The sequence below is a fragment of the Lucilia cuprina genome, chromosome 4 (assembly GCF_022045245.1).
Source record: "Lucilia cuprina isolate Lc7/37 chromosome 4, ASM2204524v1, whole genome shotgun sequence".
Taxonomy (NCBI): domain Eukaryota; kingdom Metazoa; phylum Arthropoda; class Insecta; order Diptera; family Calliphoridae; genus Lucilia; species Lucilia cuprina.
In genome coordinates, this window is record NC_060952.1 from 18,935,436 (window position 1) to 18,996,167 (window position 60,732).

At 27.0% G+C, this 60,732-nt stretch overlaps 1 long non-coding RNA gene across 1 annotated transcript; it reads left to right on the plus strand.

Moving 5' to 3' along the window:
- The first annotated feature begins 4,856 nt into the window (after positions 1-4,856).
- Positions 4,857-39,123, plus strand: LOC124419732. Its single transcript, XR_006940786.1, has 2 exons — positions 4,857-5,100; positions 38,648-39,123. It is a non-coding gene; the product is annotated as an uncharacterized LOC124419732 (long non-coding RNA).
- Positions 39,124-60,732: the final 21,609 nt, after the last annotated feature.

Consider the following 60,732-nt stretch of genomic DNA (forward strand, 5'->3'; position numbering starts at 1 on the left):
CTACTGAATATTGGGAAATATTGGTAAATTGGAAACAAGGTGAACCAACTACATAAAAATATTATTAAATCTGTTATTGCGACTATTAAAATTTCGTCCACTGTATGTGTATGTTCATATAAATACGTTACAGTATATTAGTTCGGATAAACTTGTTTACTTCTCAAAAACTTAAAGGATTAGTTGAATAACAAACACCTTACCAACACTTATTATATAATGCTTGCATGTACTGACATATACAAGGGTTTCCAATTAGGTACTCAAATAAAAATCCAAAAATTGCAACGACCTATTAAGTGCATATAATTTTTCAAGAAAAATTTTCCAATTTAATTGAATAATAAAATATTACAAAAATTTATTTATAATATTTGTATTTAAAATCTCACACTGGAACCCTACTTTCTACATATATAACCTCACATAAATATGATTATAATTCGAAGTGATTTGAACAGAGACAAACTAAAGGTTTGTTTGTTATATGTGTGAACACAAGTATTATTAGAACTTAGAAATGAAATGATAGGATTTTATACATTATGTACATTCAGTTATAGTACGTAAGTACAACTAAAATAATTTATATATTAAATTTATGTATGCTTTGTAGTAGTATTAGTAGTTCGTACATATTATTACGTAAATAATAAATTATGATTATAGAAGTATGAGTTGGATTTTCCTAGAATGAATGACGTTTATAACCAAGGGATTTTCTTTATAAGTTCAACTCGTTTCTATTCTGCTTACTTAACTAATTTTTTTTTGCTTTATACAGATTTTGATTATGACCATATATAGTATATTATTAACACACAAACAATCATACAAAATATTCAATTCAAAGTCACGTGTCAAAATGTTATAGGATATAAAGATTATGGAAAAACATATACAAAATAAGAAATTGAAAATGTTGAAACTAATAAAATGTTAGGAATTTATAGAACAAATACATAATATATATGACACGTTATTGTTTCTGAGACATAAAGTCAATATAAATTTGAAAATTACTTTTTTAATTAATATGTTAAATTAAATTTAAATAATACAGTGTTTTAACCCCTTACATGGTAATGAAAGTTTCTTCTGGGATGTTTGCATTTGAAGTATCATATATCCTTGTTTTGATATACATAAATATTGACATTGTATATCCAAAACTTACATTAAAAAGTTAGGGGTAAAAATTTACTTACTCAATGGCATTTTAAGTCACTATCACACTCGCTTACAAATAGGAAGTTAAAACAAATGTCTACAAAAAAAGAAATCAAACTTGAATTTGTATCTGAAAATCGTTGTTTGAAGTGAAATAAAATAGGTAAGCAGTGGTTCAGTTAAACAACTTGAAAAATAAGTTGTTGAGTAAGTATTAATCATTATCCTGTACATTAGATTGTCCCTAGAAACGGTTTTTTTGAGAAGGGACCTCATAATACATTGGAGGATGTAATTAATGGTTTCTAAACTTATACATATGAGATTTAATCAAAAAGTAAACTTAACAGTTCCTTCTCTTTTAGCAACTAGTTCCAAATCAATTCTTCTATTACATACTTCTATAAGTTACCCCATAAGCGAAAGAAATTTGAGGTTGTGTATTGACCGTTAGAGAACCCATCTATTACTAGAACATACTTTATCTATCAAATAAGAACGCAGGCACAAAATTTTATGTTAGTCTGTGTGTGTAAGCGGACATAAAACACACATGTTTTCAACATAAATACGATACTTAAATCTTTAAAAATATGTAAGAGAAAGAAAGTTTTAGGTTAAAAGGTATTTAAACACAGGACATTACCTGTATGCGTAAAATCTATACTAGACTTCAAACTTGTTTTATAGATTTCCAGCAACCAAGTCATTTAAATTATTGTATATCTTCTCATATTTGTTTATTATTTATACCAATTTGTTTTTCGTATAGAGTTGGTCACAGAGGTATATCAAACCAATCAATCGCAGTAAATTCAATTACCGCCAATGTTTGATGTTTGTATTATTGACAATCTAGCTTTCACCAAATGTATGACTGACTGACTAAGCGACCGGTAGCAAGTTTATTATTTTTTATTTCATTCAATACACACAATCAAGTTTAACGTATGTTTCAATTTTGTTTTTTATTTTTGTTGGTTAGAAATCTTATAGGTTGACTGGCCTGCAAGAAATTTATGGCAATTCTGCTTCTACCACAAACAATAGTCGGGTTATAAAAAGTAGAACTACAAACAAACATGGCAAATAACAATGAAAATCAAATTTTCTTCATGAGTTGCTGTGTGTTTCAGTGAATACGATTAAAAGTTCTACGCTTTTAAAAAGGCGACAGAAAAAACATGAACTTAATGGACAAAAGAAATGGTCACGTTTTTTTTTTTTATATCGATGACAATGTCAACTAAAGAATTACAATTTTGACTGAATAATGGCGGGTGGTTTGATATGGATAGCCGAAGTAAGAAAACAAAAATACAACCCTCATAATAAAATCCCAAGAAATAACCGGAACCTTACCAACGTTCTGTCATACGAAAAAAAAACATAGAATATAAAAATAATAAGTAAAATTTAAAAAAAAAATAAGAAAGACAAAATAATTTACTATAAACATATAAAAAAAGGAAGAAACCGAAATGGTTTGCATAAATGTAACAATTGTGTGTCGCGTTATAAAATGAAATGTTACGTATAAAATTGTTAAATTTAGCAAGAAAAAGTTATTGCCTCCAGCTTCATAAATAAAAAAGAAATGGTCAAAGGAAATGATGGTCATAGAGATGAAAATTTGCAATGAATGGGCCACAAATAAACTGGAAAAAAACATAAATTTTAAACAAAGCCTTAAACTAGGCAGTAATTTTAAACAAATAGTTTTAAATTCTATTCTGTCATCATAAGTATGTACATATGTATGCATCTGTGCAAAGCGGTTTAAATTTATGATATTAGAATGTTATTCCTAATAGTTGTAGCCAAAAAGTAGGCAGCACATAATTACAAACAAAATTTATATTTGTTTCTTATATTTTATATTTGTGAAAATTTTCGATGAATTTAATATTTGTAAAAAATGTTAGATTAATTTCCTATTTTTTTAACATTTTAGAAGAATTTTCTATTTTTGTTCAATTTTTTATATAATAAAAATTTTCGTTTAATTTTCTATTTATAGAAAGTTTTTTTTAATGCATTTTTATTAAATTTTGTGCAAAATTTTTGTTGAATTCTTTATTTTATGGACAATTTTCGTTTAATTTTCTATACTAGTTGTGGTTTAGAAAACTTTCGATGAATTTTCAATTTATGGAAAATTTTCGATGAATTTAATATTTTTAAAAATATGTTGGATAAATTTTTTATTTATTGAACATTTAACATGAATTTTCTATTTTCTATTTATAGTCAGATTTCGATGAATTTCCTATTTATTGTAAATTTTTAATGAATTTTATATTTAGTAAACATATTCGATAAAGTTTATATTTATTATAAATTTTTGATGAATGTTCTATTTATTGAAAATGTTTCATGAATTTTCTATTTACTTAAATTTTTGCTTGAATTTTTTAATGGAGAATAGAACATTTGTTAAAAATTTTCTATGATTTTTTTTTTAAAGATAATTTCTGGTTGTTTTGTCTATTTAAAGAAAATTTTAGTTGAAGTTTTTCAATTAATGAAATTTTTCGAGAACTTTTCTATTCATAAACAATTTGCGATTAATTTCCTATATACAGAAAATTTTCGATAAATTTATCTTCAGCGAAAATCGTAAAGTATCTATTCAGAGATAATTTAAGATGGATTAAAAATTAATGGATTTGTAAAAAAATTTTGATGAATTTTTTTTAGCTTATACGAAAAAATTTAGATCATAGGATATAGGAATTTTTAATAGCATATCCCGGTAAAAAAATCACTTCCAAGAAGCCGAAAAAGAGGGAAAATTCACCCCATGATTTTACAGAATTCTAATGGGGGATATGTTTTTTTGTTTGATTCCAAATTCACTACTTCATAAAGCTATTTTTGAGAAGTAATTCTTAGGTCCTTGTTTGGAAGTTATTATAATGTGAAGTAGTAGTATTATAGAATGCAACTAATTTTACATAAATAAAAATATTAACATAAAAAAGTAGTTACCCAAATTTATATTAAACCATAAGAAAATGTAAGTTCAATTAAAATTAGTGCTCTTTGGAAGTGATGATACTTATATGTAATTTTTTTGGAAGTTATCCGTTTTATTTTTGCTGGAATCTTTAGGTCTTGCGATTTATAATATTTTTCACAAATAGTTAATCATTTAGATAATAGATACATATTTAAAATATTCTCTTTAATATTTAGCACATAATATTCTCCGGATCCTTTTTTGCATGCCAAAAAAATATAATAAAAATATATAAATGGGCAAAATATAAAGAATAATATTGCCCATAAAATTCATGGTGGCATGAGTAATGTTTAAAAAAGCAAAATTAAAAAAAAAAAACAACGAGAAAAAAAGATTTTAAACAAATAACTAAACCTTAATTTAATTTAGCATACTTTACGACATTGTGTGAGCATAATTTAAATGGAAATAAACCAGCGACAAACAAAGGAATTAAAAAAAACAAAAGAAACACAAAAACTTACTAATGTATTTCCTTTCTTAATTGAAGAAAATTAAAATAATTTTTTTTTTTTATATTTTGCCTTGTTGACTAAAACAAAAAAGCAAACCCAAACCTTTGCAAAATATTTATTAGCTTTCTTTATATTTTCTTCTTTCATATTATTCATTATACAATTTTATATTTTGCAGCAATTAAAATTGTAAACTTTGGTAAAAAGTAAGTAAGTAAGTATGTATATGGAACAAGAGGGATACAGCGCATGTTAAAAATGAGCAAAAGAAGTAAAACCTTATCCAAGAATAAACTAATTGCAACGTGTTGTGTTTGCTAAAATGCATTTAATTTTCATGTCTAAAGAAGGAGCAACTTTAACTGTTGGAAACCTTGAAATGCTCTTCTAGTAACTACGGGTACTGCAGTTTGCTAGTGAGTGGGTTATGCAACCCATAATCATACACATGTATGTAAAAGATTCTATAAAATTCTTTTGAAAATTTTATACCACGCACGAATTGATTACAATTTGTTATCTTTACATTGTTTTTTTTTATTTGTTGATTCTATCTCTCTTTCCTAGTCTTTTAGTTTTTAGTTTCACATACAAACTAAAATTTCAAGATATTTATTTTAACATACAGCATTTTGTCCATGTGGTTAGTTAACAAACTTTGAAGTTTACAAACAATTTTGTGGCAAAAGTCTAAAAACTTTAAATTACACAAAGTGTGGTTTAAATAATGATTATCCTTTTTCTTTAACAACAGCAACTGCAGCAGCAGAAAATAAAATTAAAAGACGTTTGTAGAGGACAATGATAAGAAATTGATAAATGAAATAAAATCAAGGAAGTAAATTATTGATGGGTGGAGTATGACTTTTATGAGACACTACGCACCAGTTGTGGTTTTGAGGTTAGAAATTTTCAAAGGAGTTTAATTAATAGCTTTCAAAGGGTTTTTTTGTATGTGTGTATTTAATTAACATAAAAGCAGGCAGTTGTAGAAATTTGTGTTTTTTTTAATTAAAATTTTTAGATTTGGGGTTATATTCATAAATTTTTATCAAAGGTTTAAAGAACAAATATTGTATGCAAATTAATATATAAATGTTAATGAATAATGCAGTTACTATTTATATACAATTTTTTGTTACAAATATTTGTTATACTTTTGTTTACTAATGAAACATTTGTATGTAAAAAACTAAATAGAAAGAATTTAGTTGTAGCTTAAAGTTATAAAGTTTTTAATGAAATATTTAAAAACAAGTATGTATTGCCTACTTGTTTGAACATATTGATATGAATGGCAAAAGCATAGTTTTGGGCGGAGCAATTTGTCAAAGACTTGTTAGAAACAAATATAGAAACTTTATTAACTTTTTATAAGCAAAATGTTAGTCTTTTTATTCTTATGATATTTTCCATATATTTCTTATTTTTTTTCTAACAAAAAATGTAACATCACTACTGTGTTCTTATTGTTGATTCGTCGCTTCATATTGGCCACTCATTCATTGTGCAATGAATGTCATTTAAGTGTCAATTTTGTTCAATAAAAAACGCAAATTCGATTAGAGTAAAACGCGAAGTTGTTGAGAGACAACAACACATTCAAATGACAATTACAGTTAACAGTTAAATTGCATCAATATAATACACAATTTTTTAAAACTCTCCAAGCTGCATCTTCAAAATTTTCATTTTTTGTCTGGCTTAAGAAAAAATGTATTCAATTTTTTTATATCAAGAGAAAAAGTGCACATAAAGTTTAATGGTAAATATGTTCGAAAACAAAAGAAAACATTTTGTTAAAACTTTGTAAATACTTAAGGCAATTAAAGAGTAAAACTAAACATTTTTAATGTAGAATTTTTTCCTAGTAATTCTGGCCTTTTTTCCACACTCTTGATGATTTTTTTAATAATAAATTAACAATACTAGTACGTAAAATGGCTTTTAAAACTAAAACCTCAAATAAACACTAAAACACTTAATAGTTAGTTGAATGTGTATATGTATTTGTGTTTATGCAAGGATCCTTGTTGTTTTATTTCGTGTGAGTGTTGTAAAACTAAATTAGCTTATGTACCACTGCAAATACAAACATGAACACATTTAAATCATAGTATAGTAAAAAACAGTGGTTCGATTTACAGATATATTTAGTATTAATTTGAAATAATTAATGAATCAAAATTTTTCTCTTAATAGAATAAATATTTAACAAAAATTTTCTCATTTCTAAACTCATGTTTTTTATAAATCTTTTTAATAGAATACAATATTTATAATCCACTGTACTTTATATTATTTCTCATTTTTAAGAGTTTTAACAATTTAGTTAAGAGTATGATGGCAGGAAGTACCAAGAGGCAGAAGCTTCATAAAATAAAAAAAAATTTTAGGCAATTTACCATTAAAAGAAGAAAAAAAAAAACGAAAACTATATAATATATAAGACCATATGTACATACATACATATGTATATGGCAGAAACAGCTATAACAAAATAAATTGTTGAAAATAATGAAGAAAAAAGCCATTTAGAGTTTTTAACCAAAAGTTTTGTTGTGTTCTGTTCTAAATGATTTGGAAACGGAAATGCACTCATTCAACAAAATATTCAAATAAAAAACAAATATTCACACATTCATACAATATATACACATACAGATGTATCATATGTAAATGCACACAACGTCAAATACAAATTGAAAAAAATACACCAGTAAAATACAAGCTTATACACAACATTACTTTTGTAATTTACAAGCAATATGGCCAACAAAAAATATTGTTATATTACTTTTGTTTTTTTTCTGTTAACATGATTTAATATTAGTTAAAGGGAAAATAAATTCTAACGAAAAGAAGGTTTAAACAAAAAATTTTAAAACCAATTTCACTTGATTTTATGTATTTTTTATGCTGAGACTGAATATTGAGTGAGTTCAACGACATTTCATGGGATTCTGTTGTACAATAACTACCTTATAATTACCGAGATTTTAATTATTATTAAAAAATATAAATTTATAAATCTAATTATATCAGAACTTGTTTTACTTAATTTTCATTATACTCCATTTACACATACACTAAATCTAGTAGATTTCGTTTAAAATCTTTTCAAAAATCTAGATCGTTTACACTTATTATTTTTGGAATTTAGGAAGATTTAATTTTTTCGAATATTGTATTTGATGTGAAAAATAAGAAGGAAAAATTTGATATTAATTAACATTTATAATAAAAAATAAGAGAGATGATAGATAGATAGATAGATAGATAGATAGATAGATAGATAGATAGATAGATAGATAGATAGATAGATAGATAGATAGATAGATAGATAGATAGATAGATAGATAGATAGATAGATAGATAGATAGATAGAGGCAACTTCTACTGCAACTTTACTCTTTATGATTGAGTTACTTACTTTTTACATACCCAATAGTAAACTATGTATATAAATACAAAATATAAATATTATGTATGTATGCATGTATGAATTGATACCATAAAATGTAGGCAAGTGTTGTAAATTTTATTTCAAATCACTCTTATCCGTTTATAACCGTTTATAACACACTTACAAATGTGAGGATTGAATCGAGTAAAATATCTACACATCTTTCATCATATTAATCATTCAAGAGAACAAGAAGGATTAAAAAATTATTTTTTAATATTTTTATTTTATACTATCAGAATAAAAAATGTCAAAAATCAAAATGTACTTTCAACAATAACACGTTTCATATGTCCAACTCAAAAAGGACGTTTTACTCATTCCCATTCCTTACATATGCAAAAACTCAAACTTACATTTATTTACACATACATATATGTAGTTGCATAATGTTATGTCTAGTCTACGGCACTAGTTCTATGTTGACGAATTCGTTAGACACTAATCAAATTCTAAAGCCTTTGATTTGTGTATGAAATGGATGAAGAAATATTGCAATGTAACTAATGAAATTACTAGTCAATAGTGTTCAATATATGGTATATCTATATTATAAAGAATCATCAATGACTGCGTTTAAATCTTAAGTTGGTTGAGATATTTCATAATAGTAATGCTAATTTCTATACTACTGCTTTAAAAATTGCAGCGTTCAAAATTCTATCAAATAAAATAGAGTGTAAAAAACAAAGTGTTTGGAATCAACATGTATGAATTCAAAACAAACCCAAAAACACTACAACAACTACCAACAAAACCTCAAAAAAAAAAATGGAAGAAATCGTAGGAAAATGCAATAAAACAAATGTGGATTTGTGGCAGTTAAAGCATTTCAAAGTATTTTAGTGTTAAATTGAAAAACTTTTTTTCGTTCAGTTCAGTTTTGTAAACAAATATTTTTTATGCACCCAACTAAATGTTTACTATGAAAAATTTTTGAGTTTTTTTTTTGTTTTTGGTTTTAGAGACACTTTAAGTAGGCTTATTACAAGGCTTCAATTGAATCAGTAAAAAGTTGGCATTTTTATTGAGCTTAAGTCTAACTGATGGAAGTTTAATGAAATTGATTTAGTTTAGATTATGTTTGGTGGTAAAAAAAGAAAGTTATTTTTTATAGTATACTTATTAGTAATGGTACTTGGAAATAATATTGCATGTTTTCCGGAGGTAAATTGATTTTAACAATCGGTCTACTTTAGATTTTTTTAAAAGAAACAATTTAAAATACCATTTCCAATTCATAATCGGCGTGGTATGTTATATATTTTTATTGTGAATATGTTTTTGAAACCAAAACAAAAAAAATAATAATAATAAAGAAATAAGTATGTTATATTTGCCTATGCCGAATCTTATATACCCAACATCAAATAGAAGATTAGTTCCAATATCGCCCGATCTATTTCAGGTACAATTTTATAAGATCCTCATAAAGTTTTATATACATATACTTCTTTAAGCCAGTTTTGAGCTATAAATTCATTTTCTGAATTGACATTATATGTGGGAGACGATCAATTATGGACCGATCTTATAAAATTTGATTCCATATTTGGTTCTATATAAGACATGCTAATTTCGAATTTACCGATCATCATAAAATTTTACAAGAAAATTTTTTTTTCTTTTTTAAGATTTTTTATAAGACTTTTACATGCTGAAGCAAGTTATAGCTATTAATGTCAATTTCTGATTAAGTCTCTGTATGGCAGATAGGGTCAATTATACACCGATCCTTATTTAATTTAAGGAAAAAATTAAAGTTCAAATAAAACTTTTTTATATCAAATATCATTCTAAGATATATATTTCGATATGTTTGAAACGGAATGACGAAAACTTACCAGGGATGGGGGAAATGATTACATAAAGTAATTCATTACATGGTAAATTACAATTACAATGTGTAATTGAGCAATTACTTGTAATTGAATAAAAACAATTACTTCTAATTGTAATTGTAGTCTTGGGTATTACTAATTACAAATTAGATGTTATTATTAGAACAAAATGTATATTTACCTGTACATGTCATCGAGAATTTTCCAATTATAATAACAAGTAATTGTAATTGGAAAAACTTCAATTACAATTACAAGTAATTGTAATTTGAAAACCTTCAATTATAAATACAAATAATTGTAATTTGGAAAGCTTCAATTACAATTAAAAGTAATTGTAGTCGATAAAGCTTCAATTACAATTACTTGAAATGTAAATAAAATTGAAAATGCACCATTACCCCCCAAACTTGAAACTTACCCTCATCTTTTTTGATGATGGGTGTACAGCTTACAAAATATAATGCTACGACCTCCAGCGATTTAAATAATAGTTTGTCTGAAAATTATAAAAATAAAAGATTTCTGTTGCCTTTATGATTTGAAAGCGAAATGGTCTCATTATAACTAATAAGCAATTTAAAATAATTTGGTGAGAAATTTCTTTTTACTATTAAATTAAAGCAATTACAAAAATATAAAAGAACTCTAGTACTCTAGAACTAAATTAAAAAAGGAAATTAAAAACTAGTAAGAGTTTTATATTTGACTGCACCGAATATTATATGCCCTATTTTCTACTGATTATGAAAAATGTATTTTAATTTTCTGTTAGAGTATTTTTTTACACGAAATAATTTTTGATGGGATTTGGAGAGGTATATTATTATTTTTTTGGACGTAAGTTTGGTCACTTGGTTTGGTCGACTCAGATCTAGAACATACATACATATTTACATATTTTACAAGTTATATTGTGGAAAGTACATATGGAACGACAAACTAATATATTTATTTCCTTTACATAAAGGTGAAGGGTATAATAAGAAAATATATAATAAGGAAATATACAAAATAATACAAGCTCTGTCGCCCACATACAACAGACGCATTAAATATAATGGGTAGCCCGCAGTTTGGGGTGTTTATCTTAAACTACTTATTTTACCTGATAATTATGCCCTAGGAATTTATAGGTATGGTTAAGTATGTATTACATGGCTTTGCATTCTACGACTTCTACGTGAACGACTCTGTCAACCTAGAGTTAAATGATAGCGAATGTCAAAATCATCATGCCTCTGAATAATTTGGGTTATAAATACGCTTTCTAACAATATAATGGAAAAAGATCACTTTAAGCTTTTTGCTCCGATTTACCCGATTCATATATATGCAAAGCTGCATCAGATATTAAAACGACAGTTAACATTTGCCACATGCTATACTGCAGGGTAGGTTTTACAATACATGTAATTCTTTCAAAGTGTGTTAGTGTTTATGGCAGTGCATTTAAAAGGTTTTTATGTTTTAATTGGCAATTTAAAGCAATTAATTTATATCAACATTAATAAAAGTTTCTCCCTCCATTGTGTTGTTTTGAGAAACATAATGCAACATATTTTACGTTTTCTTTCTATTTTGAAGAGTAACATTTAAGCAATATTAGTTCATATTATTTCTTTTAATGTGCCTGTGTTTGTGGGAAGTTATAATAATTTCTCACATTGTATATATACTTCCGCAGATCCCTTTCACAGACTGAATCACTTTACTTTATGTAAACTATGACAACTATGACATTTATAAAATTTTAGTTATTTTATATTTAAACAGTCACTTTTTCGCTTCTGTAATATGCAACGGAAAATTTGTAGGTGTTTTTGTCGTTTCTCATAATTAGTTGATTCATCTTATAACTTTTTGTATTTCTATTTATGTTTTTGCTTTTTAGTTTGTTTGTAGGTACATATTTTTACTTTTTACTTTGTAATTTCTTGTTGCTTCTTGTTAACAACTTCCTGTGTTTTAGGTTTTTGTTGTTGCTGTAATATTGTTGCAACATACTAATTAAAAGCAATCATCACCTTGAGTAAGCAACCACAAAGTGTTGAAAGAAAGTGAACAAGTGAGCAGCAACACCAACTCACTTACCAACGTGGCAATAAGATTAAACGAAAATGGATTTTCTTTCCACTCTCTGTGTTCACTTTCTTTTAGGAAAATGAATCCTGAAATTTAAAAGGGAGGATAATGTTATTTTTGTGTAGAAATATTGGGTGCATAATGAAGACTTTAAGAACTTGCTAATGACTTGTACTTAGTTAAGAATATACTTATCAATGACAACTACCAACCGTCTGCATGACTTTGTTGTACTTTAGTAATGACTTCCTAATAATCTGATATAGAAGTATTTATTATGCTTAACAAAAATGAAATCAATATTAAGTTTATGTGTGAAAACTATTACTTGACGTGAAATAAAAAAGTAAAGGACTCATCACACGATCACATTTTTAGTACGTAAAATCTATCGAAAAAGTAAAATGATATTCCATCCGAATGACAAAAGCGTAAAAGTATTATAAATACATTGTGTTTACAAGATCGGTTTTTGCTGTTTTACTTTTTTCTTTGTGTTTAAGCAGTGGTGTAATGAGCGCAACATTTGGAAAGCAGACCTGGGTCATTCATGCGAGATATTATTAAAAACAAAACATCTCACTCAACAACTTCTTTTTAAGCGAAAGTATAAGTACTTATATAAATACCTATTTGTAAGCGAGCTTGTTGGAAATATCCATTAATAATTTAAATAAGTTGGAGTTAATGGAAAATATTTCAAATCTCACTTATTGTGATCAGAACATTAAAATGCGTTATGATTTTCTTTATATTACTGTGTATTTATATACATTTGTATTTTTACCAAGTACTCATCACTTTAGCTTTTATTGCTTTTCTACATTTTCAGAAGTTTAACACAAAAAATATATGTATATAAATACATTAGTCACTATACAGTTAGTTGTTTGTTAATTGTTATACACCGTGAAAAACTATCTTTTTCTTGGTTTTATGCCTCATCATCTTTCTCATCAACAACATTTTAGTCATACTAATAATTTTGCATAAACAACATGCACACCATACTTTGCTAGTTGAAATAATCACAAGAGTCCTTAAAATTCGTTTTACTTTGTTTATGTAGGAGTAAGTACGTTTACATTTATGTATGAATATGAGAAATTATGTATGTATATACAACTGTGTGTGGGAGTTTATGCATTTGTGTTAAGGTATGTATATGTTTATTTGCTTTCACCCTGTTTTGTGCAGTTACTGTGGCAATTAATTGTCATTTCCTTAGAAGTTGTTGTTGCTTTCACTGTAGCAGCCACTCTTTTGTGTTTTGCTGTTTGAAAATGAAAAGTCATAAGTTTCCACGACTTCCACCACTCCAACTTGTTTTATTCACTAGTGAGCAATATTAGCAACAGCAATAACAACAACTAAATGAGCAGTCAGTCTTTAGTCATTGCATCAAATGAAGTACTTTGCTTACACTTGAAAAACAATCATAATTAGTGTAGTTTCAGGATGTCTAATGAATTTTCAAAATTGCTTGAAGGATTCACAAAGAAACAAGAAAATAAAGAAAAACAGCTCAACTCATATAGAAATTAAAAATGGGAAAAACTTAAAATACTTACTTTAAGTTATATATAATATACGTATTTATATGAATAGTGGTAATTTATGAAGGTAAATTAAAATCTTTAAAGAAAACATAATTGTTGCTTGAAATAAAATAAGAAAAAAGTATTGTTAGGAAAATGAAAATTTATTTTTCTTTATTGCAAAATTTACTTTAAAAAAAGTGAAAATTAAATTTTTTGTCACATGTATTTCAATTTCTTTTTGTAAATACCTGTTATTTATAACGTAACAATATAACTTCCTACCGAAATAACCCCATAAACCAATTAAGTTTGCAATCATATTTTACAAACACTCAAACTAAATTGCTTGACATTTCCAAGTCATTAAGAAAACTTTATATTAAATAATATTGTATTTTGTTATTGTATATTGTATAGACAGAATAAGTAAAACAATTTAATTTCGAAACAATGGACGAAAAGAAACACAGACATTTGTCACTTAATTAAATATTTTATGTTTTTCTTCAACTTTGCCATATGGAAAACACATTAATCTTTTATTATTTCCTTTTTAAAACTCAAGCACACAAACCCACAAACTGTTGAAAATTTAGACACAAACACACAGGCAGAGAGACAGATACATAAAAATCAATAACATTAAAACCATAGATGTCATTAAATCTAATCAATGCTGTACTAGATGCCAGTAGTAGTTTCTATACTTTATGTACATTAATTCTACAAACATTATATATACAGAACTATATTGTGTAAAGTAACAGCACAGTGGGTCATAAACGTAAGCCAACATACTACACTTTATATAAGACTATATACAAGACTATTGACAATGGTATAGGCTATAGACTAGACTAGACTAGACTATAGACGACTATAGACTGGACTATAGACTAGACTATAAACTAGACTATAAACTAAACTATAGACTAGACTATAGACTAGACTATAGACTAGACTATAGACTAGACTATAGACTAGACTATAGACTAGACTATAGACTAGACTATAGACTAGACTATAGACTAGACTATAGACTAGACTATAGACTAGACTATAGACTAGACTATAGACTAGACTATAGACTAGACTATAGACTAGACTATAGACTAGACTATAGACTAGACTATAGACTAAACTATAGGCTAGACTATTGACTAGACTATAGACTAGACTATAGACCAAACCATAGACTAGACCATAGACTAGACTATGGACTTGAATTTAGACATGACTATAGACCAGACTATAGACTTGCCTATAGACTATACAATAGAATAGACTGTAAGATTCCATTGTGCAGCGTAGTTAATAATTATCTGAGTTTGGATGTAAGTTCGATTCATCTTCATATTTATATATAGTTATAAATACACGAATAAATACTTAGCTATTGGTATTTGTACTAAATACATGCATATACACATATCTATATGGGGAAACCATAATACTAACAACGCACGTACATACATTAACACATACATGTAACCATACATACTTAAAGGCATTTACTTGTACTAAGACTTTCATACAAAGAAGTATTTGATGATAATCTCTTGACGGAACTTACACTAATGATGTAAGCTGCCATAAACAGATATAGAGAATTCAAAACAATGTGAACAGCAGCAGCAACAACAACAGCAGTAATATCAATAGCAACAGAAAAGGCAGTAGTAATAAAAACAACAAAAACAGCAAGTAGCAAGACTTGAACACGATTTTAATACCATATCCGGTCAACAACTTGTTGTGTTTCCGTTTATAATCTACACCAAAATAAGATTGCGAAATAAATTCATATGAAATTTTGTTCTTGTTGTTAATGTGGTTGAACTACACAGACATACATACAATCGGGTCTGATGACAGATACCAGCAACAACAACGACAGTATCAGCGCGTGTTAGAGTGTATTATATTGAAATCCAATAAAAGGCGATTTCCTTAACATACATACATATATCCGGGAAAAGCAATTTTAGTTTTACACAAATAATGTTTAAATAAACACACATACTCAGAAATAGATTTATACAATATATGAATATTGTGTGTATTTACTTGAGTGTTTGTGTATATTTTAGGAAAATTTGCTATACGACCCTCTTATGCCACAAACTAACATTCGTAGACATGTTTATTAAATTTTGGTTTTGTGTCATGTATTTCCATTGTCATGCATGTATACATTCCTTCAATCACTTATTTAGTCATTCAGTTTCTTCGTCAACCCACCAACGAACAAACCAGACTGTCATTCACTCATTCATTCATCGATGAGTTGTTGGTGTTTTGTTGTGACACTATTAAGTGGTAGAAGTTCGTAGAAGATCTTACCAAATGTCTACATGGTCTAATGTAATTTTCATCATTAAAATATTGGTTTTCAACTAATACGGCCATATACTATTCACAAACACACTTGTACATGCTCATGTGAGTACTTAATGTATTAAAAATGAAGAATGCAAAGGAAAATCCTACATATAATAGTTATACCCTACACCACTACAGTGGGGAGGGTATTATACGTTTGTGCTCATATTTGTAACACACAAAAATATTGGTACAATACCCACCTTAAAGTATACCGATCGATTTAGAATCATTTTTTGAGTCGATTAAGATATGTCCGTCCGTCCAGCTGGCTGTCCATGTAAACCTTGTGCGCAATGTACAGGCCGCAAGTTTCGAGATAATTTGATGAAATTTGGACCAAGCATGTTTTGTGGAAATGGTTGATATCGGTCTATTATTCTATTTCAAATATTATATTATATCTCTAAAAATTGGCACAAATAATAAGAACAATGATATAATAACATACAAATTCTGCTTTAGAAAATGTCTTAAAAGCTCATAAATATTTCCATTGACAAATTTTATATTTACCGAAATGTATCAACCAATATGGACATTTAAGGTCCTAATCTATAAAAATCTTTAGCGTTCTCAACATACATACTGCATTACTTAGAAGGACTCTTTTAATGACTTACAAATAAGTAAGTAAGAACTTACTTCGTAGCCGACGTTTTAGTTAGTTCACAATCACAAAACATAATATTTTTGTTTTAAAATTATGTAATTTATTGACTAGAAGCTTAAAAAAACTTTATTTACAATATAAAAATTTTCAGTTTAAAATTTAGTAAATTACTAATGTGTAGGAACCATGTTGAGGGTTAGTTACTAAAAATTATTTTATTTCACCTGAAATTATAATCAATACCTTTCGATTGTTTTAAATGGAAACCCATTACTTAGGTTCCATATTTCATAAGTTGTGTACTGAATATTTTTTTAAATTAACAAAATCTCAGAAATAAAATTATTTTAGAATAATATTTAGAACAGTTCCAATGAAGCCGAGAGTACTTTTTGGGGAAAAATCCTTTAATATTATTTTTATTATAATCATTTTCTGGTAATAAATTTCCTCTTACTATTGTGTTAATAGTTATCGTATCATAAAAATAAATTTTTTGGGATGTTTCAACAAAGTTTCATTGCAGTTGTAATTAAGGAAATTATTGCACGTACACTAGTGGGCACGAAACGTTCGTTAACATTTGACTTTTAATGTAGATTTCATAATGAGAAATAGATAAAATTGATGAGATTAACTTATACATGTTGAATAATATATAACCATCTTATGTCTCGACTGAACACAGAAAAACTGAAAATATGTTTTAATTATAAAATTAATTGTATCAAGCAAGTTTTGCACCTATCATTATTAATGATAATAAAATGAATTAAGCCGTTCAGTAGATAATTTATTAAAAATCAATTATTAAAACTGATTAATAAAATTAAATTATTAATCGATTTCTCACAATTTTAAAATATCACTTTTTTGTCACACACATATTATTTGTCTAAAATTTTATTGACTATTTAAGAATTATAAATATTCCTAGCATAGGAAAAAAAAATAAAAAAAATATATATTAAAAAGGTTGGCCAAAAATTGACAAAACAGACCTGATAGAGCCATACGTGTATTTTTACACTCTTTTTAAATTCATTAGCAATTGATGACGTAATTGTTCTTTTTCTTAATACAGAATTGTTTAAAAACTTATTTTGTAAAAGAAGCTTTATATGGAGGGATACGGTTAATGCACTATCACTTAAAATTATAGCAAAGTTAAATGGTAAATAAAAAATTTGTATTATTTTAATTACATTTTTTACAACTCTAATATTTGTTATAACTTTTTTTGTTATATATGTAAGTAGTACTCATTTGCTTCAATTACTTTGATAATTAAAAACCCTTTTTCAATTTTTATGATAATAAAAACGACTTCAGTTGCAATTAATTCGAAATGAAAAATAATTTCAAAGGAAAAAAATATAACATATGGGTTATGTAATTGACAAAATAAGGTTGAACAAATTAATTATAATTATAAGAAGTTTCCCAATTTTTTTTTTGCAATTCTTTTTATTAAACTTTTCTCCTACACAGGTGTAAATGATTAAATTATTATACTCATATATATTCTTCACTTTTATTTATACCCAATAGTTTTAAAAGTTGATGCTAACATTAAGAAGTTTTTTTTTAGAATAATTAATTATATTACTCACAATACAAAGTTTAAAGTGTAACTAAGTTTTAGTTTAACTAAATATTTAAAAATAGCAAAACAAGTAGCAACCCAAAAGTTCTGAAATATATGTATATTCTCTTTGGTATCGATTTATTACTTCGAAATGACTTCCAAAGAAGTTACTGTAATGACTGGACTGGAGTTATATGAATATAAACATTTGGCTTCTGCCACGCATACTGCAGGGCATGTTTGCTGTTCGCGGAATTTCAGTTTTTTTTGCTAATATCGTTTATTTTTGTCGTTTATATGTAATTGGAAGTAGCTATACATATGTGTATGTATTTATATGAATTATATATTAAGTGTTTAAGTCTTTACTGTAATAAGTGCCTGACTGTACATACATATTACATATTTGCGGATTATTAATAATTTCCGGAAAATCAATTTCCGAAAAGAAATAATTACCATAACCACCTTCATAACTTAGTATAACTAAAGTAAAATACATAAGTACATAGAATGAACAAGATATTCATAACGTTATATTTTGTATACATTGAGTAAAATTTTATTTTTTAACGAATATTTGTTGTTTCAATAAATATTTTTGTTTGGGATTTTTTTTTTTGTATGTGGTTACAGTTCTCATTTGGTTTGGTTTGTTAAAAATATGTAGTTCATTGGTGGTGTTTGTTTGGATTTTTAAATTTTTGATTGAATCAGCATTCTTTTTCTTTCTGTGTACAAATCTTCTACATTTACTCTTGCTACAAAACAAACAAAAAAATTGTGTGCTTATTTGTGTTAAATTTTTTTCTTTTCCCGATAATTTACTAAATTAAATAGTTAAACGTTGTAAGGGTTGAGGACGTTTTAAGGGGAACATACATTTAAACGAATTATTTCACTGACTAGTGAACTTTTAGGAAGTTGTTCACTAAAACTTATTTATTAAAAGCATCGAATTATTACAAGAATACTTTTTTTAACAACTCGAACTTATGGAATCCAAAAGAATAATCATACATCTGCCTGGTTGGTAGTTGGTAACACAGAAAAAAACTGAAATTAACTTTCAATTGTCAAAATAATTGTATCAAGCAAGTTTTGCACCTAAAATCAAAATGATGATATCAATTACCAATTTTGTAAAAAATACTCCAAATAACGAATTAATCAGAAAAGTTAAAGTCAATAATTGAGACAAGATTTAACATTGATTAATTCATTAATTAATTATTAAATATTTAATAAACATAAAATAGATTTTTTTAACTTATTAATCAAATCAATTAAACTGTATGGAAAAGAATTCTTTAAAAACCGATAAAGAAGGTGATTAAAACTATCAATTTATTAATCGATTATACACAACTTTAAATGAATTCTCGACCTTTAGCAATGCGTTCAGCATTTACAAATTGAATCTATAAAATGTTTCATAAATTTAAAAAATTAATGGATTTAATTAAAAATTTAATCAAAATTGTACAGTTTGGTTTTAAACAACGAAATAATTAACACAAATGAAAATTTGTTTAAATAAAAATTAAAAAAACACGTTAATTAAAAATAAACCAGCGATCATTTTTTCTGTGAAGGAACGAAACTTTGATAGTAAATAAAACATTCAAGTAGCGCGAATCTCTCCATATATAATTTATAATTTAAAAAAATCTCAATACTTTTGTTCTCTACCTTAAATAATCATTTAAGATATTTATGAATAATATGTTTTTTCTTTGATTTTCTGAAGCATAAATTTACATTAAAAATTAATATAAATATAATACTACATATGATATAGAATCATATTGCACATTTATATATAAAAACAAGTAGAATCCTGCAGTTTAATATTTTGTTTGGTTAACACATTTTACTTCTGTTGCAAACAAACAACTGAGTCTGAAATACATAGATATCCATCACAATTTAAAATTTCCTAATGATTTCTAAATAAGCATTACAACTATTTACATCTCTCTGAGAATACTAAATTGATATAACTCTGTAATATATAATTGTTAAGTAACCCAAAAATATTGAATTGGTCGATTATATATGGCAACCGAACTTCATTTGCGTTGCCAGTTTCAAAAAAAGAAAATTATTTTTGTCTTGAAATGATTAACCAAAAACTAATTGGATAAAGATTATTATTGAATAAATACATTCATTATTTATAAAATTTTCAAGCTATTGCTTAAAAAGCGTCTAGTATACACAAGTGGCAAGACAACTGAAGTGGTAACCGACATACATAATCGACCCATTGGGGTAAAAGAAATAGCAGAACCATATTTAAAAAAAACTGCCTAAAATACATTTAATATCTGCCGGGTTATTATTTCTTTATATACATATGTATAGACATATGTGTTTGTATATATGTATGTAAGTTATTATGTTAGAGTATGTGCTTTCAATATTATAGTTATTGAATATATGTATAATATTTTCTAGTTATAACCTACGCCACTTTAGTGGGTAACATATATTCATATACATATTAGATCTGTGTTGAGGTTTGTAATGCACTAAAATGTTAATTACAGAATATAAGTTTCATATTGGAAATTATTGACATCGTTCACTATTTGTCCTATAAGTATAAACGGACCCTCCGATTTTGTTTTTAGCATAAGTTAAGGTTTGTTGAAGAAGAACTTATGATTCTTTCATAATGGAATTCCATTCCAAAAAATTACCATAACGTCCATAATTAACTTATAAATAGTATGTATTAGTATTTGTATGATAGTATAATTAGTATTAGTTCTATATGAACATTCGCTTACCAAATTATATATGTTTTGGTACACAGAAAATATGTATAACTCCTGTAGGATACCATATGATTAGGTATGACCGACTATATTTTCTTAATTCTTTTCTTTTTGCATCGTGGGAGGTTTAGCAATATATTTCAAACATATTTTCTTATATTGTTTTAATAGCTTGGTTTACCAATTGTTAAGCTCGAATATTTTCCGGAATAGCAAAAAAAAAAAAAAAAAAACATTTACTTCTGTTTTTCTTTTAACGAAAAGTAAAACAAAAAAGAGAATATAATTATATTCCTTCAAGGCAATTTATTACAATGGAAAAATAATATGTAATTTTGTATAAATTTTCTTAGACATTTGAGTATTTTAGTTTAATTTCGTAGACATTCTTAAGGCTGGCAACAGTTGGCAGATGTTCATAGTATATTTCATATTGTTTTAACTTAATAAATATTTATGTATTTGTATATTTAATCACACATATAAATACTATATGCATACGTTTATTTTAAGCAATAAATATAAAAGTGTGTATACAAATATGTATGAAAAGCAGTTAAAACGATCTAATCCGTGTATTAGATTAAAAAAATTCCTGAATAAAATTTTAACAGAAATTTCATGAGAACTCATTAAATAAAAAACTTTTACAATAAAAAATTCTCTTGTCTAATCATTATGTCTCAAAATACATAAATAATGAATTATTTTTTTGTTAAACACATTTAAAATTTTGCAATTTTTCACAAAAAAAAAAATAACATTTTGAAAAATTTGCGAAGAAAAATTTAAAGGTACTTCAAGGTTGTCATTTAATCCGGGAACCACCCAGCAAAAAAAAAAAAAAAATCGAAAGTCAAAATAACTCTATGGAAGTATTGAAAAAGAACTGAAGAACTGATGATTTAAACATAGGTTTGTCATAGGATGGGTGTCCTTTTTATTTGATTCCTAAATCACTACATCTAAAGTCATTCTCATGAAGTAATTAGTATGTTCTTTTTTGAAAGTTATTAGGAAGTCACATTCGGGTATTATAGAATACAACTAATTTAACTTAAATTATATTAACATAAATAAATAAATAAATTTCACGCATTTATCAATCACCTGAAAAATAAAAAGGATTTAATTCAAAAAATTTCAGTCCAACAAAAATGGATTCTTTTCACTTTTTTTGAAAGTCAAAAAACATCACTTCCACAGAAGGTAAAAGATTTTGCTGTTTTAAATGGCATTCCTGCCCGAGCGTACTTATTCCTGATAGAATTATTGATTCGGATTTCGCTTATATCTGGGGTCCTCTAAAAACTAATTCCAACATACACAAAGATTCCTCTCCGGGCATATTTCCTTGATTTCATACATCTTGGTGTATTGCAATCCCGCGGTAAAAAGGTACTACTAGTACCTCTAGTCTACCGGGACTATAAATGAATGGTGTTATTTCACTCCTCTTCTAGTCCTTGGAATGATTTGACATGAGGTATAACCAGAGAACGAATGCCCGCTGGATTATGCCCTGGCTGGTCTGCCTTAAATTCGCAGGAAGAGTAAGTTGCGTTTAAAAGTTCGAGAAAAGTTCGGTGCTATTGCCAATGACTAGAGATACCCCACAGAGATATGACTATGAGACTAAGCGTTGGAAATGAGTTGGTATTAATTGTATATGATACAGATTGAATGTAGGGGTATACGTGCCTTATCCACTCATGTACCTAGAATAACGGTTAAATGAAAAGTGTGCTGGGTTGAATGAATTGGATGAAATGAATGACAAGTATCTTGTACATCGGTCATCATCAAATTTTTCTTCCTTGTCCATGTATGTTCAAAGAAGTTATATTTTTGCATCTCGAAAGTTAAGCAACGAAGAGGCCATGGTCAGAGATTGGTACTAAAGAAAAGTTCACGTATACTGGACCGGATATTCCATATATGTAAATATGCAACCTAATATGCAATAGTTATTACTTAATACATATGGTTGTTTGTTTTTTCAATGGTATTTGTACTAGGTATGTAGTATGTATTAGTTACTTTAGCAGAACAATTTAAATATAAATAATTATATTTATTTATTTATGTATTTTCACTAGGGTTATAACCAAAATTATTCATTATCGCTACGTGAGTGTTCTAATAATAAAAACTTGTTCTTCAGGTCATTTTGGAGCAAATAACAAATAAATTTAAATAAACTTTTTAAAGTATAACCTGCAGACCGTACTTTTTCTCCATGTAAATATCGTGAGTCAAACAATGAAAATAGTTATATGAAAAACCTTCGTTTTTTATCCACAATTTCAAAATTTTGTTTAGTGTAAATATCGAAAATTTCAAAGTATTTGCGTGGAAACTTTTTTAAAGCTAAAGAAAAATTTTATAAATTTTATCACCCTAATGTATACGTATAAAAACAATATAAATATTTTTATTATATACCAATTTAAAATTTATACATATGCATTTTATTGGCATTTAATAGCAAATAAATTTTTGTTTTTCTACCTTGACCACAAATTAGGTCATTTACTAGATGATGCATCAATTCTTTTACTAGATTTATCAACAACTTAACATTCGAGTATAAATAAATGTTCATTCACATTCACTTTTATATTGAATTGAAACCACAAATAATTAAAACAATTGATTAAAATATTATATATGTATAAGTAAAACTTGAAATATATATGTATATCATACATTAGACAGACTTATACAACTGTGTATATGTTTGTAAAGTATATTAAATAATATATATACATATGGGAAATTTGTGGTTTTTGTTTAAGTAATTAAATAAGCTAAAGAGTTTAGAGAACTTATATAAGATAGATTTAGGTTATAAATGACTTATTGGATACTTGTATTCATTTCAATGAAATATTTTAAAATTTTAAACAGCATTAGTTCTGTAGGCAGTAAGTACATGGGTTTCAAAAGCATCCATTGCAGAAAGGATATCGCACAATACCACAAAAATGTGATTAATTTTTCAAAACAACAGTTATTTTACTTTAATCTATTTCATTAATAATAAAACATTACATTTTTCAAAGAAAAAACATAAATTGCTTATTAACATTAAATAATATTTTCTCACAATAATCATTTTGATTTACTTGAACAAACATAAACTAGAAATGATATTAAACTGTACGCCTTAAATTTATTGAATTATATTAATATTTTATGCAAAAATGTGTTTACATTTTAACTTCCTTTCAGTTTTGCATTTTTTGTTTGTTTTATAAAAAAAAAATAAGAAGGAAAATAAAAATAAAACAAATCTAGTTTTATTGGCAATGAACATTATAAAGATGTGGAGAAGAAAAAATACATTTTAAACCAGGGTTCCTAAACATTTTGTTATTCATATAAAACTTTTTTATGTAGAATTTAACGAATATAGAAAATAAACAGAAAAATCTTTTTAAGTCAATTAAAAAATGTATTGATTCAATCAATTGGGCATAGACTAATCGTCTCAGAAAATGATTCTATATATATTTCTGGGTATTTTTTTATTATTTTTCATGGATACCCTATTCTTTTGCAAAATACTCCATAAGGGTTCGCAATAGTTCCACCATTAGAAACCTATTGCCTTAGTCTAACGTTTACAAAGAAATAAACATTCGCATAATTTACATTCATATTCACCATCATACCAAACAACCAATAAGAGTTAAGTGACAGCGGTTGAGTTTAAATAAATCCTTTTGATGATGAGGAAAATACAATTTAAGCTCTAAAACGCCGCAAGTTACAACTGATACGCATACGTAACAAAAACTAAGTCCCTGCAGTTCGGTATGGTAGATTCGTATATAGAATTTGCTATTACCAGATACAAGGTCAAAAAGAATACTAGTAAAACTGTTGGGACATAGAGAGCTACATATACTCACGTAAAGAAATCATTACATAAATGAATGGATGAATAAGAAACAAAATAAACACGTTTTACTCTATCTCTCTTCTTCGTTTTTTTTTCTTTCGTAAGTCTATAACATTTATAAGCCTTAGTTTATGCAATAAAAATATATTTTAACGCTAAACATGTGAATATGTGTTTATATTTAAAATAAGCGAAATATTATGAATAGAATGTGTAAAAAAAACAGTTACATTTATAAAATTGTATTATAACATTACATAGAAATTGTAGAAAGACACAATATATCTAAAATATAAAATAAACGTACAACGGAAACTTCTACTTTTTCACAGCATTATAATTTTAACTGTGACTCTCACAGCCTCAACACGATGAGTAGGAGTGTTTTTTTTCTTTCTACTTTTTCATTTTACTTTTCATGGGTAATGGACTAAACTCACAGAGATGATATTATTTTGTATTATAGTACAATATTAAACTTAAATGTACAAGGACTCGTGTGGGTCCTGCGAAGTGTCTTGTGCAACATATACTGGTAGTTACTCTGTTTCAATTGTTATAACTAAGAAGGTGTAAAAGCTAGTGAATGTGTGTTTTGAATGTTGTATGTGTAGGCTTATAGCTTGCCAGTTTTATATTGAAAAGACACACTTGGAGAAAAATTTGAAGTATTGTTCTCAAATTTCTATAGTTTCTAAACATGATTAGTAATCAGTATTATAAAATAGGAGTAAAAAGAGACCATGTTATATGAAGATATATAGATATAAATATGAGCATATATTGATTTTCGGAAAAGGTCTTACTAAATTGGTTTGGGACAATTATGGGCTAAATGCTACAGAACATTGAAAAATCGAGAGATTGCTATTTTTAAATTTTATAACATTTTAGTAAATAATATTTTTGGTACATTCTTGGAACAAGTATGTGCCAAATTTCATTAAATAAACTTGAAAATTGCTAACCGTGGCGTGCGCTTAATGTTTACTTATAGGTACACACAGACATATTTATAAACAGAAAGACGGACATTGCTTAATCGACTTAGAAAGTGATTCTGAAACGATTAGTAAACCGTAAGGTGTAGAACCAATTATTGTGGAGGTTACAAATATCATCCTCATGATATAAAATAGCATCATCAGTATTTTAAAACACCACCAAGGCGTATTATTTTTCAAAATTATTTAATATTAATTATACGCACATATGTACCAATCTAAATGCTCCAAATATTTTGGAAATTTTTTTTCAACTGCAACATTTATCGAAAATTTTTTTATGTGTAAATAAGAAAAGCTAGTATAATCTTAAATGTTGAGTGGTGTGCATTTTACTTCTTTATTTATCATACAAAGTACCTTTATATATACATTTTTATAGAAGTTTCTTCCATTTCTACATCATGTTTTTTTTCCACTTTAAATGAAATATTTATATATTTTTTTAGTTTATTCTGCAGGGGCAATAGAAAATAATATAATTTTAAAAAATAGAAAAAAAAAATGAAAACCTAGAAGAATTACGCTCGTTTAAACATATTTAATTCAGTTTTTCACTAAAATGACTCAATGATTTCTACGCCTTGTTGTGGGCTTTTCTTTTTCTTAGGCTCATACAAAATTATTTTTCCATATTTTTTGTTTGCAGCCACTTGACTTGTAATAATTTTTGCACCTTATTTGCTTGTTGTTGTTGGTATATTTTTTAAAACATTTTGCATTTCGTTCTTATAAATGGTTATAATGTTTTATTTCCTTTTTTACTTTCTTTCATTATAGTTGAATCTTTTTGCTGGAGTTCTGCATTGCTGTTTTCTAGTATTTGCTTTTTTGTTTATTTATTTCTTGTAGCTGATTTTGTCTTTTGGCTTTTGTTTTGTTCTCCTTATTGCTTTCTCTACTAATACTGCTGCTGTTTATTGCCTACTTACGCGTTAATATTGCATTTTAATAATGTCCTCTGTATATAATTTTTGCACAGTTTTATTAGATAAATGTTTTTTGTTGCTGTTGTATGTCTGTATATATTTTCGATCTCTTTTCTTTTTTATGTGTAATGTGCTATATATTTTCATTTCTTTTGCAATTTTAATGTCATTTGTGCCCATTAAAAGGACTAGTACACGAAGTCTTTAGAGTGTGTTAAAATTATTATAAAGAGGAGAAATATCTATACAAATACTTGTATGAACGAAGATACTTTAAAATTGGTTTTTTTGTTTAGATATATTTCATGTTGGACCCCGGACCACTTCTTTTGTAGGAATAACTCTCAAATAACTCTCAAAAAATATTGAAAATCTAAATCTCAGTAAAATATGTTAAAGTTAAAATTCTGCAATCTTTTCGAAATGGGTCTTAAAAATTCCATAAAATAATAAAATTCTTGTTGGACTATTCCTGGTTTTCAGTACTTTTATACGCCTCGATCGAGAGATTTATATAACTACATGAGATTGTTAAAAAGGCTGTCTCTTGGGACATTATAATATATATTTGTCATTTTGTAAACAATTGAAAAGAAACAATATCACGTAACTCCCCCGGGGCATGTTTCCTTGATGTACGTCCTACATCTTAGTATTTTCATGGCATTCCCTGTCTAGTCCTTGGATGATTTGAAAAAGGGTTTAACCAGAGCACTACATATTCATGTACTACAGGTATCCAGTTGCATGCTGATCCACTTACTGGCTTAAATTTAAACCTAACTCGCAGGAAGGGGGAGTTGGGTTAAAATATTGATACACCATACTAGATTCTAGGAGCGTTATAGACTACAGTGCATGACTGTGAATTAATAAAAGATTGAGTATAAAATGTGATGTTTTTTGGCCGTTTCGATAGATTTAACGGATGGATGTTTTTGACGGAAGAGATGTGCTGAACTATGGTTTGGAAAAACGGAGTATTGTGCAAGGTCGTCACTGGCTTTTCTTTAATTTATCAGCGATTTTCCTTTATGATTAAGTGTGTTGGAATTTACTCCAAAACATGCTTAAATTATCACAGTGGACGTTGTGCCCTCTAAAATAAGTCTTGGCAATTGAAATTATCCGTTTTCGGGCTATTCCCTAGGAGCAGAGTCATACTAAATTCTAGGAGCGTTATAGACTACAGTGCATGACTGTGAATTAATAAAAAATTTAGTATAAAATGTGATGTTTTTTGGCCGTTTCGATAGATTTAACGGATGGATATTTTGACGGAAGAGATGTGCTGAACTATGGTTTGGAAAAACGAAGTATTCTGCAAGGTCGTCACTGCCTTTTCTTTAATTTATCAGCGATTTTCCTTTATGATTAAGGGTGTTGGAGTTTACTCTAAAACATGCTCAAATTATAACAGTGGACGTTGTGGCCTCTAAAAAAAGTCTTGGCAATTGAAATGTTTCGTTTTCGGGCTATTCCCTAGGAGCAGAGTCATCAGATCCATATCAGTAATGTAGTTTGGCGACATATAAGGTTTTTCTTTGTCTGAGTTAGATTGAACTTGCTCATGACACCTGCCCGTTCCCAACGTCGCTACAAGGCCGTCAGGGCTGGTGTTCAGGGAAAGCACTTCAACATTTGATATCTTGTAACTTACTCAACTTTCTTATTTGTTTTATTTATAAAAGGTCCCACTTGCTATTCACTACTTTTAAGTTCTTGTTCTAGAGGTAATATTCATGTTATTTTGACTACAAGGTTTACGTAGAAGGCCAGACAGACGTCGAACTAATAAACTATTTTGTATATGTATCGGCTAGTTTATTACATAAAACAAAACTATTAATTTTTAAGTTATGTGATTACCTTTATACCTGTAAGATAACAAAGAAAACATTTGTATCTAATGACATCGTCGTATTAAGGTAATGAGTCAAAACGTATAAAAAACTTTTTTTAGTATTTTTTACTTATTACTTATCGATGAAAGTTTTTACTGGTATATAAAACAGTTTATCTATATAACAGTCGTCTTCAACAAACTTTTTTACAAAATCCAATTTTTTATACAAAACTTTTACTTCCTTTCATGCAAATTTCCTATGTTATTTCTCTCTTAACCCAAGTATGAGTTTAAATATATTAATTATAACTACTTTATAAAACTTAGAAAATTTATTGAAAGTTTATAGATACTACCACAACTACAGTTGTTATTTATAGAACTGATATTCATACATATAGACAAAACTAAACCTTTAGCCTCATTTTATTTATGGTTTAATGACAAAGTTTCAAATCTTATTTTTAAAACCAGGTATACAGGAACTAATGTAGAGAAAGTTAGATTATTGCAACATAATCGAAGGTAACATAAATTTAAGTTTTTTTTTTCATTTAAGAAATAAAATTTTCTGCATTTCCTTGAAAATAAAGTTAAGAAAATGGAGCAAAATGCAAATAAGTGGTGTAGGAGAGAAAGTTGCTATATTATTTAAAATTTATTAAAAGGATAATACGAACATCTAACATGTTTAAAAATATGAATAACTCTTATACAATAAAAATTTGAAAATCATTTTTTGTGTAAGTGTTTTTCTTTTTTGGTATTTGTTATAAAATCTTACTTTTTTCTCTAACCTAATATGTTTAACTCTATAGACAAAGATAAACATGTTCGATAAACAAAATTATACTTGCATTTGGAAAATTACTTACTTTATTTAATAAATTAAATATTGACAAATATTTAGATAAAATTACAAGAAAGTATAACAAGTGAAAAAAGTTTTTACCTCCATTTCTAAATTTATTAATAATGAAATAAAAACTCTCACAAATACATACATATAAACCACAAAACGAAAAAATAGAGGAAAAATGAAATCGAAAAAAAACTTATTCCAAAAATAATAACTCATACAAAAAATGAAAAAATCCAAGGTTAGATAAAAGGAAATTTTATTCTAAGCTATTGCTGGCTTGTCCTGCCAGCAATTGCAGTTGTTTATTTATGCTGTTGATATTGTTGTTGCTTCTGTACCAGCAATTGCCTTAATTGCTATGGGAATCAATACATTTCCGCCTCAATAAACAGTAGCAGCAACAGTAAAAAAAAAAACAAACTAAAATAAAACTCCGTCAAAGCTCACGAGTGCATCAATTCTAGTTTTTCGAGATTTAGATTTAAAAAAATCAAAACACTAAAGGATGTGGGATGTTGTGTTTGTGTTCGATTGTTTGTTTAAGCATGTGTGAGCTAGTATTGTGTGTTTAAGTATGATGAAGGATAAGTTTTCAAAAAACCTTATTTGTTAACGTGAAAAAAGCATTTTAGTGTTTTTCTAGTAAATATTAGGGTATGAAAATATATTGATGCAAACGGAAGTGTTGTTTACAGCTGGAATTTTTTTGGTTTGATAGGGTGTTATTGTTGACTAAATTTGATTGATTTTAAAGTTCTTAATTGATGAGAATTCACTGCATGTATTTAGTATATCAAATTTGAAGGTAGATATTTATATCCTTTAATTACACTTTCGATTTTTGTAATGCTCAGGCCTCTTTTGATCATAGCCCCCATACAAACTCCCCTTCAGAAAATGACTTTAAAATTCTACATAAATAACTTTAAGTAGACGTGAATTTCTCTATTATATAAATAACTTTAAGTAGACGTGAATTTCTCTATTATAATTTTTAAGGATAGACCCATATTTCCCCCTACTCCCCTCTTGTAAAAAAATCGTAAAATATTCCGTAATAAAGTAAAAATGAAAATAAATCAAATGCAAAATTTTAAAAGGATTCTACCATGAATTTTATTATAATTCAATATAGATTTTAAAAATTCATAATATAGAAATGTTGGCATAGTTATTCGAATTTTGCAAATGTGCCCATATGGCGACCGATCCCCCTTTAAAAAATTCATAGAAGACAGTTTTACAAAAATTGTTTATGTCGAATTTTTGGAAGACAACCGAAATTTTACAGTTTTGTAACCTTATCCGTTAAATTAAAAATTAAATTGAAATGTTTTGAAATCCCCCAAAGAATCGATTTTTTAGTTTTTTTTTTTGCTATTACATCCATACCAGTAGGTTATTGAAACCATTTACTAAATGACTCTAATGCAAACTTCTTCAATACTATAGACTATATAGATCATACAAAGAAGAACTTAAATATTTTTAAATTGAGGAACATATAATAAATACAGAAATTATCATAAAATAAATTTGGTATTCACTATAAAATATGGTCGTTGTTCCACCTCTGTATATCTTCAAAATTGAGAGGGACCAACATAGTAAGCCATTTGTTATATTTACTTATTAATTATGTTGAAAATCTTTGAAAGAGATATAAAACCTTTAAGTAAAATCTATTCTGTTATAACTCATTATTACACACCTGCAATTTTCTGTTTCACAATTAAAGATAAAATATTTATTTTAATGTGCAAATAAAAATGAAATTAATTACATTTAGGTAAATTATTACATATGGCCCCTCTAACCAAAACCACAATATTTTTTGTATTAAAATCTGTCTGTTCTTTTTAATTTAATATCTGTTTTGTTTTATTTAGATCTAGGTGAGTTTGTATATGATTTGAAGTATATACATATTAATGTATGTATTTATGTGCATTTAAAAAAAATACAATTTCTATTTGATCTTTAATATTCATTTTATTGCCCATATGCTTTATGTTTCTTATTTCCTGCATAACATTGGAAGTAGTAAGAGTTTTGTTATTTTTTTTTCGTTTTTGGTATACAATGGTGACTACTCATTTTAATTTTGTGTTGACTATTATTTACGATTATTGCCATAATTATGGGTTGCAATACCTCATGCTGCTTTTTAGTATAAATTATTTTTGTTCTTTTTGGCTTTTTGCAAAATTTTTGCACACTCCTGCTGCCTGCCAATGGCTTTAGTGGTTATGGCTCTCAATATTAACACCTATCAAAATGGCTTAAGCGCCTACGAAAACGACAAGACAACAATAAGCTGTTTTTATTAGATGTTTATGTGGGAAAGGAAACGTGTATATGTGAATATATTAGTTTATGTATTTATGTATGTATGTGTTAGCATTAGCATTGTTTTAACAGGAAAGGTAAGAAGAAGGACAAGCTATTTCTAAATGACGGCTGTTATTTCTACTAAAACATACTCAGAGAAACAAATACATGCAAACATTTGCCATTGTATACCTTCCGGTTGTTCGGTTGGTTTTTGTTGCACTTTGTGCTATACTCTGGTACAATAAAGATTTAAAAAACAAATTAGCAAAATAATAATACATTTTAAAAAAATTCCAGTATAAAATAGATATATTTGCTACTTTCAGATTTGCAGGGTTATATACAAATGTTTGTATATATTAGTTTTTATATTGGGTTAAAGTATCACTGCTGTATAGTGAAAGTACTTTAGCTAGACAATGAGTTATACAAGTGGTTGTGGTAATTTATGTGTTTAGCTTTTGTTTTAACATCCAACAGCCTGTTTTCATTTGACCGTATACATGAGTATAAGTATGTATGTACATTGTTCATACATGTATGGCATCAACAATACCTGGTGTTTTTGCTATCTAAACCATATTTCTATTTTTAGGAGTTTTAATAATTTTGCTTTGCATAATATTAAATATTAAGGGCTTTGCAGTACATCTACCAATTCCTGTGGCGGTTTCTTTTAAAAACTCGTAAATATTGAAAATTTGAAATATGAAAGGCATTTGTTGTAATCCGCTTAAAAATATGTAGTCATTCATAAGTCACACTTTCGTTATTTAATCTTAATATTTGGACTTGTAGTGCAGTTTTCGTCTTTCTATAGAGAAACTTTATCGGCAATCAATCTACACGAGTTGTTATAGATATGATCTCATCAAAACAGGTCAGTCCATTGAATGAAATAATTATATTAAGAGAAGATACAGATTTTTTGTAAAAATTACCCACCTAGATATTGATTTGGAATTACAGTAAAAAGATGTTTTGAAATTGTACATGCTTGATACCAATTTGACAACAAAATGTTAATAATTCTGTTATCAAAATATATAGGAATGGATGTCAAATTAACAGTAGAAATGTCAAATCATTAAAATATATATTCGTTTCGAAATAAAAACGACGTGTTATCAAAGTGACAACGCTATGTTGCGTTGTCGAAAAGACAAGAAAGACTTTTGCTCGTACAAAACTTGTTTAAGTCGAATTTCTTATTGTATTCTAATTTCTGAGCCAGTAATAAGCGTTAAAGTAATTTTCTGAAGAAGGTCTTATATGGGTGCTAGGGTCAATTATGGACCGATCCTCAGAAAAGTAGTATTAGAGAAATTTTGGCTCATATAAAACTTGTTTATACCAAATTCAATCGCTGTACTCTTATATCTGATAAGAATTAAATTTTAAAGAAAATTTCTGAGGGGGACCTTATATGGGCGGAGGGTCAATTAGGGACTGATCCTTACAAAAGTAAAAAAAGTAAGTATAGATATTTATACAAAACTTGTTAATATTGTTCCTGTTGTTGATTGTTTTTGCTTTCATTTTAAGTTGCAAAAACCTTTTTTTTTGCAATGTCACGATTGCAGTATAAATAACATATTCATGATTCTTTAATCTGCAATCTAGTGGTGTACTCATTTTCAAAACAAAACTTAATAATGGAGGAAATTTTTAAAAATTTCAGCTCCAACAATCTAGTACGTATAATGATTTTAGACAAACAAACGGTCATGGCAAAATCGTTTAATAAGGATCCTCAGTAAATATGATAATAAAATTTTATTTACAACCGTTGTCTGAATAAAGTCTAGCAAAATACAATTATTATTGATTTTCTTTCCTTTAACAATAACTGCTAAACATAATACTAACTTATATTTTATTATCGGAAATCGAAACTTTCCTTTTATGTATAAGTATAAGTTTATATGAAATTAATTTGCAATTAAATTTCCTTATTTTACTATCATAAATATTTATTTTAATATCCCTTCCCAAATAGTTTATAACCCTTTTCTGTTTGTATTTTGCAATGTTGTTAACCCCGATTTAATGACCCTTATTGACCTTTTATTACATTAAACTACTCGTACTCGAACTAGTGACTATGAACATGTTGAACATTGAATAAGTTTAAGTTTGTGTGTGAGAGAGTAAAAGTATAAAATTTTATTACACTTTAACAACTTAACAGCTCATTGATTACACGAGTAAATGGCATTATTTTAAATTCCAAAAAGATGTAAAAAAAACTTCATTGTATAATACATACTTTGATTTTATGTAAGTAATACATAGATATTGATTTTTAACACTTATTTATAAGCATTTAGAAAATAGGTGATAATTTAAAAAAAAAAATGTGAGAAAATATTGTAACTAAAAAAATAAGTTTTTTGATTTTGCATTTACAAATATTTTAATATAATTAACATTTACTATAAATATTATTTTTTTTTTAAATTGACCATAACCGTAGTATACTTTAGGAATTTCTACCCAAGTTTTTACTTCAGATTTGAATCCAGATCTGAATCGTTCTCAAAGAAAAAACAAAACAAGTATGAATTTATAGTCGGACACAATCGATCACAATAGAAATTAGTATTGTCATTTATGGTTCTATAAAACTAATTTTGGCTGATTTATGTTGACATTATAAAACATTTAACGTACTTATGAGCCTAAAGGCCCGATTCGAGGGGTACGGTTATATGGGGGCTAGGAGAAATAATGTACCGATTTCAACCATTTTCAATAGCGATCGTCCTTGAACCAAAAAAAGAGTGTGTGACAAATTTCATCAAATTATTTTGAATATTGCGACCTGTAGAGTGCGCACAAGGTTTACATGGACACACAGACAGACAGTCAGACGGACGGACAGACGGACATAGCTAAACCGACTCAGAAAGTGATTCTGAATCGATTGGTATACTTTAAGGTGGGTCTAGGACCAGTATTTTTGGGTGTTACAAACTTCAGCACAAACGCATAATACCCTCCCCACTATAGTGGTGTAGGGTATAAATATAAAAAATACACGATGCTTTCAAATAAAAATCTGTTACCAGAGTACCAACACAATGTTGTCAACCAGAACTTTGCATTATCGAAATGGCAACGATTCGTTGTCAAAGCTTCAATGAAACATTGCTAAAATGACGCAAAGCGTAATCGAAATTACAACAATTCGTTGTCAAAATGACAACTGCAAGTTGTTCAAATGTTATACATATCCATTGTCTAAATGTTAACAAACGTGGTAAGCCCATTTTTAACAACGGAATATATCAATTTCTGCTGAATTATTAACCTTCAAATCATATTCTGGAGGAACCTTGTTTGGATTAAATTCTTCCCTGCCCGATCATTAAATAAATTAAAATTATACGAACTTGTGCTTACTTTTGTATAGATACTAAAATATTATATTAGGGTTAAAAAGGGTAAATTTCTGTATGGTAGGGAACCGATTGGTTTACTTAAGGTGAGTGTATGATCAAGTGGTATAGGGCATAACAAAACGCAATCATTAGAGGTAAAAGACTTAAGGATGATTTCTCCTAATAGCTACTCTTTAAAGTTTAGTTTAAAATATCAGCCTCTTGTCATTATATATAATAATATTTGTATTCCCTGGTCTTCTCTACATAAATTGCTTTTTCTGTCATATATACATATGTGTATCATAATATTTTGTCTCTATGTAGTTCGTAGAAGCCAAACAACATTTAATCATTTAATATTTACAAAACTTTTTTTACTGGTAAAACCTAAAAGATTCATAAATAATAAAATGGCTCTAAATAAAGAACACACATGTATACTCTTCAAAAAAAAAAAAAAAACTTTTAGTACAAGTACTACTTGGTAAAAACAAAAATAAAAAAAACTTCAAGCGGATTTCGGTTAAAAAAAATTGGTGTTTTCTCATTTTTTCAGCAAGGAAACCATTTTTGTTGTTTTATTTATAACGTTTATTTTTTTGTTTGTTGCTTCTTGCAGTATGACTTTTTAATAAATGAATATTTTGTTTTGGTTTGGAAAACTGAAATGAAAAAATAAAAACTTGAAAAAAAAGGTTTAAATCAGGTTAAATAGAAAAAAAAAACAAAGCTTATGTGGAAAAAGGACGTGTACAGATTTCAGAAAGCTTTATTTTTGCTTTCTTTGTGTTTATAAAACCCCTGCCTAAAACTTTGCCATTAATAAAAACAAAAGAAATATTAGAAAAAAACGCTACTCAGTCCAGTTTGAATTTATTTAAATACAAAAAAAAAAAAAAATATATATTATAATAAAAGAAATAAGTGTGAGTCCTTTCGTGTTTTCCTTTATTTCCCTGCAGCTGCTGTTGCTGTTGATTTTTCTTGGTTTTGTTAAAGTTAACCAGTAATATAGCGTTTTTTTTTTGTTTGTGATACTCTTGAGCCAGCGTATAAATAAAAAAATACGAAAAAGATTGGAAATGGTTTTGTGGTTTGTGTTAAACATGGCCAGTAACACAGTAACAGCTGGTTCTATTTCATATCTACATGTATATATACCATAATATTTGTATTCCCTGGCCTTTTCTACATAAACTGCTTTTGCTGTTTTCGTCTGTGGACATGACCTTTAAAATGAAAACACATAAATCTTACGCGAAAAAAGAAACTTTGCATACAAACAAACAGTTATACAAGAAATTAGGGAAAATTGGTTGGCTGCTGTTTTGAGGGGGAAAACTAGTAAAGAGGTTTTAAATTTATACCCGAATTTGCATAAATTTAATTTGAACAAAAGAATTGAAAGTCCAGAAAAATGAAGTAGAGTTAACAACAAAAAAAGAGTAAGAGATGGTTGAATTAATAAATTAAGCTATATATACAGTAGCAGGAACTTTGATTGTTTGTTTTATAGTTATTTTGTTTAGAGGAATAAATATAAAAATGAAAAGTCAAATTTTTTTGCATCTCTCATTATCGAAATTATGAATAAGTGAATCAATACCAAAAAAAATGTATATTATAGAACAAATAATATCAACAAGCTAGACTAGAGAATTTTTTAATATACATAAGTAATTTATGATCAATATGAGCTGGATTAAAATTATGGGCATGGTATCTTTCCCTAAAATAAATTCTTATTATCGAATATTTTAAACTGTTAAATATACATTTTTATGAATTCCAATGCTCTGTTCTATGTAGTACTTTGAACTATTTCAAATGATTGCTATTGAGAGAAGAATATCCCAATAAAATGTTTTCAAATTTTGGTAATGGGTATTGTAAGTAATGAGAGTATTTAATACATTACTTGGTAATAAATAACATTTTTACTTTTTTAACCACTCCAGATAGAATGATAAAATAACTTGATAATAGAGCATTGTGTAAGTAAATAGTATATAGAAATTAACTGTAAAGCTGGTTTTAAATCCGAAAAAGTCGCGCCAGCACATTTGTAACAAATTATTTTTTGGTCATCATCGAACAAAAATAAGTAGTTATTTACCTAAAAGGTAACTTCTTATTCTTTTCTCCAATATTACTTAAAGGCACTTCACACGATCACACTTACGTAAAGTTTAATGAAAAAGTAAAATGAAATTCCATCCGTATAACAAAAGAGAGAATAAAAGTCATATGATTTATACTTTTCGTGTTTACACAATTGGTATAAAACAATAACAAATTAATATGGAAACAGCTGTTTCATTTTTTGTATGTGTTTACATAAAAATACATCCCTGATCTAATGCGACCTGCTTGTTTTTTTAATTATTTCCTAAAATGAAGAGAGCCATACGACTGTCAAATTTCCCATCCGTATTCTCTCTCAACATGTGATGGTTTCATTACATATTGCGTTTAGACGATCCCATCTGTACTCTTCTACACAAAATTTTGACACATCATATTACTTGTGTGATCGTGTAAAGCCGGCTTTACATATTTCGCAGCGTGTGCACACACCTTCAGACCGACAAATAGATTCAGAAAGTGATTCTGAACAGATTGGAATGTTGTGATATCCACTATAGTGCTCTAGGGTGAAGACAGATTAAATACAGCTCCTATACTTTGTGTAAATATAAATAATCATGCAATTAGACTTGTTTTTACTGAAAATTAAAAAAAAAATAAAATAAATTTGTACACATTTGTAAATACTGTAATTTTATACTGAAACATTAAACATTAAATGTAATCCTCGAAACATAAAAATTTTCAAAATCAGCACAAACGCATAACATCGTTCCTTTTAATAATCAATAAATCCAATATCCAATAATAAATACGCATCTCTGTGTTTCTAAGTAATGCAAGTGGTATGTAGAAATCATTAATCTTTTTCTTTAAAGTTCTTCATAATATTTCAATAGAATAAGATAAAAGCTTTAACGTAAAAAATGACTTTATTCCAATATTAAAAAAATGAAAACAATTACTATAAAAGCATTTCCTCTTCTTTATTTTTTAACAAAACGCTGGCAAATTATTATTAAAATTTACGACTGATGCATTATTTTTCGTGCATTTAAACGAGCAGCAAAGTGCACATTAAAACCGGTAAATAAAAGATTCAAATGATAAAATCCTCTACAACAAATGCAACAATAATATAAATGAATGTACGAAAGGAAAGGTAAAACGCAAAGGTATCTAATAGCAAAACTACTAAAAAATACGAAACAGGTCTTAAAAAAAACACTCAAGACAAATGTCTACAAGACAAAAAAAATATAAGAAAGCTATAGAAAAAGAAATAATCAAAATAGATAAAAGTGCATGACAGTTACTTGTTCTTCATTTTTTTTCTTTCCAGCTCCATGTTATTGTCTGGAATGAAAAGCGCGGTTCTTTTGCAGGTTTTTATTTGCAGCAGTGGATAGTAGACGGATTAAATAGAATGAACAACAACAATGCTGGGAATATATACACGAAACGAACATACAACTTCTCACTAAAAAACCAAATGGCAGCAATATAGAAAAAAATACCCGTATTAAAGAAAGTGTGGAAAGAATAAAAAAATAAAAAGTGTACAAGAAAAATTTAATACCAACATAAGACTTCCGGCATTGCAACAATTGTCTTTCAACAAAATGCATTTTAGCTTATGCCATCCAACCAACCAGGCAGCCAGGCACGACTGAGCAAACAAACATTATGATTTTAGGACATTGGATAAAATATTGGTCGAAAACGAACTTAAATGTGCTCTGTATACTAAATTTCTTTAAATTTATATTTATGTTCACAAAATTTTGTTATGTCAATAAAATCAATTTTTAAATTTAATTAATAAGTTCTTATAAGACCAAAAATATCTGTGTTTCTAAAACTACAAATATCACTTATTATTTCGTTTATTAAAACTTAAAACGCATTTCTAAAGATGAAAAACTAATATCAGCTGATTGCTTTTAAATATCTGCGAGTATTTATTAGAAGGAAATTCATTATTTTAACTTTTATAAAGTAATGAGTTAAAAAGCTTAAAACCTGTTTTTCTGTACTTAGCTTCTTAACTTATTATTTAAATACGATGATGACATTGGGGCCAAGTACTTGCCATGCTCGCTTACAAATCCCTACTTATATAAGTACTTATAAATAAGGAGTTAAAAATTGTTTTGCTTTAAACAAAAATTGCTAACACAAAATGTGAACATGAGCTTCTTGTTCCTTTGTTCAATTTTTTGATTGTGTTCGAAAATCATGTGCTAGCACATAATTCCAAAAATTGTGCAAATAGAACAAAGTAGTGCATACGGTAAGTAGTAGTCATTGAAAAGTAAAGTTAAATAAAGGTACAAGCAATTATCGAGCTTTTTCTGGGTATTTTTTATGAGCAATGAAATGGAAGAATTGCAAAAAGTCCGAAAAAAATTTTAAATTTCTTAGATTTCGGTCATATCTTAAAACTTTTCAGTAATTTTACGAAATTTTCGATAAATATCTAATTTTAAGAATTAAATATTCATCGAAAAACTTATAAATTAAAAAAAATTATCCATGAATTAACAGTTTAACAAAATAATTTCTACATTTTCCAAAATAATAATAGTGAATATGTATATTTAATCTCTTTTTCTGTATAATATTTTGTGTATATAAACGTTTCCCCTTTTCATTATTTACCTCCTACGGGTGGACTCTGAAAGCAATACTTTTCTAACACAAGAATTTATTAAATTTTTTCCCTTCTGGTCGAATTTTTTTGTCCAGTCTTCTTTGCAGTATTGCGATTTTTTAATTTTTTAATAATTATAAATTTTTCTTATTAAAAACTCCAATGTCCTTGTATTTACGGAATACTTTTTAAAAATTAAATGGTGACGGTAATAACTTTTCTCGACTCATTGTTATAGATAGGATCTCATAAAACGATTGATTCTTATTTTCATAAATGATCTTCTATGTCAAACTTCCAAAAATATCTGTCTCGGTTTTTTACCATCTGATCTTTTTACTATTGACACCACTTATATGCGACCGGAAAGCGAATACAATTCTCATATATGGGCCGGAGCTTCGAAGTCTTTTTGGAGCTACTCGACCGCGCACAGGAGGCGGCGAACGTACTTATCGGTGACAGTACGGTATCCAACTCTATTGAGCACCGTCGCAACATGGAAATTAGGAAAAATATTCCGAAAACCCTATATTCTTGTGTATCACAAGTCTTTCTTTAAGAACATACCTGTTTGCGGTAGGTTGGCCATTGAACCGCACGACACATTACAGGGAAAGTTCATTCTTTAGTCACACTGTTCAAATATGGAAGAAACTCTCTGCCACTTTCGATACAAAAAGATTTAAATCAAGTGTTCAAAAACAATATTGCCTCTATCCTCCTTCCCACAACTTATTTTGCTAGTTCCAACACAATGGTTTTCATAACTAGGGGTCATCACCTGAGTGCTGGTCCAATAAAAAAAAATTAAAATAAATATGTTATAAAGCATTTTTAAAGATTTTAAAACAGTTTCTGTGGCCTTCGGTAGGTTAGTGGTAAATGTTCTAGTCTGGTTGACCGGAGGTGGTGGGTTCGATTCCTACCTGAGACATTGGTTAAGAAGCGCATAGTAAGCCCGATAGATGCCTAAGTGTATTTATTCGGATTTGATGTATATACATCCTCCTTTCAAACTAATTAACTAACTAAAACAGTTTCTTGTTTTCTTTTTAATGCTAATTTAATTAGCTAATATTTAGTTTCGGAATCGTAAAAAATTAAGATTTTTACATCCTAAAATCAATGAAATTTATTTAATTAATATGAATATATTTGCTTTGGTATTTTTTGTATTGCACACAAAATGAATGATATTGCATTTCCTATTGTCCGTAATCATATATTATAGTTTCTCTGCTATATCTGCCGATATGTAAATTCTGTTCTGTTAGTAAGCATTTCTTTGTACTAGTCCATAGTACACTGCTATTTGTAATTTACATATGTCATAATTATCTTTTGGTAAATATCATTTATTCATTTATGTTTCTGTAAAATTTATGACATTACTCAAATGCCAATTTGCCATGTCATTCATTTATTTTGCCAACAGTACAAAAACGTATTTCATGTTTTAATTGGAAAATATGAAATCGACATTATGTCATACATGAATATGTATGGTTAAAGTTACTATATGAAAATTTAATACAAACTACAGTTAATAAGATTCTTTTGACTAAGGTTTATTCTTTTTTCTATTTTTAATTTTTAAACAAACTTTAATTGAATCATACTTGATAATTGTAGAAAATGTTGAGATGTTGTGAATGTTTTTGAAAACAAAAGTAAGTAAATTATATCATTAATTGGAAATTTCAATGCCAATTAAAAAAATTACACTGTAATGCTTGTTGAAATTATATGTTATAAAAAAATTGAGTATAATAAAGATGTAGTGTATAAGGAGTATAATTTGTTTTGCAACAGTGCGTATACTTAATAATTTAAGAATATATTAAAAACATTTATCATTCGCCTCGTAGTATAATGTAGTAGTAACCTAAAGGTGATTGATCTGTAAAATTTTTAAATTTCTTCTTTATTTACTGTAACTATACAATGTATTATTTTGTAAACTTTTACAAAACTTTAAATTAACATAATTCTTAGTTGATGTAAACTGTTTTCACGTGATGGAAGAATAAATTAAGATTTTTTATACGAAACAAAAAATACAATCGAGGAGAAAAAGAGAGCAGTGCTAAATCATATGTATTAGGAAAAAATTGCCACGTTCGCCAGCAAATAAGGAGTCAAGTAATAAGTTTTGTTTTTAAGAATAAAATAACCTGCGTCGCTATGTTCTACGTTTGGAAACATCGAAAACATCCTTGTTTTATATTTATTAAAACTTAGATTTTTACAATCCTAGAGACATACAAAGGGAATTTTCTGACTCATCTTCCAAGTCTGTAAGTGTTCTGAGAGTATGACATAGCGAAGAACACTACATATCTTTAATACTACAATTTTACTCACGTCTATATAATCAGCAATTTACTTTAAAGTTTAGGATATTTTTATAAACAGATTTCAATACTTCAGAACAAGAAGTTTATACAAAGTATAAAATCAATATAAATATAAAACTAATATGGGAAGGATAACGTCCAACAAATTCGACAACTGCTTTATTATTTATAGGTTGACATACATATATTAGAGTATAACTTAAATGTATATTATTACAACACAAAGAAATATATATAATATAATATCATTTCCATGAAGGATGAAAGGAATACATTCTTAGCTTTGCCGTAAGTATACGAAATATTATTGAGAAAAGTTAACTTTTTCTTAAAATCACTGACTAATGTAACATATGCCCTTATGGTAAAAAGAAAAATTATGTTTTCAAACAAGATAGAGTATAATTTCCGGCTATAAAGAATTTCGAGTACCCAACATTAAGGGTTATATATTGACACCCCCAATAACCTCGTTGATGACTTGATGATTGATCCTCTGTAAAACAAAATCTAAGTTTTTCTTTTGGTTCAAAAATCTCACAAGGGCTAAAAAAAATTGAAGGCAATTCGTTTGTAAAAATAAAATTTACCCAAGTTTAGAAAGAATAGTTCTATGTGTAACATATAAAATAATTTCACATTTTTCATATAAGTACAGTATAGAAATGATTGATTAACACAGAAAAAAGTAAATTTTTAAACTTTAATACAGAAAAAAAAACTAAAATAACTTTTCTTAAGTTAAAATTAGCTTGAATACGATTTCAATAAGTTTAATAACAATAGTGCATCATATTGACTGCTTAAGGGTCATGTGCACCATTCAAAGTTTATCAATTGAAGATGACGGTAATGAGCATCATTATTGCAAAAGTATAATCATAATGATGCAAATGTCAGATGCTGATGTCAGTTAAAGTTAAACAAAACTATAAAAAGAAAAAAATTAACTAAATAAAAAATGAGAGAAAAAAAACTATAAGCAGTTTTATGGTAACAAAACTTAAAAAAATAAAAAAGTTTTTAATTAAATTGTCGAATTTTTCTACAGAAATCATTGTTAGTGCAAATACAAGCAAAAGTATTTTTTTTTTTTTTTGTTTTTGGTGGTGTATGTGAAAATTACATACATACCTATATATTCAATTTAAATGTGTATGTATAGAAAAATGTATGTGCATAATTTTATTTCTTTTTTTATTCTTCATACTTTTGCCAAGTGTTTGGAGGTGGCTGCATACAACAATTTTTTTTTTTTTTATTGAACTTTTTCAAACTATTAAATGAAAAATACTTATGAAAAACACTTATACGCATAGTGTAATTTTTCTTCGTTTTTATTAAGAGATGTCAGAAAACTTTGGCCATAAATTGCCACAATTTGACAGAAAAGTTCACAACTACTATTTACAACAACTACTTGAATATATATAATTTTTTCTTTCATTTTGAGTGAGAAAATGTCCAAAAGTAAGTTGCATATTTTTACTTTTATTATTTTATGTACTAGCTATACCTAGTGTTCTTCGCTACCTTATGATATTTGATATAAATAATTGATGAAAACTTCTTTTATACCAGAAGCTTTATATGGGAGCCAGGATCAAGAATTTACTAATCGTCATTAGTCCCGATTTTCCTATTGATCATATTGATAAAGAGAATAAGTAATATATGTATGTATATTAAAGAGTATCATTACTGACTGACTGATTCGTCTTCGCACAGTCCAAACGGTTAATCCTAGAATCATGGTGTATTTTTGGATATGTAGACCCATTAAGGAGAGATTTTTGTATATTTGCATTTGTTTCGTATTTTTTTAAAAATTCAGTCCTTTTTTAGAGTAAAAATTGTTTGGTACTTTTTGAAAGAACAATTTTTCCGGAACAAATGAATGCAGATTTCAGTTATGCGCTATTTCTGTGACGTATAGATTTAATGACACAATATTGTGTAAACTAAATTTTCAAAAAAGTGTATTTCTAGACGAAATGGGAGAAATGGTAATTTTTCTTATTAGAACTTTGAACTAACGTAGAATTTATTCCACTATTTCACCATTCCAATTGTAGTTTTAAAATAATATGTTTTGAATATAGAACCTAGAAACTACACGTACACTTAAGCTTAATGACTAATATTCTATATGGGAGAGATTTTGCTACATTTTATTTGTATTTTAGTAGCAAAACTCAGAGTTGTTCTAGTAAATACTATTATAAATATACATACGAATGGTTGTAAGTGCCACGCCCACTGAACACTTTTAGTTAGATGTTATGATACAAAGAAAAAACGTTATTATCTTAAAAACAAACATGCGCTAATATTAATATAGAAATATTTGTATACGTATATTTATTTTATTTCTTCAATGTCGTTAAATTAAACTTTTTGCCATAATACTGCCCCTATTATTGAAAATAAGAGAGGTATGGATGTAGCAACATAAACTGACTTTATAATGAAATAAAAAAGAAAACATTTGTGTAATTTGAAGAAGTAAGACATTTATTAGTGAAAGGAACAGCTCCAAACAATATTTTTAATTTTATTTATAAAGCAAGTAGGAATTTCACCATTGTTAATTCATACTTTTGATGTCCAATGTCAATTATTTGACAAAAATGATATAAATAATAAAGTGTTATAAAATATCTCTAACTAAATTTTGGTAAAAGCTCTTTGGATACAGATTAATTAGTTAGTCTACTTAAAATTCTTATGGAAAGATTTAGACTTATAAAAAAATGAAGATTTAGTACTACAAGATTGTTACATGTTAAACAAATCTATGTAAAATTTAATTTTTTTATCGGCTCAGAATCACTTTCGATTTAGCCATGTGCGTCCGTCTGTTTGTCTGTCTGTTTGTCATACACTTGGTGGTGTCATTGGAAGCAAGTAATTAACACAATGAGACAATATAAATCGTGAGCAATACTGTACTATACAGCTTTTATAGTTTACAGGAATTAGAAAGTATTTATATAACACATTATTATTCAGACGTTATTAAAGTACTTCTATGTAATCAGAACTATATGTAATAGTCAATTATAAGTATGTTAATGTAAGTGCTTATAATTTCATGTAGTGTTTGATGGGCACATACATATAAAAAATAAAATCAAATATGTTTTTATTATAGTGCCAAAATAATAACAATAACTTTTAAATAATAACCACAACAAAAAACACGCACAACTTTACATTATGTCACATGTCCCTTAAAAATTCTACGCACTTTCCTGTCGTCAACAATATTTCTGAATTACTGCCTAAAATTACTACTGAAAATGGTCAATAAGAAGAGAAAAAAAGGAAAGAACACAAAGTGGTCAACTACTAGATATAGTAAGTAATGTTTATGTAGGTTTATCCAAATATGCGGGGTTTCATATCAAGAAATACTTTAAAAAGTGATTTCGATGAAATTTGCACCAAAGTTAGTATTATTAAATAGTAGAGCAGACACAAATTTTCAGCTATATGGGCCAACAATTGCCGGAGTTAAAGAGGTCAAAGTTGGATATTTTATTTATAGGTGACTGTAGCTTTTTACCGTTTAGTCCTAGTAAAAATTTCAAAGAACTTTAGGAAGCTATTTCTTCAGTCTTTAAAATATGTTTATTTAAAGGTAAAAAGTTATTTTAATTATATAAAACTCTGTATGATCAAAATGTCCAACATTGACAGCCACTAACTCTGGCAGTAAATAGTTATTTCTTCGGTCTTTAAAAAAACTTAAACTAAAATGTAAATAATAAATACATAAATGAAAACCTGATAAAACCCTGTATGATCAAAATGTCTGACTTTGACAGCATCTAATTGCGGCAGTTGTCTGACCTACTATCCAATAGTACGAACTTTGGTGCAAAAATCAACTAAATTGTTTTTATATATTGGGTCCCTTTACACGAAATTGTCCATACACATAAATAAATATACTCAAATAAATATAATTGAGAGTGAGTCTGAAAGAAAGCATTCATGCTCTAATAACTCTTGGTAGATGTGAACCAACATTTATATATTTTATTTTTCTGTTACTTTATTTATTTTTATATTCATTCATGAATGACGCCAAAAGTTGTTAAAGTTATTTGTTGTTGTTATGTTCTATACGAAATTTTAACATTTCGGACATAAACTCGAAAAGAATGGATTTTTTTTTAATGAAATGAAAAAATAGATTTGATTAAAAATACAAATTAAAGTTTTGCGATTTTTTTTTAATAAAAACATCTACAGTATCAAAGAATTAATCTAATTTTATTTTAGTTTGCTTACATCTTTATTTTTTCTGTATATTTTTACCACACTAAATGTTTCAAGTTAAATTCTAAATTTAATCAAATTTTAATATTTACTAAAAAGCAATTTACTTTATATTGTTGTATTTATGTGCATTCAATGTTTCAATTTTTTTTTAATTTAAATCAAAAATGCCTTTCTATAAACTGTCCATACAGTTTATTTTGTAATCAAAAACATTTTTATCTATAATTCTTCAAAATATTTATGTTCATGTATGTATTTTATCTGTTTTTCTAGTAAATTTTATAATAATTTTAAGTTATGTAAATAAATTAATATTACTCATACGTCAAAGTGTCCTTCTTATATGTAGAAAAAAAATGAGGACAAAAAAATCTCTAAAGAAATATAAAACCAAAATCTTTTGCAGCTACAATGTTAAATAAAAATAACAAATAATATTAAATAATTACCAAGGAATATGTTAAGTTGACACTTTTGAACAAGTGTTTGTGACAGCTATAAAACAAATAAATAAATGTAAACAAACAAAGAATTTAATATACAACTACACATATTTATGTATGTGTAATATTAGGGTGTTGGTAATTACAAAAAAAATTATAAACTTAAAAATTTTTTTATGAATTTTTTGTATTCAATTTAAAATAAACATTTTAAAAATTTATTATTATTAAGATTTTTCAATAATATTTCCTTATAAGCCAGTCTAATAAATGGTTTTATTTTAATCAAGAAAAAAGAAAAATATTTGACTAGAGGCTAAGCGTAAATTTGTTTTAAGTTAAATGTAACAATAAACAGTGGAAATGGAAAAACGATTAATGAAAAAGCCAATAATAATAAATTGAAATAAAATAATTGATAATGAGACGTATTAAAATGGGCTAATTCCAATACCTTTATATCTTTGCTGATTCAAAAGAAAATTTTATTAAATTTTGAAAGAAATAGTCTTTGTGTTTTTATTATTTTCTTTTTACCAAAGTTGACGGTAGTTAGAGATGGAGGTTGTGTATGTAAAATTAAAATTAAAAAAATAAATTTATTTAAATTGGATCGTATGTGTTAGTCTTGATTTTTTTATCATTTTAGTTCACTGTACAGATCATTGGCATGAGAGGAGTTTAGATATCTTTCTTTTATATTTGTTTAATGCTGTTGATTTTTAATTTTTTGACATATACACACCCAAAGTATTATAAGGAATTATGCCTACATGGTCGGTTAACCCTACAATACTGCTATGTATTATAAATACGAAATTTATGTATTAAACTGATATTGGTAAATAGCCCTGTATGAAACCCTAAACAAAAAATAATCACATTCGAATCATTTATGACTCTTCTGCACGTTTGAAATGAACACACATATAAATAGGGTATATCCTCATATTTTCATTATAAATTATACAGAAAATGGCACCCTAACCGCGACAATTCTTAAACAGTATTTTTTGAGCCTCACCTCTGATCAGTTTAAACTATTGTTTGTATCAGAATCATTTTTAGGTTTATAGCAAACAAAAAAATAATACAGAAAACAGTTTCTACTCTTACAAATGAGGGAAATATAATTCACAATAATGTATAAACCATCATATTTTAAACATCTGAATGATCTATTTATGATTATTTTTTTATTGTTTTTCGAAAAATTCACATTTTAATTATTTAATTACAGTTTAACGAAGACAATTATTATAATTATAATTAAAGCCAATTTTAAGTTTAATCATTATTGTTCCGTTACAAACAAAAACACTTATATAAGAAACAATTTTAGATATTCTTACTACTTGAAATACGATCACAACATTATTTTCATAACTATCATATTGCAAACACCAAGATGATCAATTTATGATTGCTATACATTTTGTAATTTTCCCTCATATAATTATATCGGGATTATTATCAAATCACTTTTTAAGCGTGTAACTAAATTATAAATTTAAATCAGAGAAGACCAATATTGTCATTATATAGCACGCGTGATAGGTTAAGAAAATTCTGCTGACGCTAAGTTTATACACATACACTATAGGTTTAATTGTTCTTCTTTTTAAAATGAGCAATATCAATTGGTTTGCTCTCAACCTGGAAAACAAAAGTTGCTGAAATACACACAGAAATACAACAACAAAATTTATGAGAGAACATACTACCATTTGATAATCTATGGTAGTATGTGTTTGAGCAACACTGACTTAAGTTCATCAAAAGTATTTCAAAAAGACTTATTTTACTGATAAATATAATAATTATATAAACCAAATTTAATCTAATTTGCACTAGAACTTTATAAAGAGACAAACATAGTCTACATGGTTAATTCTTGAACTAAAGATGATCCTATTATTTTCAAAATTACTAATTAGTTTTGCAAAGACGAACATAACGTAATTCCTCTTTAGTATAATTATCGAATTTTGTGATGTAGGGTATAACAACATACATATATTACAAAATTTGTATGCAAAAGTTTATTTTCATACATATACATACATAAATTCATATTAATATTTTATACAGTAAAAACGTTGACATATTTTTGTAGATCCTTTTGACTTGTAGATGCAGACGTGAGCGGGCGATCCTGAAAGTGAGTGAGTAGTAAGTCTTGTTGTCGTTGGCTTAAACCAACTGTTTATGTTCACATATACACACATATATGTATATATGACGTTTGTATATGTAACTGAATGTTTAGGTGAAAAATAACATTAACAATAAAAGAGAGAAAAAAAAAATAAAGGCTTACGGCTAAATTGCAATTGTACAAATATTTATATGAGTACATTTTCACTTTATAGATATACTTTTTGTTTGTTTTTTTTTCTCATTTTTTTGTAGGCTTTAAAATAAATCGTGATTATTTCTTTCTCTAGTTATTATGGTTGTTGTTATTCGTTATTTTTTTTTTTTTTTTGGTTTGTATTGTTAACCGGAGAAGAAAAAATGAAACACTAGAACAAGCATAACATTTGCATAAACAAAGTGTAAAATAAATATTTACAATTTTTATATTCTAAATTCTATTGTGCTGGTACTCACGTTGTTGCACGGTTACAATCAAACACAATATTATGAAAAAAAACCTACATACGACAACAGCAAAAATAACAACAAAATTATATAAATCACAATTCAGGCTTTAAAATCAACAAAACACCTTTTAGGTGTTATACATGCCTAAAAGGAAAATGCTTACATTCATACAGTGTTATAGATTTACATACATATGTATGTATGTTTGTATTGTAAAAAATATAATATGAATGAGCTTATACTGTAACAATATGTTACTTTTTGTTGTTTTTTTTTCTGATTACATCTACACTTTTCTTGTTTTTTTGCCCAAAGGATGACACGGAGTCGGCTAAGACTTAGTGATATAGTGAATGTTTTTTCTTAAAATTTATATTGGTAACATTTTTGTGTGTCGCACAATTGTTTGTGGTATTATTTACATTTAAAGTGTGAAAGGTTATAAGAAATACAGTCTGAGTTCGAAAATCTTGAGCTAAAACAAGAGATTTTTGAATAGCAAAGATTGGACTTAAAGTGGTAATTGGAGTTTCTCGAAAGCTTTAAATTGAAGCTATATACATATGGATGTCTATATGAGAAAGTTTGAGTTTTAAGAAAACATTAGCTTTAAGCGGTAAAAATGATTTTACCTATAACCTTGAGCTTTATGCGATAAATATTTTAATAAGAAAGTTTGATTAAACTTCAAGCAACAAATTTATTTACAATAAAGATTTTTTAATAAGACAGCTTTCAGTTGAAGAAAGCTTTAGGTGGCGAATTTTAAAAACTGTTTTCTTTATAAGCTTCAACTTCAAATGATAGATTTCTTAAAAATACAGTTTTAACCAGTGTTACCAACTAGTTCAAGCACCGCAAAAGGAGTAAAAATGTCCAATTTCAATTTGATTAAAATCTTGAAGAAATTGAATTGGATGATAAAACCAAAGAGGAAAGTATTTTATTAATTCCTGGTAATAATTCTATTAAAAACAATATTGAAGTCTCAAAGACACAGTTATTGAAAAGACCGTATATAACACTTTGGAAGTTATAAACATCGATGTTAAATGATAGCTATTTTAGTAAGTAAGTTCTTATTAACTGTGCGAATTATTATCTCTCCTACATTTTTTACATACAAAATATTTACTTCCCCTGTGTTTATGTTTGCTATCTTATCAGAAATATTTAAGGGCAAAAAATAAGAAATGCAAAAAAATTCCCTAAAAAAATATTAAAAATTCTATACATGTCTAGCATTGATTTGTCACATATTTAGGTATTTGTATGTCATTCTTTTAGATAGAAATGTATTATAAGTTTAACTGAAAGATTGGCACCACAACAATAGCATAACATAAAAAAATATATTTAAAACAAATAGTTTTAAGGCAAAATCATAAAAGTACAAAAAAAAACACACACCAATGCTTAACACACAACAAAAGAAACAGGAAACGATCTCTATCTGTTATATCAGACTCAATTGTTATTCTAGGCAGGACGTGTATGTTTTTCTTTTATATATTTGATTTAAATGTTGACCCAATTTGTGAAATAAAAACAAAATTATACAAGTCTTAGACACTTAAGCGTATAGGGTATGATTATGCGGCTCTTATTACCTAAATTTAATAAAGTAACGTGCGATTATTTGTTTTTTTTTTTGGTGTTATTTATAGTATTCATGTGATTTTGTTATGTATTGGTGTTAACAAATATTTTAATATATGAATAGAACAATGTTTATGCAAATATTGTTAGTATAATTATTATTGAAAGAGTGCTTATGTTTATATATGAATGTACATGTGTTTTCGAGAATATATTTTGTATGTATTATTTGTTAGAATATAATGAGTTCAATGCATCACGTCTTAAGCTCCAGCTTTCAGATTTATAGCTTCCTCCAGCTTTAGATTTCTTATTTAGGTGTAAGTACTTACAGCATTGATGAATTACTACTTACTTCATTGGTGAATAACTACGATGACCAAAAAATAATTTCGTTACTCGACTCTTTCTGATTTAAATTGGATTTAGATTTATTTAAAATGTTTATGTTAAGGGCGGGTTGAATTTACAATCTGGTTCTGTCAGTGCTAATCTTCATGGTCGAAACAAAATCGAGGATGTGTCTGACTTATAATGAGCGGCATATTTTCAAGAAAAAATTTTACATTAAAGCTCAAGTTTTTTAATCAAACATAAATATAAAGCTAAATGAATTTTCCTAACTTTAAAATATTTTTTTTTAATAAATATAAAGCTAAATGAATTTTCCTAACTTTAAAATATTTTTTTTAATAAATATCTGGCTTAAAATAGTCAAACTGAAATTTTCTAGGAATATAAATTACTAAATATGGAAAAAGAATGATACAGAAGTAACACTTTTTTCGGTTAAATATTTCACTGATCACTTAATTAAGAGTCTTAATGCTGCATTGACTGGCATTCAAAAAAGCTGTAATTTTTACTAAAAATTATTTATTTAAAAAAATTGTATATAATTTGCACAGAAATTACTTTGAACATCAACAAATAAATAAATATTAATTTTATGATTTTTGCATTTCAAACACAACAAACTTCGGCTTCTATATTCATATTCCCTTTTTCCTACTGCTAAAAATATTGTTTAGTTTATTCTCCAGAGTGGAAAACAATAAATTACACTGAGTGACGGAAACTCTGTCAAAAGTGTGCTGATGTTGGGTACATCTGACTGTGTACGAATGTGTTTAGGTGATGATGTTTTCAACTGTGAAAACATGTCCACCCAGCAGAGTTTGGAATCAATTTTAAATTTTTTTTATAATATTTTCAAATTCACTATAAAATTATGAAATATATAAAATAAGTAAATAGTGTCATAATTAATAGTAGCTGTTAAAAAAAGTTTTACATTTTTATCGTTAAAATTACAGGGTTATTTTATTAACAAATATACCTTTATTTACCTTTACTATAAATTATTTACATACGTATGTACTTATTTTTGTATATAGAGAAAGAAAACTTTATTTTATCTCACTGGGGACACAATCAAAACTTTATGTCAAAAATTTTTGAAAATGTTTTTTTTATAACTTAAAAACTCTAAAATTTGTTACCATCTGACTGAGTTGCTAGGAGTCTAAGAGTACAATTGCTGAAATGACTGTCACAAATGCCTGCTGATAATGATGGTATTTGAAAAGAGTTATAGTTGAAGTTAACAAACTTTAAATAAAGTAGAAGATGAAGTTGCAAGTCTATGATTTGTTTAGGTATTTATTTATAGAAAGTTGGCAAAAAATTGATTAATTTTTTTTATATTTGGTTAAATATAAAAAAATTTAATATTGAGGAATATTTTCTAGGAATTTCTTTTTGGTGAAATACAACAACTGCATTGTTATGGACCATGATCAGTTTTGATAACTATGGCACCAGCAGATAAATTTTGATTTAATACAGAATAGAAAAAAGTAATTTAGAAAAAATCCATTTACCATTTTAACATACATAATTTTGTGTATGTAACTTTAACAGGAAGTGCAGAATGTATGCAACAATTGCAAATTTAACAACAAGATTCCAGAAAAAAACATAAATAATTGTGATTCTAAAACCAACTATGGCAAACTAAAGTAGTACGTGTACATTCCAAATGAAATGAGAGTAAATTTCTGCTGAAAGTTTATGACACTTCCCCTGACTCATGCAAATTTAAATATTATCAAGTTCATTACGAAAAGCTTTCATGACATGAAAACAAATAATAAACTAAAGTTCAAAAATATAGTTTATTTGAAAAAACTTTAATTTTTAGTAATGATCAGTAGTAATTTCATACATTACTTGATAATGAATGGTTATTATCAGGGAAACCGAAATATGCAAATGCATGTTTTTTGTGATGCGTCGTATGGACTCATTGATAAGATATTTACACGCTTCAGACCAATTTGAGAATTTTGGCATCGTTTTGTTAGAGCATATTTTTGCATATTTTACCCATAAGAGCATAATTTTGCATGATTTGACTTTTTAGCATATTTAAGGCATATTATCGAGTTTTTAGAGCATATTTTACTCTTTTAGTGCATATTTTGATGTTTTCGTTTTTTTTTTCGTTTTTATACATTTTTAATTTTCTTTTCAAAACTTTATTTAAAAAAAAAAAATAAAATTTATTTTTTCATTTTTTTTTAATTTTTTAGCCTATTTTACAATTTTGAAAAAAAAAATTCGTTACGTTATAGTTTTTTATGCAATAAAGCATTATATTTTAAATCGGACATAAAACCAATTACTTTTGATTTCATGAGACCAATCCATTTTTATAGTTTAAAAAATTAATTATTGGAATTTATGACAACACCGATTAAAATGTCAGTTTAAAAGCTATGAATTTGGGGACCAAATGGTTTCATGTTATTTATTGGTTATCTGAACGTAAAAAGGAATTCTATTATACTAGTTCTTCAAACTATGAGATGAAACATTTATAAAAAAAATGTTGTAGGATATATAATATGACATTAAACATTTATTATTTCATTACAATTTCAGTCTTTTTGAGCTTTTCAATGTTAAAAAATAATAAAAAATTTTATTTTTGGAGCATATATTTTAAATTTATGAGCATATTTTGAGTTTTTACGGCATAATTAAAGCGCTTAAAACACTTTTTTTAGAGCATGTTTTCGGTTTCCCTGGTTATTAAAAAAACATATTATGAACACATGGAGTGAAAACTGAGCGACTGCAATTCATATTCCAAATTCTCATTTAGTTAATATTTATGCAATTAGTAGTTGATTGTTTGACAAACGATATCAGCATATTTATGTGTATTACTAATTTAATTATTTTTTTGTATTTTAGCTGAATTGTTCAGAGCTCTAAAATCAAGTACAAAACAAGATTAAATTAATACTATTTTGAATTCTTATTTTTATCTCAAATCAACAATGAATTTTAGATGAAATATAACAAAAAACAAAGGTTAATATATAGCCGACCATATTATACTGTACATAAGTCAGTATGTTTAAAATGTGCATAGTTTTTAAATAACAAATTGTTGACAAAAAAAAGAAGATTTTCTACAAGAGGACCCTATTGGGGAAAGGTAGGGTAGAAATCGGATCATACGCCATAGGGGCACATCTGCCAATAGCGAATATCTTGAAAACCGATGTAATCGATGAAATAAACAATAAATATCTGGTTTATTATACTTTGTTTAATGATTAAAGTATAAAACAGCAAAATATGTTTTTATTTTTGTAATTTTTTTTTTATTTTACTAATGACAAATCTGCCCCATCCCCTTGGCGCATTTACCACATGGATGGGGGTATCGCCGTTTTTGGTCAGGGCGGAAAAGTTAAAAAAAATATGTACATGAGGATGACTTAGGAAAGACTGGAAGAAATAAAACTAAAGCCAACATATCTAAAAAAAATTAAGAATATGTATTGTGGTTTTAATTTGTGGCCACCTCAAAAAAAAGTGGCGTATGGTCCCCCCTTTTACCCTATATATCTTTATAAATTTTAAAAAATAAATTAACGCCTATATTAATGGTATTTATGTAAAACTTCATTGTGTTATTAGAGAATTTTGTGTTACAAGTAATTTTCTGAAGGGGAGTTTGTATGAGGCTAAGATTAAATGAGGCTCGATTATTACAAAAATCTGAAGTGCCTGTGGAACATAATAACAAGCTCAAAAGCCCTATTAAGGTGTACGGTTGTATAGGGGCTACGATCAAATGAGGCTCGATCATTACAAACATCGGAAGTGTCTGTGAAACATAATAACAAGCTCAAAAGGCCTATTCAGGGTCTACGGTTGTATGGAAGCTAGGCGAAAGAATGGACCGATATCAACCATTACTAATATCATTTGTCTTTGTCGTTTGTCGAGTTATTTCCAAAAAGGCAACCTGTTGCGAGCGCATAACCGTTACATGGACATACAGACAGACAGACAGACGTACGTACTTTAAGGTAGAATGTAGGAATGATATTTTCGTATGTTACAAACATCGGCACAAACTCGCAATATTAATAACTAAATTTAAAAAATAACTTTCACCCAAAAAGGGGCCAAACTTAGGGTTTTCGTACTTTACGGATCCGTACTTGAATCAAGTGTTTTGTATTTTTTCTAAATAATAGGTTCTTTACTGATCATGTTCCTAAAACAGGAAGATAAATAGGTTTATAGGGATGTAGGGTATTAATATAATTTTATTTCAACACACAAACATCATCTCTCTAGCATCATAATTATGCTAAATAATAACTAACATCTTCAATATAACACAACCAAGAATATTAAAGACAATTATATATATACATATATACTTACAACTTATCCTTCTGATCTAAACTATATTTTCTACCTTTCTATGCAATCATTACAATTGTGGTTTGACCAAACAACAATTGAAAACTATGGTTACAAATGTTAAATGTTGACAATTGATATTTATTTATTTGTTTGTTAACTGCTTGTCTCAATTTACCAGCATTTGAAAATGTAAGATGTTATCTATGTATGTATGTGTAAATACTATAATCTAGCAAAAAGTAATAGTCTGTTTTTCCAAGAAAACCCAGTACGTTAAAGTAGAAGAAAATAAAAACACTATTGTAAATCTTGTAAAATAAGTCAAATATTTGTTAACTTTTGTTAAAAGTTTCAACAAACTATAGCTGTATGGCTTTTGGTGTATAAAGGAGTAAAATGAGAATATCTAATGCCATACTTGAAGGTGGTTTGGCTGCTTTTTTTGTGTTTTGTTTTTTTTCTTTGTGATTAAAAAGTACAAGCAGCAGTAAGTTTGCAAGTTTACTAATACAGCTTTGCAATGTCAAAATGCATTATGAACCGTCTTAAGGGGATTCTTAGAAGAAAGATTTATTAAAGTATATGTAAAACTAACGATGTATATTTTCAGATATGTATTTAAGAGACTAAAGTTGATAAATTGTTAAAATAGTTTTCAACATTAAACAATAAACTATTTTTGGATTATTAATGTAGACAAAAGATTTGCGAACACAGAAAAAATACCATAAAGCATTTATTGTAATTAAAATTAAATAAAAAAAGTAAGTAATAATATTTTTTTTTATTTTTCATATACATATTCTTATTTATTCTCCTCCCTATTTTTGATAATACGTTTTATGTTTTTAATATTTTATTGTATTTAAATCCCAGTGTTTGTGATACATAAGGAATTTTGGCTTATCGTTTTCTTTCAATTAAAATAAATCTAATTTTTAAAATTCTTTATTTAAACAAAAATTCCAACACGCTTAAAGGTATTGAATTCTTTATAAAAGTAAACAAAGAAAAGCTTTCGTCTTTTAGTGGCAGCAGCCAAGTATCAGGAAATAGAAAAAAAACTCCACTCCAACTACTAGTTAACCCAATAAAACCATTCTCAAGACATTGACATTCCCCAGTAGACGCGAATATTGCCAGCAATGCAATGTGAAACGTAACATAATTGATTACGTGCTGAATGATCCCTTAGGATTTATTATACATATACAGAGATACGCATATATATTTACTCAAATCCTTATTCATACATACATATATATAGTAGAAGTTTATAGATACTAAGATACAAATACGTATAAGCGAAAACAATTCAACTGCTGCTTAAATAGAATAACTGCAAAAAATAAAGTAGCAGAAAAAAGATTGTGTTAAGCTACAAAAAAGGCATTGAAACGTTCAAATTACAAAGAGAAAAATACAACAAAAAAACAAAGATGAAATGAAATGAAAATTTTAGGATTAAAGCGAAATAGTGGAAAAAATTGAGCAAATGCAGCTTAAGCAAAAAGAAAAAAATCAAATACCATAAAGAGAATTGAAAAAAAGATGTTTAAGTAGAAGTTAATGCCACTTTTAGGTAACCCAGTGGTAAACTTAAAAGTAAAAGCATACAATTCGTGAAAAGCAATGAGAAAAAGACTTAAAGCCAAAAATAAAAAAACAAATTCTAAAAAAAATATAAAATAAAAATAAAAGCTTATCATAAGAAAGTCTTTTGTTGGGAAGGAGAATGCAAAATATGTAAGTGTCAAGACAACTTTGCACAATAGGTATTGAGTAAAAAGGATAAAATATTTGAAAATTTTAAACGATTTTTAAATTTTGAGGCACGTACATAATTTTAACAAAATAAGTATATATTATGCAGATTTGTTTTGTATGTAAATATTTATATTATAAATATTTATATTATAATTATTTTTTTCAATTTTAAATCATTTTAACTCTTAAGATCTCAAGTAATCTGAACTTTGAAACAACATTACTAAATAATATGAAAAAATCGTGTTTAAGTTGAATTATACTTTGCCTCAGATATACATACTTAAGCCGTTTATTGTTAAAGAAAATTGTGGATATTTAAGTGAAATTTTGATGGGGGCTTTTCATAGGGGCTAGGGTCATATAAGGACCTATTATTATAGAACTCGTGAGGGTCATCAAGTCTTGTATATAACTTAAAAGCACTATTCGGCGGGTTCAGTTGTATGGGGGCTATGTGAAATAATGGAGCGATGTAAACCATTTTCAACAGACTTCGTCTACGGTACATAGGCTTCGGTAACAGGCTTCGTCTACTGTACCATAGAAGATCATGTGCCAAATTTTATTGAATTATCTGCAAAACTGCGACCTGTAGTTTGATTACAAGGTTTACAAGCTTAATTGGGGGTTTAGTTGTATGGGGGCTAGGTGAAATAATGGACCGATCTTAACTATTTTCAATAGACTTCATCCTTGGGATAATAGAAGATCGTGTACCAAATTACATTAAGTTATCTTGAAAATTATGACCTGTAGTTTGATTACATGGACGGACAGACTCAAAGACTCAGAAAATAATTCTGAGCCGATTGGTATATTTTGAGGTGGTATTATATTAGATTTTTAAAAGAAAATCATATTTCTTAAATATTTCTCATATAAATGTCTTATTGGAACGTTTAGTGAATATATATCAATTATTTGCTGTTAAAAAGTAAATTTAGTGCCAACATTTTTGCAAAAATTGTGTCCCATTCTGGGTCGTTGCGCCACAACTTAATGTGGTCCTATCGCGCTAAATTTTTCCAAAATGTATTTCTATAAATTTAAGTATAAGTCTAGACTCTAGAGATACCACTAAACAAATTCTGTAAAATTACACAATCTTGTATTTGAGACTCAAAAGGAATAAAAAAAGAAAATGTGAAAAATTTGTAGGTGATATGACATTTTTATTTACATATTTGGAATAACCGCACTAAATCACACTGACATTAGTGAAAATTATGTTAAAAGTTTTTTTCGTCGTTGGCCCGTGTAGTTTGTTAACTAAATTTTCAAGATACATTTTTAAATCACCAAAATTTACAGAAATTAATTAGTTAATATGTATATCACTATATTTAATTTTAATTTACATTTTACAATTTATGTAATTAATCAGATCTACAATTTTTTTACATTATATGTATTAAAATATTTCATACAATATTAGGTTGGGATTATTATAAGTGTAGAATTTTTCAGAATAGATTTATTATTTGCTCAATGTGTTAGATTTAGAAAACTTTTTCCAATAATAACACCTTTCTTGCCCAATGTGGGTACATTGATAATAAAAAGCAGTCAAGTGTAAGATAAGAAAAATTGAAAACAAAAACGTCATAGAAAATAATTTTGTTTTTCTTCGCCATACTCATCTTTGAAATTGATATAAAAACAGTATTAAAAAATTTAACTCCTTTTGATATGATCATTGATAAACAATGAACAATGAAAATTAAAAATAATGCTTAATTTTAACCATTCACACTTCAGTAAAAAGTAATATAATATAAAATATAAGTTATGAAATGACAAAAAATATAAAAAAAGATTTTTAAGATTAATGCAATAAATAATTCTAGAGGTCTACATAGAAATAACTATAAAAAATAACAATAATAGTTTTGGCATTAAATGTAAAAAGTATAAAAATAAACGTTTATATTATTTAGAAATTCTCATAAAATTCTAATGATTTTCTAGAATAGTTCATAGAAAATTTAAATGACAACAATATTTCATACTTAATACCATACAATTTTTACACAGTAAATTCATAAATATTAAAAAAAAAATTATATATATTTAAACTCTAGTGCAACTATTGGATAACAAACATATTTAACTCTCTGTTAAAGTTTCCATTGTTTTTCCATTTCTTTTAACGACTCGTCAGTTTTTCAGTGTCATCACATTATTGCAACTTAATTTTCTACAAGATTGACCATCAGCGTCATCAACATTGCAATCAACATCATAATGGTTTTGATGTTACAGCTCTATATAATAAACCAGTTTTTTATTAAGCAAAAGAAAAATATCTTAAAATGCATAAACTACTTTTAAAGTGTCACTTACTTAGTTTTTTATTCATTTCTTTGTATTATATTCCTTTTTTGTAAACATATTTGAATACGTTTCTTTTTAGGTACCCTCCAAATTGAATTTCCCAAAATGACGACAATTTTTAAGAGAACGGAATAGAAAGAGTTATTTCTTCTTTATTTTCCTTTTCGATATTTTCATAAAAAACTATTTGTGTTTAAGTACTTTGGAGATTTGTAAAATCATAAAATAAAAGTAAAATACTTATGTAAAGGAATAATCCAAAGTGCTAGAAGTACATAGGAGGAATAAAGTATCAGTAACTTTGTGCAAATAATCGAATCGAAGAAAATCTAAATTGTTGAAACTAAGAAATAATTAAATCAGTGAATTTTTATGCCCAATACCACTGTAGTGGGGAGGGTACAAAAATATAGGTACTACAACTATTTTTTAGAATCAGTCGGTTAGGATATCCATTCGTCCATCCATGTCTGTCCGGCTGGCTGGATGTACATGTTAAACTTGTGGTCAAGACTACAATTCCCAAGATATTTCTATCTATCTATCTATCTATCTATCTATCTATCTATCTATCTATCTATCTATCTATCTATCTATCTATCTATCTATCTATCTATCTATCTATCTATCTATC